General features: G+C 43.5%; 3 protein-coding genes across 3 annotated transcripts; all 3 read right to left on the reverse strand.

The window, feature by feature from the left end:
• Positions 1 to 339: 339 nt before the first annotated feature.
• Positions 340 to 18455, reverse strand: LOC116983215 (granzyme K-like). Its single transcript, XM_033036906.1, has 5 exons — positions 18331 to 18455; positions 18102 to 18246; positions 12859 to 13009; positions 2910 to 3182; positions 340 to 784 (listed from the first exon to the last, which is right to left on the reverse strand). Exons 1-5 carry the CDS (start codon positions 18401 to 18403, stop codon positions 590 to 592), a joined length of 837 nt encoding a protein of 278 aa, XP_032892797.1. The 5' UTR covers positions 18404 to 18455; the 3' UTR covers positions 340 to 589.
• Positions 18456 to 27155: 8700 nt separating this feature from the next.
• On the reverse strand, positions 27156 to 32808 carry LOC116979171 (granzyme K-like). Its single transcript, XM_033030707.1, has 5 exons — positions 32686 to 32808; positions 32471 to 32615; positions 30881 to 31016; positions 28715 to 28996; positions 27156 to 27869 (listed from the first exon to the last, which is right to left on the reverse strand). Exons 1-5 carry the CDS (start codon positions 32738 to 32740, stop codon positions 27648 to 27650), a joined length of 840 nt encoding a protein of 279 aa, XP_032886598.1. The 5' UTR covers positions 32741 to 32808; the 3' UTR covers positions 27156 to 27647.
• An 18633-nt stretch (positions 32809 to 51441) lies between these two features.
• Positions 51442 to 58270, reverse strand: LOC116979164 (granzyme K-like). The gene is made up of 6 exons (XM_033030696.1): positions 58153 to 58270; positions 57928 to 58072; positions 54451 to 54598; positions 53806 to 54075; positions 52375 to 52552; positions 51442 to 52028 (listed from the first exon to the last, which is right to left on the reverse strand). Exons 1-6 carry the CDS (start codon positions 58223 to 58225, stop codon positions 51958 to 51960), a joined length of 885 nt encoding a protein of 294 aa, XP_032886587.1. The 5' UTR covers positions 58226 to 58270; the 3' UTR covers positions 51442 to 51957.
• Positions 58271 to 71897: the final 13627 nt, after the last annotated feature.

Below are 71897 nucleotides of genomic sequence, written 5' to 3' on the forward strand. Positions count from 1 at the left end.
ACACACACACACACACACACACACTCTTTTAAAAGTATATAGATAGATATATAGATGGGTATATGGAGCAAACTGCCAGAGAAAGTGTCAGTGGTGAGTACAATTGATGACATTATAAAGACACTTGGTACATGGTCAGGAAAGGTTTGGAGAGGCATTGGCAAGTGGGATAAGTTTGGTTAGGCAACTTGGTGAGCCTGAATGAGTTGGGCCAAAGGGCTTGTTTTCATGTAATTATTCGCACACCCTATCGTCTCTCCATAGCACTGCAAATTTCAATTGACTTAGTTGGCAATTTCTATAATGTTTTATTACAGTTAAATAATGTACAAGGAGCAGGAAAGTTTTTCACTAATAAGCATCTCATATGAAAAATAATCAACTCTGCCAGGGGAGTACATTTCATTAATTCAAAGGCTATCCAGCCAATACATGTTCTTAGCAACTTCACGATTCATAATTTTAGAATTATTTGGAAATGTTTCTGTTAGACAACTTGGAAAAATACAAAATGTTTATGAAGCTATTTAAAGGAAACCGTAACAGAATTAAAGGGAAAGACATTTCAAATCACATGCGGAGGAAACAATTAGTTCTGCTCCTTTGTTGTATTATGGTTTTTGATCCTTATAATCGCCTTTATCCACCTAAGGTATTTCTCAGATAAGCGGGTGTAGATACCAGGTTCATTGGGAACTCCACAGTCTGCTCCAGCTGAAACAATGCCAGTGTACTCTTTCTTGTTCCCCTGCTTTGTACATATTAATGGACCACCAGAATCTCCCTGAAACAAGACACATAAAATGTAACAGTTATTTCAGCTGTAGCCGTGGAATATGGAGCTGAAATGCTTTCTCTGTTACTAGACTAGCAATGCAGAGGTCTGGCCAACAATTTACATTTCTCAAGAGACATAAGTTCAAATTCTAGTCAGGAGTGTTTTATTGTCATATGTTCTGAAACGGAAGAATGAACGTCTTACTTGCAGCAGCAAAACGGGTATATAAACATGTGTAGAAAGGAACTGTAAATGCCGAAGATAGTCACAAAATGCTGGAGTACTCAACGGGTCAGTAAGCATCTCTGGAATATAAGAATAGGTGACGTTTTGGGTCAGAACACTTCTTCAGACTGAAAGACAGACGTGTGTGAAAGCTGGTGGTGAGGAAAGGCCAGAACAACAGATGATCCCAGGAGTGATGGAGTCCATATTGGCCCATTGTTGGCTGGGGAAGTTGTGCTAACGAGAGGGAAACAAGGATGTGAACAGTGGAACTGGTATGACGACCGGGGGATGTGGGGGGGGGGGGGGGGGGGGGGGGGGAGTGCAGGAGTTACTTGAAATTAGAGAAATCAACGTTCATACTGCTAGGTTGTAACCAGCCCGTGGGAAATGGCCTTTGATGTGCTAATCTATTCAGGTTGTTCTCTTGCTACGTTTAATAAAACGGCTGGAAAGAAAGATTGGCTTATGGCATAGATGTAAGGCACAGAAAGGCAGCGGTATGGTAAGAAACTGTTAAGTAAAACATAATTTTGAAAAATCACAAGTAAATGCTGTTGCGTTCAAAACTACGTGTTAAGTGCAGTAACTTCAGACGAGTGCAGCCCAGTGGCAGGTGAACCACCACAGTCCACAGGGTATCAGCACCCCAGGTGAAGCTCAACCAAGTACTGTCCCACCAACGGACACGAGTCCAGAGCCCAACCAGCCACAGTAAGCGGTAGAGAGGAAGATGGAAGGAAAAAAGCAGAATGGAGCAGTCACTGGCTGTGGCTGATGAGAAAAGATGCTGTCTGGGCTGCCACGTGACCATCTAGAGGCTAACCATAAGACACACACCCAGGGCTGATCACTGTCTCGACTGAGGGTGTCTTGTGATAAAAGGCCTAAACACCCACTGATGTTGAGGTACACAACTGAAGATGTGTCTAATTGGTAGCAAAATCACCTAGTGGTCACCCCCAAGAATACCGGGTGTCAGTTGTGGTGAAGAACCTTAGGGATTGTAGCATCCAGTCCTACTAATCAATATGCCGGTCAGTGTATATAAATGTGTGTTTGTCGGTAAATGTGTTGCAATAAATAACTCAGGCAGCAACTTCCCATGTTCCATGTGGAACTGAACATGTGCATTTAGCAAGTTTGAGATACAGCATGGAAACAGGCCCTTCAGCCCATTGAGTCCAAGCTGACCATCCATTCACATTGGTTCCATGTTATCCCACTTTCTTAACCCCTCCTTACGTATTAGTGGCAATTTTTACAGATGCAAATTAACCTACTTTGGGAAGTGGGAAGAAGCCGGAGCACGTGGAGGAAATCTACACGGTCACAGGGAGAATGTGCAAACTCCACACGGACAGCACCTGAGATCATAGAAACATAGAAACATAGAAAATAGGTGCAGGAGTAGGCCATTCGGCCCTTCAAGCCTGCACCGCCATTCAATATGATCATGGCTGATCATCCAACTCAGTATCCTGTACCTGCCTTCTCTCCATACCCCCTGATCCCTTTAGCCACAAGGGCCACATCTAACTCCCTCTTAAATATAGCCAATGAACTGGCCTCAACTACCTTCTGCGGGAGAGAATTCCAGAGATTCACCACTCTCTGTGTGAAAAAAGTTTTCCTCACCTCGGTCCTAAAAGGTTTCCCCCTTATCCTTAAACTGTGACCCGAGATCAGTATCAAACCTCTCTCAGCTGTGATTCAGCAGCTCCACCAGTTGCACTACTGTGCCACCATGGTGTTGCTAAATGGTGCTGTCCAATTTTCACACAAATCATTAATAGTCCCAAGGTCACCATAACATATTTCAATCAAATAACTGGCAGTGTACCTTCTTGTGATAATGCTTTGCAACTCTCAGAGTTTTCATTTAAATTGAGAAATGTAAACTTACCGCACATGAATCCTTTCTTGCTTCAGCATCACCAACGCATAACATGTCCTTTGTTATGTAAGGGCTGAAGTCATAGTATTTTTTACTATTGCAGACTTTCCGATCAATGATGGTTAAATTTACTTCCCTCAGGATATCAGATGCTTTCAGGACTAAAGAATTTGTTGTTCCCCATCCGGCAACACTGCACTTGGTTCCAGCTTTGACATCTTTTGTTGATTTGGGAAGTTTCAAAGTGGATACGTACTTGTTCAGAACAGCGTCACGGGCCAACTGTTCAAATTAACAGATAAAATAGACTGAATTATAAGTATTACCACTGACTAAATCGTATAACGTTTGGAATCTATCCATGGAACTGGTGCGCTACAATGCTGAGAACTATATTCTGCACTCTGCATCTACCCCTTTGCTCTATCTATTCTGCTCAAGTTGTCCTTGATTGTATTTATGTATAGTATCAGTGTAGGATAGAAACATAGAAACATAGAAAATAGGTGCAGGAGGAGGCCATTCGGCCCTTCGAGCCAGCATCGCAATTCATTGTGATCATGGCTGATCGCTCCTATCAATAACCCGTGCCTGCCTTCTCCCCATATCCCTTGACTCCACAAGCCCCTAGAGCTCTATCTAACTCCCTCTTAAATCCATCCAGTGACTTGGCCTCCACTGCCCTCTGTGGCAGGGAATTCCATAAATTCACAGGAGGGAAATACAGATGTGTAGGAAAGGTCTGAAGAAGGGTTTCGACCCGAAACGTCACCCATTCCTTCTCCTCGGAGATGCTGCCTGTCCTGCTGAGTTACTCCAGCTTTTTGTGTCTAACAAGGGAAATGCAAATGCTGGTTTACACCAAAGAGAGACAAAAATTGCTGGAGTAGCTCAGCTGCCCATTCCATTCCTTCTGTCCAAAGAAGCTGCAAGTCCTGCTGAGTTACACCAGCATTTTGTGTCGATCTATAATATTATCAGATTTGATTGGTTGGCATAGTGTCAGGCAATGTTCAACTCACTTTTATCGGCTATACTATTTGTAACCTTGCAAACAGCAATAAAACTGGTTCAAGATCTAATATAAATCTTGGAAATTTAGAAAGTAGTTTCATGATAAAATATCCTAACATTTTTATGTGAAGTTATTTGAGTTTTAAAAGACACTAGACCAAGGGCAGACCCGTTGGGTCTGCTCCCCCAACGCAGCCGTTCCCTACCCGTAGCCCCCATGGGAGACGTGGTCCTCCAACTCAAGTGGCTCGGAATGAGCAGTGCGGCTGGTTTTAAATGGCGTCTTTGAGGCGAGATGCGGGCGCCAGCAGCCGTTATGGTCGCCGGCCAGCAGGAGGCGACAAAATGAGTGAGTGGGGGGGGGGAGAAGGATTTAATGAAAAATGTGGACATAAACATAACGAAATCTAATGAGGAGTGGATAGTTGGAATGAAAAGTGAAATGTCTACCGAAATGGCTGCTTCTATGGGTGAGAAGCCAGTTTATTTTTGAAATATTGGGGGGTAGGGGGGGGAGGATTTGATTAAAAACGTGTACTTAAACACGACGAAATGTAATGAGGAGCGGATACTTAGAAAGAAAAGTGAAATCTCTACCGAAATGGAAAAGGTCTCGGCGATTGAGCGTCTGGATTCGGCGTGGCAATGAATCAAAGGCAGAAAGGCAGCCGGACGGCAGGCGGCAGCCGGACGGCAGGCGGCAGCCACAGAGTTTTAATAGTATACTAGACCAAGTACAGACCCGTTGGGTCTGTTTCCCTAACGGCGTTTGCGGGGGGGGGGGGGGGGGGGGCTGCGGCATCACACTCACATTAACCACCCTCCAAACACACAGGTGGGGGGAGGGGAGGTGAGAAGAGGGGAGGTGAGAAGAGGGGAGAGGAGGAGGAGGAAGCGGGACAGATTTGGGAGGGAAAGGAGAGCGGGGTAGGAGGTGAGAGAGGGGGATGGGGAGAGAGACGTGGGGGAGGGGGGGATGGGGAGGGGAGGATGGAGGGAGGGGGAGAGGGGTGGGGGGAGAGAGGGGAAGGAGTGGGGAGAGGGGAGGGGGGAGGGGGGAGAGAAGAGGAAGAGTGGGGAGGGAGGAGGAGAGGGGTAGGGGGAGTGATGGAAGAGGGACAGAGGGGTAAGGGAAGGGGGCGGGGGGAGAGAGGGAAGGGGGTGGGGTAGAGAGGGAAGGGGGTGGGGTAGAGAGGGAAGGGGGGTGGGGGAGAGAGGGAAGGGGGTGGGGGAGGGATGAGGAGAGGGAGAGGGGGAATGGAGTGGGGAGGGAGGGAGGGAGGGAGAGAGGGTAGCGGGAGTGGTGGAAGAGGGATGGGGGAGTGGTGGAAGAGGAACAGAGGGGTAGGGGAAGGGGTGGGGAGAGAGGGGAAGGGAAGGGAAGAGAGAGGGGTGGTGGAGGAAGAGGGGTGGGGTAAGGGGAGAGAAGTGGAAGAGTGGGGAGGGAGGGGTAGGGGGAGTGGTGGAAGAGGGACAGAGCGGTATGGGGGAAGGGGGCGGGGGGAGAGAGGGAAGGGGGTGGGGTAGAGAGGGAAGGGGGGTGGGGGAGAGAGGGATGGGTGGGAGAGGGAGAGGGGTGATGAGAGGGAAACATAGAAATTAAGTGCAGGAGTAGGCCATTCGGCCCTACGAGCCTGCACCACCATTCAATATGATCATGGCTGATCATCCAACTCAGTATCCTGTACCTGCCTTCTCTCCATACCCCCTGATCCATTTAGTCACAAGGGCCAGATCTAACTCCCTCTTAAATATAGCCAATGAACTGGCCTCAACTACCTTCTGTGCCAGTGAATTCCAGAGATTCACCACTCTCTGTGTGAAAAATGTTTTTCTCATCTCGGTCCTAAAAGATTTACCCCTTATCCTTAAACTGTGACCCCTTGTTCTGGACTTCCCCAACATCTGGAACAATCTTCCTGCATCTAGCCTGTCCAACCCCTTAAGAATTTTGTAAGTCTATAAGATACCCCCTCAATCTTCTAAAATCTAGCGAGTACAAGCTGAGTCTATCCAGTCTTTATTCATATGAAAGTCCTGACATCCCAGAAATCAGTCTGGTGAGCCTTCTCTGTACTCCCACTATGGCAAGAATGTCTTTGAGCATTAGGCATTGTGACATCACACGATGGAACGTTCACCAGGGGCTGGGGCTGCTTCTATGGGTGAGAAGCCAGTATTTTTTGAAATATTGGGGGGGGGGGGGGGGGGGGGGGGGTGCTGCGGCATCACACTCACATTAACCACCCCCCAAACACACAGGTGGGGGGAGGGGGGTGAGAAGAGGGGAGGGAGGGGAGTGGAGGAGGAGGAAACGGGACAGATTTGGGAGAGAAAGGAGAGCGGGGTAGGGGGTGAGAGAGGGGGATGGGTAGAGAGATGTGGGGAAGGGGGGGGATGGGGAGGGAGGGGAAGAGGGAGGGAGGGGGAGAGGGGTGGGGGGAGAGAGGGTAAAGAGTGGGGAGGGAGAGTGGAGGGGGTGGGGGGAGAGAAGTGGAAGAGGGGGGAGGGAGGAGGAGAGGGGGAGGGGGAGTGAGGAAGACGGACAGAGGGATAGGGGGGGAGGGAGCGGGGGGGAGAGAGGGAAGGGGGTGGGGGAGAGAGGGATGGGAGAGGGAGAGAGGTGAGGAGAGGGAGGGGGGAGGAGAGAAGGGGGGAGAGAAGTGGAAGAGTGGGGAGGGAGGGAGGGAGGGGTAGAGGGGTAGCGGGAGTGGTGGAAGAGGGACGGGGGAGTGGTGGAAGAGGAACAGAGGGGTAAGAGGAAGGGGTGGGGGAGAGTGGGAAAGGGAGGGGAAGAGAGAGGGGTGGGGGAGGGAGAGGGGTGGGGTAAGGGGAGAGAAGTGGACGAGTGGGGAGGGAGGGGTAGGGGGAGTGGTGGAAGAGGGACAGAGGGGTAGGGGGCGGGGGGAGAGAGGGAAGGGGGTGGGGTAGAGAGGGAAGGGGGGTGGGGGAGAGAGGGATGGGTGGGAAAGGGAGAGGGGTGAGGAGAGGGAAACATAGAAATTAAGTGCAGGAGTAGGCCATTCGGCCCTTTGAGCCTGCACCACCATTCAATATGATCATGGCTGATCATCCAACTCAGTATCCTGTACCTGCCTTCTCTCCATATCCCCTGATCCCTTTAGCCACAAGGGCCACATCTAACTCCCTCTTAAGTTCCGATTGGACATGTGTGAACATTGGGCATTGTGACATCACACAATGGAACGTTCACCATTGGCTGGGGCTCCTGCAAAGGCATATGTAAATGAATCCATTCCGATTGGACATCTGTGCACATTGGGCATTGTGACATCACACGATGGAACGTTCACCAGGGGCTGGGGCTGGTGCTGGTGCTGGTGCTGCTTCTATGGGAGAGAAGCCAGTTTATTTTTGAAATATTGGTTGGGGGGGGGAAGGATTTGATTAAAAACGTGTACTTAAACACGACGAAATGTAATGAGGAGCGGATACTTAGAAAGAAAAGTGAAATCTCTACCGAAATGGAAAAGATGTCGGCGATTCTGAGTCTGGTTTCGGAGTTGCAGTGAATCAAAGGAAGAAAGAAAGGCAGCCGGACGGACGGCAAGCGAAAGGCACACAGTTTTATATATTGGATAGATAGATAGATAGATAGATAGATAGATAGATAGATAGATAGATAGATAGATAGATAGATAGATACACTTGCAATTGTATCACACACTTTGCAAAAGGATGGGTATGGATCATGAGGTCATATGTGATAGGAGCAGAATTAGGCCATTCGACCCATCAAGTCTACTCTGCCATTCAATCATGGCTGATCTATCCCTCCCTCCTAACCCCATTCTTCTGCCTTTTCCCCATAACCCCTGACACCCATACTAATCAAGAATCTATCTATCTCTGACTTTAAAATTTCCATTGACGGCCTCTGCAGCATTCTGTGGTAAAGTATTCCACAGATTCACCACTCTCTGACTTAAGAAATTCTAATCTCATTCCTAAAGGAACATATTTTAATTCTGAGGCTATGACCTCTGGTCCTAGACTTTCCCCCTGATGGAAACATCCTCTCCACATGCACTCTATCCAAGCCTTTCACTATCGGTAAGTTTCAATGAAATCCCCCTCATCCTTCTGAACTACAGCGAGTACAGGCCCAGTGAAGTCAAACGCTCATCGTATGTTAACCCATTCATTCCTGGGATCATTCTTGTTAACCTCCTCTTGTAAACCAAATTTGCTCACATTACTCCAAATGCAGCCTGACCAGAGCCTCAGCATTACAACCCTGTTTTTGTATTCTAGCCCTCTTGAAATAAATGCCATGTGTGTGCTGGTTGATGATATTAGTTTATCTGGGCAAACTGCTTGCACAGACATTGTGGGCTGAAGGGCCACTTCCTGTACTGTATTGTTCAATGTTTTATATTCTATCGAACCCCCATTAATCCAATGATAATCCAGTTTATTTGAAATCCAGGTGAAATTGTATAGATGGCTCCGAACACTCATTTCTCTCCCAACATCCAATGAACTCCTGTCACAATCGTGTGGAAATTCTTCTAAAAGTCATATTATTCCTGATAAATTGAAGTTTTATTATATTGTATGGATGACCTGATGTTCAGATTTACTTTGTATCCAAGTGGGAGAAATACTTTGCAAAAGTGAAACACCAATGTATATTTATGAAATAGGGAGCATAACAAATAATCTTTCCTTCTCCTTTAACATAAGCAAGCTTTGTGCCTATTTTCCGCGGTTATCAATTGTCCTGCTGTGAATTTCCCACTTTTTGTTTGACTGTGTTGTTGCTTGTGATGAAGAACATCTACCGTCTAACTGGCTGTCTAACATAGCAGCAACTCCACATAATTCGCTTCATTTTTGCTGGATTTCTTGTGACTTTGTTTTAAACACAATTTGGCCAACCAAATTCACCTCATAACATTGAGTTTCTGGCAATCTATTGTTTGAAATGCATCCACTTCAACTTCCAAGAGTAATGACAACAGCGGAGGCAGAGTGGAAAAAATGCAGCACCAATTACCATTATGATTTATCATATAATATAACAATTACAGCACGGAAACAGGCCATCTCGACCCCTCTAGTCCGTGCCGAACACATAGTCTCCCCTAGTCCCATATACCTGCGCTCAGACCATAACCCTCCATTCCTTTCCCATCCATATAACTATCCAATTTATTTTTAAATGATAAAAACGAACCTGCCTCCACCACCTTCACTGGAAGCTCATTCCACACAGCTACCACTCTCTGAGTAAAGAAGTTCCCCCTCATGTTACCCCTAAACTTCAGTCCCTTAATTCTCAAGTCATGTCCCCTTGTTTGAATCTTCCCTACTCTCAGTGGGAAAAGCTTTTCCACGTCAACTCTGTCTATCCCTCTCATCATTTTAAAAACCTCTATCAAGTCCCCCCTTAACCTTCTGCGCTCCAAAGAATAAAGCCCTAACTTGTTCAACCTTTCTCTGTAACTTAGTTGCTGAAACCCAGGCAACATTCTAGTAAATCTCCTCTGTACTCTCTCTATTTTGTTGACATCCTTCCTATAATTAGGCGACCAAAATTGTACACCATACTCCAGAATTGGCCTCACCAATGCCTTGTACAATTTTAACATTACATCCCAACTTCTATACTCAATGCTCTGATTTATAAAGGCCAGCACACCAAAAGCTTTCTTTACCACCCTATCTACATGAGATTCCACTTTCATGGAACTGTGCACAGTTATTCCCAGATCCCTCTGTTCACCTACATTCTTCAATTCCCTACCATTTACCATGTACGTCCTATTTTGATTTGTCCTGCCAAGATGTAGCACCTCACACTTATCAGCATTAAACTCCATCTGCCATCTTTCAGCCCACTCTTCCAACTGGCATAAATCTCTCTGTAGACTTTGAAACTCTTCTTCATTACCCGCAACCCCACCTATCTTGGTATCATCTGCATACTTACTAATCCAATTTACCACACCATCGTCCAGATCATTGATGTACATGACAAACAACAGTGGACCCAACACAGATCCCTGTGGCACCCCACTCGTCACTGGCCTCCAACCTGACAAACAACCATCCACCATTACTCTCTGGCATCTCCCATTCAGCCACTGTTGAATCCATCTTGCTACTCCACCATTAATACCCAACCATTGAACCTTCTTAACCAACCTTCCATGAGGAACCTTGTCAAAGGCCTTACTGAAGTCCATATACACAACATCCACTGCTTTACCCTCATCAATTTCCCGAGTAACATCTTCAAAAAATTCAAGAAGATTAGTTAAACATGACCTTCCAGGCACAAATCCATGTTGGCTGTTCCTAATCAGACCCTGTTTATCCAGATGCTTATATATATTATCTCTAAGTATTCTTTCCATTAATTTGCCCACCACTGACGTCAAACTAATAGGTCTATAATTGCTAGGTTTACTCTTAGACCCCTTTTTAAACAATGGAACAACATGCGCAGTACGCCAATCCTCCGGCACTATTCCCGTTTCTAATGACATTTGAAATATTTCTGCCATAGCCCCTGCTATTTCTACACTAACTTCCCTCAATGTCCTAGGGAATATCCTGTCCGGACCTGGAGACTTATCCACTTTTATATTTCTCAAAAGTGTCAGTACTTCCTCTTCTTTGATCCTCATAGTTTCCATAGCTACTCTACTTGTTTCCCTTACCTCACATAATTCAATATCCTTCTCCTTGGTGAATACCGAAGAAAAGAAACTGTTCAATATCTCCCCCATCTCTTTTGGCTCTGCAGATAGTTGGCCACTCTGACTCTCTAATGGACCAATTTTATCTGAGACCAGAACCCTGATAAATTGGCACAAACACACCAAAGATCCAAGATCCATAATATCATCACTCCAGGACAAGGCGGGGAATGTCACCATGGAAGATATTGAAGAAAGACACAAAATGATGGATTAACCCAGCGGGACAGGCAGAACCTCTAGAGAGAAAGAATGGGTGATGTTTCGGGTCAGAACCCTTCAGTCTGAAGATGGGCCTTGACCCCGAAATGTCACCCATTCCTTCTCCCCAGAGATGCTGCCTTTATCGCTGAGTTACTCGAGCATTTTGTGTCTATCTTCGGATTAAACCAGCATCTGCGGTTTCTTCCTACACATGGAAGTGGTGAATCTCTGGAACTCTCTGCCACAGAAGGTAGTTGAGGCCAGTTCATTGGCTATGTTTAAGAGGGAGTTAGATGTGGTCCTTGTTGCTAAAGGGATCAGGTGGTATGGAGAGAAGGCAGGTACGGGATACTGAGTTGGATGATCAGTCATGATCATATTGAATGGCGGTGCAGGCTCGAAGGGCCGAATGGCCTACTCCTGCACCTATTTTCTATGTATCTATGTATCTATGGAAGGTATAGAAACATAGAATATAGGTGCAGGAGTAAGCCATTCGGTTCAATGAGCCAGCACAACCATTCAATATGATCATGGTTGATCATCCAAAATCAGTACCCCATTCTAGCTTTATCCCCATATCCCCTGACTCCACTATCTTCAAGAGCCCTATCTCTGGATACTTTCAAGAGAGAGCTAGATAGGGCCGAGAATTCCACAGACTCACCACTCTCTGTGTGGAAAAAGTGCTTCCTCTTCTCCGTTCTAAATGGCTTACCCCTTATTCTTAAACTGTGGCCCCTGGTTCTGGATTCTCCCAACATCGGAAACATTTTTCCTGCATCTAGCCTGTTCAATCCCTTAAGAATTGTATATGTTTCTATAAGATTCCCTCTCATCCTTCTAAATCCCAGTGAATACAAGCCCAGTTGACCCATCTGTTTGACCATTATTCTTCAGGGAACCAAATCCAATAGCCTTCCCTGGTCTGCCTGTTACATGACTCCTGAAAAAAAAATGTGGACGATTCTTAAATGTCTCCTCGGTTCAGAAACCATTAGAATGGACAAAAGTGCCAGCATTGGTGACTATGTCTACAGCACACGAACCAATAATAAATTAGAACCTGCCCAAGCCAGATGCTTGCTCCTTTACCGGGGTTACGTCCGCGCCCGGGTGATGTTAGAGAGGGACACAGTTGTATAGTAGTTATTTAGTATATTTGTAACATAGTTGTTTGGAATTCAGTGGCTGAATAATTTGATGATTTTAGACAATAGACAATAGACAATAGGTGCAGGAGAGGGCCATTCGGCCCTTCGAGCCAGCACCGCCGTTCTATGTGATCATGGCTGATCATCCACAATCAGTACCCCGTTCCTGCCTTCTCCCCATATCCCCTGACTCCGCTATCTTTAAGAGCCCTATCTAGCTCTCTCTTGAAAGTATCCAGAGAACCGGCCTCCACCGCCCTCTGAGGCAGAGAATTCCATAGACTCACAGCTCTCTGTGTGAAAAACTGTTTCCTCAACTCCGTTCTAAATTGCTTATCCCTTATTCTTAAACTGTGGTTCTGGACTCCCCCAACATCGGGAACATTTTTCCTGCCTCTAGCGTGTCCAAACCCTTAATAATCTTGTATGTTTCAATAATATACCCTCTCATCCTTCTAAATTCCAGAGTACACAAGCCCAGCCGCACCATTCTCTCAGCATATGACAGTCCCGCCATCCCGGGAATTATCCTTGTAAACCTACGCTGCACTCCCTCAATAGCAAGAATTGCTATTGTAATATGGTGGTGGGTATGTCACCATAGCTTTGTTTTTTTTTGGTTTTTGTATCGTGTTCGTAATCAAATAAATTATTTTTGATACAAAAAATATATAAATAATAACTAAATAAATAAATTAGAACCAAATGTTTTGGATGGGCCATTAATATTAATATACTCCAGCTCGGAGTGGATGGATCAGATGTCTGTATGATTGTAGGATACATTTTCGATTCTCCAGTGCAGCAAAGAGCTATGGAATTTGCTTTTAAATAATCTTGTGCACATATATTTAGTACCTGAACCAGCATGATGTCGTTTTCTGGAGTTTTTGGGTTAAACTCCGGGTAAGGAACCATCTTTATCACTGCAATTGTCGTTTTCCTTTCTTGTTTCCTAGAAAGTGAATGCGCTCCAAGAACCACTTTGGATAGTGTTATTCGACTATATCTGTGATTGGAAAGGTGACTGAGTTATTCAAGATTCCAGAAACCATTTGAAAAACAATGGTCTATGAGCTGTTACACCCTCACTTTTATAATGAGCAGGAAGTATCAATTCCACATAATTGTACTTCTTTTGTACTTTTTGAATTGCACTTATTTCCTTCAGTTCCTCATTCTCACTAGTTCTTTGGTTCTCTTGTATTTCTGGCAGGTTTTTGGAATCACCTTTCCTGGAGATGATTGTTTAATTCCTCTGCCATTTCTTTATAAACTAATTACTTTTACTTAACTTTTGCTTATTTTTACTTTTCGCATCATTTAATCCTCATTTTCTACCTTCTCTTTATCAATTTTGTTTCATCCTCCTTTGCTGAATTCTAACTGCCCCAAGCAACCTATTGTTGACAATTTTGTAAGACTCTTCCTTGGATTCAAAACTAACTTTAGTTTCTCCTGTCAGGTATGGATGGACTATTTTCCTGCCTGAAAATCAAGGAACTGCAGAATGCTAGTTTACAAAGACACAAAAGTACTGGAGAAACAGTTCAGTTTGGAAGATGGTCCCAAACCAAAAACGTCACCTATTCCATGGTCTCTAGGAGATGCTGCCTGACTTGCTGAGTTACTCCAGCATTGATTGACTATGTTGCCTGGTTTTCCTTTGTACCATCAAGGAATTTAGTTTCCCCCAAATGGCCAACATCTATCCATACTATTATTAAAACTCGCATACTTGACCACTTCCGTTCGGGGCCCTCCCCCCCCCCCCCCCCCCCTGCCCCACACCACACACCCCCCCCTTCCCCACACCCCCCTTCCCACTCCCACCCCCTCTCCTCCCAAACACCCCTCTCCCCACCACCCCGGCCAACCCCCCTCCCCCACAGCCCCCTCTCCCCACCACTCCAGCCCCCCACCCCGCTCCTCCAGTCCCCCTCCCCATACACCCCCTCCCCCCACACCCCTTTCCCTGAGTGGTGGAATATTGCTTTGAGGGAACAGGTTGCGTTGGGGGAAACAGGTGAGTGGTGGAATATTGTGTTGGGGAATGGGTTGCGTTGGGGGGGGGGAGGGGAGTGGGGGCAGGGTTCCCATGTGACTGGGACCCAACGGGTCCCACTTAGTCTAGTTATTTCTTTAAGTGGGAGCCATTCAATATCTACCATCATACCTTTCAATATATTTTTCTATGAACTATTGCCAATTCTCATTTAAATTGTTTGTTTAGATTTAAGATCATAGTTTCAGTTGGAACCACATCACATTATATGATAAAACATATCATGGCCACTTCCCCTGACAAGAAGGTTATCAATTAATTCCTTCTCAATGCACATGATAGAATCTAAAATAGTCCTCTCCCAGGTCTTCTCAAATATTAGAATTAGAATTCCATGAATTAATCTTTCATCTTAATACAGCAAATTCGATCAGTCCAGTCTATGAATCGAACATTATCTCCCATGATTACTTGTTCATCGCTATCTCTAATTTCCTGATATATACCATGCCCAATAAAACAATTCCTATTTGGTAGACACAAAATGCTGGAGAAACTCAGCGGGTGAGGCAGCATCTATGGAGAGAAGGAATTGTCGACGTTTCAGGTCGAGACCTTCTACATACTGAGTTTCTCCAGCATTTTGTGTTTACCTTCGATTTTACCAGCATCCACAGTTCTTTCTCAAACATATTGCTATTTGGTGATCTATAAACAACTTCCACAAAGTCCTACTGATGTTTTCCAACTTTTGCTGTCCATTAGCTTGACATAAACTGATTCCAAATTTATATCATGAACTGCCAAGCCAAGATTGATCACAGTGCATATTAACAATTTTAGTCTATACTTCCTTATACATTTAGCTCCCAGATTTGGATACCATGAAGCCACATTTCTGTAACAAGAAGCCTGTAACAATTTGCTTGTACTTGCACAGCAGTTACTCACCCAAGCTTCCACAACAATCCTTTAGAAACCTGTGATTTCACCAACCAGACATTCAGCATGGTGGGTGCATGAGACTACCTTGAGCTGCAGACTCGACTCCAAGTTGCACACCCTCCTGGTTGGGAACCGTGTCACTGTTCCTTCATTGTCAGTTTGACCAAAAAGAGTTAGAGAGTCATAGAGCCCCACTACATGGAAACAGGCCCTTTGGCCCAACTTGCCCATGCAGACCAAGATGCCCCATCTACACTAGTCCCATCTGCTCATGTTTAGCTTGTATCCCTCTAAACCATTCTTATCCACTTATCTGTCCAAATATCTTTTAAGTCTTCTCTCTGCCACAGAAGGTAGTTGAGGCCAGTTCATTGGCTATATTTAAGAGGGAGTTAGATGTGGAACTTGTGGCTAAAGGGATCAGGGGGTATGGAGAGAAGGCAGGTACGGGATACTGAGTTGGATGATCAGCCATGATCATATTGAAGGCTCGAAGGGCCGAATGGCCTACTCCACATATTTTCTATGTTTCTAAGTGTTGTTATAGTACCTGCCTCAACTACCTTCTCTGGCTGTTCTTCCATATACCCACCTCTCTCTGTGTGAAAAGGTCACCCCCAAGGGGTTTCTATTCAATGTTTCCCTCTCACCTTAAACCTATGTCATCTGGTTCTTGATTTCCCTGCTCTGAGTGAAAGACTCTGTGTGTACATCCTATCACTCCTCCTCGTGATCTATAAGATCACCTCTCATCCTCCTGCGCTACAGGGAATGAAGTCCTAGCCTGCCCAAACCTCTCCCTATACCTCTGGCCATCAAGTCCTGGCAACATCCTCACAACAAGGAATCCTGGAACTACTTAATCACCAGCACCATGGGACTATCTGTCCCAGGAAGGTTGCAGCAGTTTGAGAAGGTGGTTCAAGCTTTAGCATTCCGAAGGGAATATTCCCATTGCAACCCTATGTCCTTGTATTTCCATTCCCCTTCTAACATCACTTTCCCATTCATGGGAAGGGAAATAGAGTTAACATTTCAGGTCAAAGACCCTTTCCTGCTGGAGGCATTTCGGCCCAACTTGCTGACCAAGATGACTCATCTACACTAAACTCACCTACTCATGTTTGGCCCATATCCCTCGAAACCTTCCCTATTCATGTACTTGTCCAAATGTATTTTATTGTTATAGTATTGGGCTCAACCACCTCCGCTGGCAGCTCGATCCATATCCACCACCATCTATATGAAAAAGTTGCCCCTCAGATACCTATTATATCTTTCCCCTCTCACCTTAAAACGATGCCCAGTGATCATTGATTCACTTACTGTGGGTAGATCAACTAGATAACGTCATTGGTAGCATTTCCAACAGCAAACCTATCCTGACTCTATCAGATGTTTAAGAAGGAACTGCAGATGCTGGACAATCGAAGGTAGACAAAAATGCTGGAGAAACTCAGCGGGTGAGGCAGCATCTATGGAGCGAAGGAAATAGACGACGTTTCGGGTCGAACTCCTTCAGAGATATTTCCTTTGTCCTATTCATCCCTCTTCCCATCATCTCAGTAATTTGAAAACAATTTTACGTTTCCCCCAAGTTCTCACGAAAAGTTTTGGATTTGAAACATTAACTTTATTTCTCTTCCCACAGAGGCTGAGGGTTCCCAGCATTTCTCGAACATAATTCTGAAACTATACTGAAGGTGTATTTTGGCATCAGTTTATGAGGGCTTTTGCTTTATGCCTACCCCACGTCCCATCCCTCAGTCTGTAGAAGGTTAACGTCCATTTCTCCCCATCTGAGCCGCCGAGTTCCTGCAGCACTTTGTGTTTTGGAGTAACAGCGGGCAATGGCAGCATCCCCGGAGAACATAGATAGGTGACGTTTCGGGTCGAGTCTCTTCTGTAGACTGGCACCTTGTGTTTTTGATGCGATTCCATCCTGTACGCCTTTAGAAATGTGCTTCTGTAAATAGTGTTTGGTATTGGTCCTGCTTGTTGCTTGATCTGATTGTCGAAAGCAATGGGCCTGTGCACCTCACTGCTCAGCTACAGGGGCGCTACCCGAGCCCTCCAGCCCGGAGCTGACCCTGCATTACCTCTGCATTGCCTGCTCACGCCTTTTATCTCTCTCTCTCTCTCTCTCTCTCTCTCTCTCTCACACACGCACTCTCTATCTCTCTCACGCACAAACCAACTCTGCTTCATTTTCTCTCTCTCTCTCACCCTCTCTCTCTCTCTCTCTCTCTCTCACCCTCTCTCTCACCCCCTCTCTCTCTCTCACCCTTTCTCTCCCACTCTTTCTCTCTCTCTCTCTCTCTCTCACACACACACGGACATACGCAGCCTCTCAGTCTCATCTTCTCACTCTCTTGTTCTCTGTCTGAATGCCCCGGCCGGTCGTATCCCGAACGGCTCAGGCACCCGAGCCAGCATTAGCCACAGACAGTCGTGTCCCGTTCGGGCTTGACTCGGGGATCCGTGCTCCTGGTTCGGGTCACACGCCCGATAAAAGGTCATTGTGTTTAAGGTTGAGTGCTTGCAACACAAACCCTTAAAACATTTATTTTTCACACAGACCCGAAACGTCACCCATTCCTTCTCTCCAGAGATGCTGCCTTTCCCGGTGAGTTACTCCAGCTTTTTGTGTCTATCTTCGGTTTAAACCAGCATCTGCAGTTCCTTCTTAAGGGCCTGTCCCACTTTCCTGAGTTATTCACGAATTCTCCCGAGTTATTCACGAATTCTCCCGAGTTTTCAAACTCGCAGAATGTTCATAGCGAGTCGTAAGAGGCCGTAGGAATCCGTGGATATATCCTAGTGGCTCGTTATGCCTGCCGTAGGTACTCGGTGAATCAGGTAAGTCGGGATGTTTTTTCCAGCCTGATGAAAAATGTCCACGAGTAAAAGAATAGCCCCAGTACCTACAGCTGGCATAACGAGCCGCTACGATATATCCACGGACTTCTACGGCCTCCTACGGGCTCATTACGAACATTCTGCGAGTTTGAAAACTCGGGGGAATTTGTGAATAACTCAGGAAAATTTGTGAATAACTCGGGAAAGTGGGACAGGCCCTTAACACATTTGTGTATTCTAGCCGTTCACGAGCAAGTAGTTATTTTTTAACATCCTTACAATGTGTACTCACTGTTCACAGTGCGCTGCAGTTAGAACCCATCTACGCGCGATCAAAGCTCCACCACAAACGTGGTGTTTCTTAACCTGGATGGACACCATGTATGGTCTGGAGTGATGTTTAACTTTACGGCCCCCAATTATTTCCGTGCAGATACCTACAATAGACAAATAATATTAAATAATTACTTAATAGAATCGTTAAAATTGTAAAAACAGCCCTTCATATACTGCACACTTACACCCTTGTAGAGTCAGGAAAATTACCACAGTAGTTAACCAGACGGCACATCCTATCCTGGACACTTCCTCCATGTTCTCAGTGTAAACAGGCTTCACACAGTCACGTCGTATTCAAGAGTGTAAGTACCTTCCCTTTTCAAATTATTGAATATCTTACAGCACCTCATAGATGTGAAAGTCGATGTTGTGGTATGTAGGCAGGTGACATGTAATCTTCCAAGTTACGGGGAATTTCCAATCAACGTCTTACACTTTCAATTTCAACCTTACATTAATCATTAAATATAGAACATATATAAACATAGAACAGTGTAGCTTAGGAAAAGACCGTTAGGCCTAAAATGTCTGTGCCCAACATAATGCCAAAATAAACTAATCTCATCTGCCTGCAAATGACCCATATTCGCAGCTGGTACCAGACACCCAGGTCTCTGTGTAAAAAAACACCCAGCACATCTCCTTTAAACTTTGCCCCTTTCACCTTAACGTTATGCCTTCTGGTATTTGACATTTACCCTGGGAAAAAATGCTCTGACCATCTACCTTATCAATGCCTCATAATTTTATGCGCTTCTATCCTCTCAACCTCTGACTTTCTAGTGAAAACAATCCAGGTTTGTCCAATTTCTTCTTCAGAATGCTCCCCCTAATTCAGTCAGCATTCTGGTAAATCGCTTCTGCACTGTCTCCAAAGCCTCCATATCCTTCCTGTAATGGGGTGACCTGAACTGTACACAATACTCCAAATGAGGCCTAACTAAAGACATAGAGCTACATCATGACTTCCAGACTCTTATATTTAATGCCTCAACCAATGAAGCCTAGCATACCATACACCTTCTTTACCACTCTAACTACTTATATTGCCAACAAACAATTTAAATCAATGTTAGATTGATTATAGAAAGATTGATTTTGGTCTGCAGAGTTATGTAAAATTTTTATGATTTTTAAAAAACTTTCTTCACAAAACGCAATTAGTGTGGTTGCCTTCACTACATTCGGAGCATAGAATCAAACAGGTTCTCGTGATTATGATATAGCCAAAGTGGATTGCATAATACAAATTGTGTTCTCTGATCTATCATTCATGCTGTAACCGTTCACATTGCAGCAGAAATGATTCAACTTATCTCTTCAAAACGATCATTTTCCCAGAAGTGGCCATCAATTGAGATACCGAAGGTCTAGTTTTCCAAATTGTGTCTGTCAGCATTTGATATAAGGGAGAACATGCTTATTAATGTTGTCAGGAGGATGGAAAATGGAAGATACAGGTATCATAAAATAATGCCTTTAGCATCTTGACCAACCAAATACAAAAATTGGAATAAATCAGGACCAAAGTTCGTTGTTGGCAGATGCCATTGGAGCAAACCATAAGGATGTTTAATTTGTGTAGGAAGAAACTGCAGATGCTGGTTTATACCGAAGATAGACACAAAGTGCTGGAGTAACTCAGCAAGTCAGGCAGCATCTCTGGAGAAAAAGGTTGGGCGACGTTTCGGGTAGGAATCAATTTGTTTTATTGTGATGTGAACAGTGCAGGTGAGGCCAGCATTATTTGTTCAGCCCTGGTTGCTCTTGAGAAGGTAGTGGAGAGTCACCTTTTTGAACCTCTGCAGTCTTCTGCTGAAGGCTCTTCCACAGTGTTGTTGGGCTGGAATTGCAAGTTTTGGCACTAGTTATGATGAAGAAATGATAGCATAATTCCAAATCGGAATGCTGTGGGACTTGAAGAACCAGCAGGTACTGGTGTTGACAGCCAACTCCAAACTTGTGCTGAGCACTAAGTGCAGGAGGAACTCAACAGGTCAGGCAGCATCTGTGGAGGGAATAGATTAACGACATTTTGGGTCGGACTCCTCTTCCAAAGAAAGAAATCTCCCAAACCGAAATGTCAGCTATCCATTTCCACCTCAGAAGCTGCCTGACCCGTCGAGTTCCTCCAGCACTTTGTGTGTTGTTCAAATTCCAGGATCTGCGGTTCCTTGTGTTTCCTATCTTGTCCTTCTTGAAGGTAGACGCTGCAAATTATAGCATGAGTATTTGTGTGTATGAGTGCCTGAAACCCGCTGCTGTGGTTGGTGGTTGAGGCAGATATGATGGTGGTATTTAAGAGGCTTTTGAATAGGCATATGGATATGGTTGTTCTCCACCGGGTGGCGCCAGCAATGGCTGCCTCACCAACAGTCTGTCTATCTGTCCCTTCCTTCTCTGTTGTTTCTTTAGTATGTGTTACATGTATGTTTTTAGCGTTCTTTAGCTTGTTTTATGTGGGGGGTAGGGGGGGAGGTTGTTGGAAACTTTAAAAAAATCTCTTACCTCGATAGAGATGCAATTTATTTCCGTATCGTATCTCCGTCCACAGGGCGGCCTAACATCGAGGAGCTGGAGGCCTCTGCTGGAGACCTATTTCAGGAGCTCCAACCACAGGAGCCTGCAGACTTTAACATCGTGGAGCACACGATCCCTTTGTCAGGGATCGACCTCTGAGCTCCAACCATAGGAGCTTGCAGACTTTAACATCGTGGAGCTCGCGGCCCCTGGTTAGAGACCGACTTCGGGAGCTCCAACCATAGGAGTTTCGACCGCCCCGACGTGGGAGTTTCGACCGCCCCGACATGGGAGCTTCGATCGCCCTGACGTGGGGGCTTTGACCGCCAGCTGCAGGAGCTTCGATCGCCCCGACGGATGGTTCGACTGCCCTGACCGCGGGAGAAAAATGAGGGAAGATAAGACTTTATTGTCTTCCATCACAGTGAGAAATTTGGAATCCGCTGTGGTGGATGTTTTTGTTAACTTCTATGTAGTTGTGCGTCTTGTTGCTTTTCTTTAATATGGCTGTTTGATAATACGAATATCACTGTACCTTAATTGTTACACGTGACAATAAAAGACCTTTGAAACCCTTTGATATGCAGAGAATGGAGGAATATGGATTATGCGTAGGTAGATAATAGATGGTCTTGGCATCGTTCAACACAGACAGAAATATCTATCAGCCAATGTCATTATCATACCCAGCTATAACTAGTCACCCCTTCGCCTTTCCATTAGTAGACCTTTATCAATTCCAGACCAAGGTTGTGAGGATGGGAATCTTCATATTCATGTTGAAACTGATGTACAAGATGCACATTCAACCAGCATTATTTACCTGGTGAATTCTGGATGCTTCACTGAACTGCTGAATGCTGCACACTTTTACAAAAATGTAATGAGAAAATCATTAAAAAATATGCTTTTTCAATTAGTGCCCATTATTGGTTGCATTTGAGAACGTGGTTGGTGAGTTCCTTCTTTGACTATTGGAACTCTCATGGAACCACGCAACAGACACTTCAAAAACTTTCAAGTACTAAATGCCACACTATTTCTGATGAGAAATGTATAGCAGAGATACAACAGTTCTTTCCATCAGTTTATAAACTCTTCAAATTAGCAAAGCGAAGCCTGCAGAACATGGTATCGAAAGCAGCTGGAACTTTTCGAGTTGAGATAGAGATGAGAGAACAATGCAAGGTGAGAAAATGGACCACGTAAAGAAAGAGGAGGTGTGAAATGCTCAGATATGTTAAAATGCAACACCTCCTGTTGTTATGTGCTCAGGGATTGACATGTTAGAGCAGAAGCAGTTTCTGCAAAATTTGAAATTGGAATAAAATGTATTTAAGAACTTCCAGCGTTCGGATTTGTGATGTTGATCTACCTACTGCAACTAGAATTCCGCCTAAACCTTATTTCATGATGCCTCTATAAAGGTTACATTGGTGGTTTAGAGTATCATCTACTTTATATGTTGTACCTCAGGCTTGAGGAAGACATGTTTCCAGTCCAGTTCTATAGATTCTGAGGTGGCTGATGGGCTCATTTAGAACCTACAGACTCTGTCAAAACAGACTAGGAGATGCAATGGATAGATAGGTAGTTTGGGAGGTGGTGCATGCCTCTCACTGGGTGTGCCCGATGAAGGGACTTTGCTTCTCAAAGGTATCCTAATGCTTCATCTCCATTTGAGTGGTTATGGGCCAGGGATTCCCATGAGTTGGTGGGGATGTTTCATTTCTTCAAGAAAGCATCCTTGGATTTTGAGAACATCCTTGGATTTTTTTTCCTTTGTCCACCTGGTATTCTCTTGTCCTGACAGAACTTGGGATAGAGTGACTGATTTCATCTGGGTAGCTAGGACCTCTAACTAGGGGAGGATGTTGATGTTGGTTGTCTTATCCTGCCAGTGGATTTGGAGGATTTTGCAGTCAGCATTTATAATGCTTTTCCTGTGCCTGGAGATGCCTGCTGTAGGAAGTGAGTGGTATCATTTTAAGACGTCTGCAGCACACACTGATTAGACAACAAATTTGTATCTGTTCTTGACCGGTTTTGGCCATCTGTGCTGCGATTTCCGAGAGAATGCCACCACCTATGGCCGTCATTTTTGGCCACCTCGCTCAGAGCCCCCCTCCACCGCATGTGTGCCGAGGATTTTTCCCGTCGATTAAAAATGACAGAGATATTAATGTTTTTACAAAATTCCCCATTCTCTCTGCTGCCCCGGCTGGTGGCAGGGGGGAGGGACTATAAAACCAGGAAGTGGTGTGCCTCACTCACTCTTCAAGATGGAGGAAGGCAGATGGTCACGTTTCTCTGAGCTGTGAATAATACTGAACACATGTCTACTCAAATGTAAGTGCCCTTAGTGGTTCTAAAATGCTTGCAGAATGTGTCTATTGGTTCTAAAGCTTGCAATGGCTTACTGCAGATGGTGGCTTGGGTGCAATGGCTTGAAGTTAAAATGCATTACTTACTGCAAATGGGGGCGTGGGTGCATTGGCTTGAAGTTGAAAGGCACTACTTACTGCAAATTGTGGCTTGAAGTTGAAAGGCACTACTTACTGCAAGTGGTGGCTTGGGAGCTTTGGTTTGAAGTTGAAAGGCACTACTTACTGCAAATGGTGGCTTGGGAGTTTTGAAGTTGAAAGGCACTACTTCCTGCAAATGATGGCTTGGGTGTGGCTTGAAGTTGAAAGACACCACTTACTGCAAATGGTGGCATGAAGTTGAAAGCCACTACTTACTGCAAATGGTGGTGTGGGTGCATTAGCTTGAAGTTGAAAGGCACCACTTACTGCAAATGGTGGCATGAGGTTGAAATGCATTACTTACTGCAAATGGTGGCTTGGGTGCTTTGGCCTGAAGTTAAAAGGCACTACTGTAAATGCACTTACTTCCTATTTGCACTGTATATTGATTTTAGATAAAATGCTACCACATACGGCTGTGATTTTTGGCCATCTTACTCAGTCCCCCTCCGCTGAGCAGGTGCAGAGATTTCTTCCCATCAATGAAAAATAAAAGTGTTATTAGTTTTTTTTTAAATGTTGAGAATCTCTCTCCTGTCAATTACTCCATGAAAGCCACACCTTTTCCGGTGGGTGGGTTAAAACCCGGTAATGTGGGTGTAGCTCAGTCTCTGCAAGATGGAGGAGGGAGAGGTCACGACTCGCTGTCTTTAGTGGCTTTGCACCCTACTTCAAATGGTATGAAACTGCACTTGAATTTGGTGGCCTTGCACCCTGCTAGAAGTGGTAAGAAACTGCACTTGAATTTGATGGCCTTATACCCTGCTTGAAATAGAATTTCAAGGATTAGCCATGAGTCAACTACCAACCCACCAGCCGTGAGTGAGTGAGTTGCCAGCACAACAGGCTTGATTGACTGAGACGCCAGCCCAAGAATCCATTTGGCGCACAATTTGCATACTAGCCCTCTGGAAACCAGTCCCTTCAGCCCATAACACCCATACTAGCGCTCCAGAAAGCCCCCCCCCCAACTGGCCACCAATATTAGAATTGGTGGAGAGGTGGAATATTGCGTTGGATGACCAGCCCTCCTGTGCGATGCTGGGATATTTAGTCAGTAAACTAAACACATGTAGTCTACCTGTGGCAAAAGACTATTCAATTCCAAGTGTGCTTGTATAAAGGGGCCAGTCTGCTGTACTTTATCAGCAATCCTGTGACCTTCACAAATAAACATCAATGAAACCTAATTTCCACAATGCCCTAAGTAACTAATAAATCCTTTAAGTGAGCTTTTAAAACATACTGTTTTAATTATTATTACATGAGAAGTTATTCATGCAGAAATAGGGATATAATTGACTGATATTACAAATTCATTAACTAAGGAAGTGGTTAAAGTAGTCAACCACACAACAATAATTTGATCAAATATAACTATCCGTCTATAAAACTCCTGTGGTCAAATTCATAACAAGATTTGCAAATCAAAATGACGTTGACATGGCAACCGACTTGGTTCCACTGCTTCTAGTGTGTGCTATTGGGGTGTGGTGGTTGAGGCAGATATATGGATTTGCAGGGACTATAGGGATATGAATTATGTGCAGGTAGATAAGTGATGATCTTGGCACCATGTTTGGTGCAGATGTTGTGGGCTGTAGGTCCTGTTTTTGTGCTATGTTCTTTGTTTATTGAGACTGCCTTTTCGTTACAAAGAGATGGGGAAATCCTGAATTGCACCAGCCCCTTCACGGGAGCTGGCCAGAGGGGATTTCCCATTTTGCTGAGGAAAATCCTGTAAAGAATAGGTGCATGATATGGAAATCACCAAAGCACTGATCTGTTTTCTGAATAGCTGAATTTCAGATCCTGCAATGTATTTTCGAAGGGTTCGCTATACTCAAGTAAAGTCCTTTCCTAATGCAAAGAAGGAGTGTGTATGTCAAAGGAACAATATATATAAGTTTACAACCGTGAATTTATCAGCATGTAATTTTGAAGACTTTATAATCTGATGATTGTTTCTAATTCATGTGAGATCTAGCTGCATAAATTTAATACGATGATAACATTTCTAAAGTGTCTAATTCCCGCTACATATAGTATTATCTGATTTGATTGTACAATGTTCAAAGCAAAGCATTTCACTTTATTGTGGTACACATTAAACCTTGACCTAAATCTGCTGAAATAGTAGAATTGATTTATTTCAACGAATATCCCACTGAATAATTCAATTTAATATTGGCTGCAACTTTAGATTAAGTAAATGGAGCATTTAGTTTCAGGTTTTGTGAGTAATTGTATGCAATCATTGTCTAAACATTGTCTTTATTGCAGAGTGGCCCAAGAAAGGGGTTAAATGGTTCATTCATGTACATTTATAAAATTACTATTGGCATTTTTATATTGTAGCCAATGTCTTTAAAGCAGAATAACAACTCCGAAAATAATTAGGAAATGGAAAATAATTAGGAAAAGAAAAACCGCTAACAAAGTTAAAAAGTGTTTTTTTTTTTTAAACACTTTTACGGAATCAAGGGATATGGGGAGGAAGCAGGAATGGGGTACTGATTTTAGATGATCAGCCATAATAATATTGAATGGCGGTGCTGGCGAAGAGCCAAATGGCCTACTCCTGCACCTATTTTTCTATGTTTCTATGATCAGCCATGATCATATTGAATGGATCGAAGGGCCGAATGGCACCTATTTTCTATGTTTCTATGTTACAACAATGCTTATAGAAGTGAAAGTGTTAATCTCATTTGAGGCAAGGCCTACCGTTGATAGAGAGTAAGTTCCATTTAGTTTATTAAATAGAGTGTGAGATAGAACAATACTTAATGTGCTAATTAAAGTATAGCTGGTGTGGAAATTTGAGGGGGGAAAAGGTGCTGGAAAAACATATCAGGACAGGCAGTCTCTTTGGAAAGGAAAGCAGAATTAATCTTTCATGTTAAAGACCCTTTGCAGTACATAGGGAGAGAGAAAACAAATTAACTTCAAGCTGTAGAGTGAATGAGGAAGGGACAAGTAAAATCAAGGGAATATCTCAAAGTAATACAAGACACAGTATGTCAATAAATGGTTCTGGTACCTCTTTATTTCTGGTAATTTCAGTTGCAGAATAAGAATGTGAAGGCAACAACAACTGATTATTTAGCAAGACACAATAAGCTGCAGATGATAAAAACTGGAGCAAAGAACAAGCTGCTGGATGATTAACAAAATGCTGATTATTTAGCAAGTTTGGCCTTTGTGTATAAGCTGTATTGCAGATTACAATAGTCTTGAATTGTACTAACATTTTGAAAACAACATTTTGAAATATTTTGAAAACAACATCATATTCTGTAAGCACATGTTAAACATCTTAAATTTGCATAAAGTGTAGGCCTATAAATTCAATCACTCGCTGGTCAGTTTTCAGCCTCTTATCAGCCAACATTGTCCTCAATAATGGAGAGACTCTGTGTGTGAAAGCAAAACCAAAATAGAAGCAGAAGCAGGCATTTTTTCCCCCCCATACTTACTCTGCCTTTCAATAAGATTGTGTCTGATCTCAAACCTCATCTGTTCTTTCCTGACATGACTACACGTTTATTCTCCTAATTTCCCAATATATATTTGTCTAGTAATTATAGAATCACAGTATAATGGAACTGTACAACACAGAAATGGGCCGTTTCAGCCCATCTCATCCAAGACATCATCATCTTTTTTTTGCTTGTATAGAATGGATGTGGAGAGGATGTTTCCACTAGTGGGACAGTCTTGGACTAGCAGTCCTCAGAAGGACGTTCCTTTAGAAAAGAGATGAGGAGGAATTTCTTTAGTCAGAAGGTGGTGAATCTGTGGAATTCTTTGCCACAGAAGGCTGTGGGGGCCAAGTCAATGGATATTTTAAGGCATAGATAGATAGATTCTTGATTAGTACGGGTGTCAGGAGTTATGAGGAGAAAGTAGGAGAATAGGATTAGGAAGGAGAGATAGATCAGCCATGATTGAATGGCGGAGTAGACTTGATGGGCTGAATGGCCTAATTCTGCTGCTATCACTTATGACCTGATGACTTTAATGTTGTAATTGCATCTGCCTTCACCACCACATTTTATCCAAATATTCATCACGTTCTCTTTGAAAAAAACCTAACCCTCAGATCTTCTTAAAATATTTCCTCTCTCATTCTAAACCTCTAGTTCTGGACTCCCCTGTCCTGGGATGAAGACTCTGACCCATCTATCCTATTTATGCCTCTCACTATTCTATAACTTTTAGTAAGTGACAATACCCAGAGGTATGCCAGTTTGTCAAAGGTTATGCTAATTAGCTTTCCCATGCAGTAAACTGGGGGCAGAGGTGGCTGGTTGGAACCTAAACGTTGGGTGCTGTCACTGAATTTATACACTACTCCTTGTGCAAGTTGAAGAGTTTAAATGCAGTCACTGACTAATCACTTTGGTTGAGTTTTCTTAACTTCTTTCTTCAAAGCGCAGACAATTGTCTTGTTACACAGTAGTCTGCTGCTCGTGCCATGTTTGATCCATTGAAATGTCATTGGTTTTGGATTTGATTGTTTTTTTAATCCACTGGAGGTATTTATTGGATAAATGAGTATAAATGCCGGGTTTGAACTTTACATCACATCCCATTCCAAAGATAGCAACGCCACTCAAAATTTTCTTTTTCAGAAACGAACTTTTACATATTAATGGTCCTCCTACATCTCCCTGTGATAAAACAAATAAATAATTAGAATCTCCTTATAATAGACAACAAGATTGTGATTAAGGCAACATTATTGTTTTGTCTCTGTGGACTTATTCAAACCAAAGGTGTAAAAAGATGTTCTTGGTAATTTGGCTATTACTCAGCAATAGGGATATATTTTGAACAATGGAATTCCAAGTCGATCTGACAAAATTCTGATTGTCACATCATTAAACATCTGAAGATAGACGCAAAAAACTGGAATAACTCAGTGGGTCTGACAACATCTCTGGAGAAAAGGAAAAGGTGATGTTTCGGGTCGAGAACCTTCTTCTGTCTGAAGATGCTGTCTGACCCGCTGAGTTACTCAAGGATTTTGTGTCTATCTTCGGTTCTTACCAGCATCTGCAGTTCCTTCCTACACATAAACTTATCTGAACCAGTCACACAATTCCATGAACTGCAAAGGTGAGAAGGTAATTCATCATCTGACTGTCCACTCTTCACCAACAGCCCTTGCCCCTATGCCCCTATGCCCCTATGCCCCACCCAGAACTGGAAGACTTTCCAGTTGTTGAGTTGATTGCAGATCCAGAAAGACTGAAGAAGTCAAGTCAACCTGACTTTAACACCAGCACATGTACTGTGAAGTACAGGTACAATGAAAATCGAGCTTGTTGCAGCCGGCTCAGACAACAAGCAAAAATATAAATTATACATAAATTATGCACAAATCCTGCATTAATAAATAAACATGATTAATACGTTAATAATATCAATAAATATTATTAATAAATGAATACATATTCATTATATACTGAATATATTTTCATCACACGTTATTTATATGAAATTTGTAACTTACCCTGCACATTTTAGCTTGACCCCCAGTTTTATCACCAGCACAAATCATATCATCAGTTACAACAAATTGTTCTTTGTAATATTTTTGATTGTTACAGGTCTTCTGATCTATAATGGTCACAGTTGTCTCTTGCAAGGTATCTGAGGGATCTGTGTCCCTGAGGGATGCCGTAGTTTGTCCCCATCCTAGAACCTTGCATATTGTTCCAGGTTTCATATCTTTTGCTGATTTTGGCAATGGCAGGATCTTTACTAACTTATTCAATTTTGCAGCTTTATCCAGCTGTAGCAAGGAGAAATTACATGGGATTAAATTAAAGAATTTCATTGTAAGGAGAATATATAAAATATATATTTTTAAATTCTTTCATTGTTGAGATTCTGAATGTTACACACACGAATGACATTTATTGCTCATCCCGAACACATAGATCCTGAGATGGTGATGGTGATCATTCTTCTTGAACATAGAACATAGAATAGACACTATATAGGAAACGCTGAAGAAGGATCTTGACCCAAAGCGTCACCAATTCCTTATCTCCAGAGATGTTGCCTGATCTGCTGAGTTACTCCAGCATTCTGTGTCCATCTATGGAATAGTATAGCACACGAACAGGCCCTTCGGCCCACAAGGTCTGTGCTGAACATAATGCCGACCATCTCTTATCTAACCTGTGCATAATCCCTATCCCTCTATTTCGCTGAAACTCTGCAGTCTTTCTAGTCAAAGTGTTACCACAGTGCTGTTGGATGTTAGATTTCAGGATTCGACAGGCTGACAATGAGGAATTACAAGTGGATTGAACATTGTGCAATCATCAGCAAACATCCCACTTCTGACCCTATGATTCCCTTTAGCATTCCCTTAAAATTTACATGCAGGAAAATCATTGATCAAGAAGCCCAGATGGTTACCCTAGGACACCACCCTAAGTAACTCCTGAAAAAATGTGCTGAAAAAGTGTGAAGAAGAATCCGACCCAAAACGTCACCTATCCATGTCACTCCAATAATCCTGCCAGACCCACTGAGTTACTCCAGTACCTTATGTCAATTTTATTGTGCACCAGCATCTGCATTTCCTTGTTTCAACAATGTGCTAGAGTTGGGCTCATTGACCACCAACAAGCAATTATTTTCCTTGTGCAAGTAAAGACTTCAACATAGAGTCATAGAGAGTCATACAATGTGGAAACAGGCCCTTCGGCCCAACTTGCCCACACCAGCCAAAATGTCTAAGCTACACTAGTCCCACCTGCCTGCATTTGGTCCATATCCCTCCAAACTCGTCCGATCCATGTACTTGTCTCACTGTTTCTTAAACGTTGGGATACCCCTAGCCTCTGGCAGCTTGTTCCATACACCCGCCACCCTTTGTGTGAAAAAGTTACCCCTCAGATTATTTTCCCCTTCACTTTAAACCTATGTCTTCTGACCCTCGATTCACCTACTCTGGGCAAGAGACTGTGCATCTACCTGCTCTATTCCTCTATATTTTATACACCTCTACAATATCACCCCTCATCCTCCTGCACTCCAAGGAATAGAGACCCAGCCTATCAACCTCTCCCTATAGCTCAGACCCTCTAGTCCTGGAAACATCCTCAGAAAGCCTTGACCTTGATGGTTATTGATTTTAGTTTTGCCAGAGCTGCTTAATGCCACATTCCATCAAATGTTGCTTTGATATCCAGGCCAATACATTTTATAATTCTGTTCTTTGGTCCACGTTTGTACTAAAGCTGTGATGAGGTCTGAAGCTGGTTGATGCTGATGAAACTTAAATTGTGCATTAAGAAGCCGGGTAATATTAGATAACATGTGTCATGACACCTTCCATAACTTGGCTGATGAGGCGAGAACAATTGAGTTTGACCAAATAAAGGCATATTGGGCTGATTTGCCTCTTTGACATTGTCTGACACTGTGATGCTCTGATTCTTTTTCGCAGAAGCTTTATTTTCAGAAAATATTATGTTTTCTATGCTAATTATACGATTTATCAATTAATCAACTTTACCTCATATGGTTGCACAAAAACACAAATACAAACAGCCTGCACAAATTGTTTCAATAATGTGGCACATTTTAAAGACCATGGCAGACTTGTTATTTAGTCTGTATATTACTGTCCATATATACATTCATATTGAGCATTTCCTACCTTGAGGAGAGCCAAGTTATTCCGTTGTGTTTTACTGTCATATTTGGGATGTTTTATAGCATTAATAACTTTAAATGTTTGTGCTTTCTTTTTATCTTTTAAAGAGTGTGTTCCAATAACCACAGACACTTGTTTCCTTGAATAAAGTAAAGGAGAACAATGAGAGCATAGAACATAAAACAGTACAGCACAGGAACAGGCCCTTTGGTTCACTATGTCTGTGCCAAACATGATGCCAAGACCGACTCTTATCTGCTTGTAAATAATCTATACCGCTCCATTTCCTGCATATGTATATTGCTATTCAAATGTCTCTTAAATGCCACTATCAGGTCTGCATCCATCACCACCCCTGGCAGCACGCTCCAGGCACTCACCATCCTTTGTGTGTAAAAAAAACTTGCCCTGCACATCACCTTTAAACTTCGAGTTAAAATATAGTTTTTGAACATAGAATACATGTTGCACTGATGTTTTCTCAGTCTAGTTCTTGGGGGAGCAAAAGCACAAAGTAAATATACCATAATTTAACATTGAAATGGAGATAATTTTCTCATTCAAATAAATATTGCAAAGCCATAGTAAGAGGCCCATTGTCCCTTCAGATCTATGTTGGCCAAAAAATTGAACAGTTTGGGTTGATCTCACTTCCAACCTGTAAGTTTGAGTTTAGTTTATTGCCACATGTACAGTGACAAGCTTTTGTTGTGTATGGGTTTTGGCTATTCATATGCTTATTTAGGAAACTTTTAATTTTAATTAAAAACTTCTGCCTTCACCATCTGTTCAAGACGAGGAGTTCCAGGCCTCATTATTCTTTTGTAGAAAAGGAAAGCACACATTTCACAAGAATTCCCGTGAGCGATGCTTCACGTCGATAGATTTCAATTGTCAGCGGTAGCTGAGTGGTAGCATTCTCATTTCTAGGGTCTTGGATTCAAGTCAGAGCGAAGGGTCTTGTGCACAATGATCTTAACTGGTTCATGCATTGTCTTTCAGAGGAGGTTAAGCTGAGACGCCCTCTGTTTTCTCAGGTAGATAGAAGAAAACTATCGCAACTAATTCAGAAATAAGTGGAGGCATTATCCCTTTGGGCCTAACCATACTCCACCAAGATTATATGAACAGATTATTTGGCATTTCATCCTAATGGAAATTTGCTGTGCATAAATTTGGTTCCACATTTACCATGCTTAAAAAGGCTTTGAAAGAACACAATATCAAGAAAGGCACCATGAAAAAGCGGGTCTTCATTTTTCACTATGATCCGAATAACATTGTCCACTTGTGTTACTTATTTACCATGAAAAGTGTTGTTCTTTTATGAACTGGAATGGGCTTGGATCTGGTTAAAATAAGCTGAAGTCATGCACCCTACTTACGTTTTAAGAGTCCATACAGATCCTAATATAGACCCCAAAGATAGAAAGGAACATGCTTCTGAAATATAGTTCTAGAAACTCTTTTTTAAAACATTTTGAAAATACCAGATAGAGAAGAGAAAATTGAAATATTTTCTGTCATAAGTTTTTGACTCACTGATTTCAGAATAAACAGCAATGGATTAAAAATAATTGTCCTCGTACTCACAGTCCACAGTTTACCGAAGTCAGAACCCAGCGCTTGTTGATTAAAATTCCTCCACAGTGGTGTTCATTTGATATTTGAATGGATGCCATATACGATCCTGAACCAGGTTTAACATCATGGCCTCCGATGATTTTCACACCGATACCTACAATAAATACTGTTATTAATATTGATTCAAGTTTCTATGGAGATAAAGTCATCATTTGTATACTTACAGCCATGAACTGCAAAAGCACTGATTATTGAAGCAACAAATACCCCTCGAATCATATTAATAATTTTATCACCACTGTGCCAGAACAGTCTTATATGTTAGAGGAGGATGTGTGTAGGAGCAATGCTTTTGCTTTATCAAGACATTCTTTTTTTCTACAGATTTGTCATAACACATTTTGCCACAACCAATAGATTTCACAATTACACCCCCATTGTGAAACTGCCTGTGGAAAAAATGCTTTGAAGCATGAAAATGCAACCGAGAAATATATCTTGAATGCAAATGAAATACATTTTTATTAATTAGAGGGGCAGATGTACAAGAGGATTGTGATAACTGTAAAATAATAAGGTGGTATTAGTGAGATTTTAACTTCTCCTATGTTCACCCACAGTGGAATGGGTTTGGGCAGGGTGGACTTTGTTAACAGTGTCCAAGAGGACCCTACTAGAGAGGGCCCAACACTAGACATTCTCTTGACCGGGATATCAGTTCCAGAAAACTGGGGGATGGCTAACGTGTATTGTTATTTAAGATGGGTCGCGAGGAGAAGGCTGTGGAAGTGGTGGATAAGATACTGGAGGGGATTCTTATCTACCAGCATTTGAAAAGATAAGGATTGATGAGAGAAAGTCAATGCAAATTTATGTGTGAGAAATCGTGTCTCATAAATCTGTGAGGGTTTATTGATAAGGTAACTGAGAGGATTGATGAGGGCAGGATGATAGATGTTGTCTATATGGACTTTTTAGTTTGGTTTAGTTCATTGCGACATCTACAGTGTAAAACTCTTTGTTGCATGCTATCCAGTTAGTGGAGAGACCATACATGATTTATAGACAATAGACAATAGGTGCAGAAGTAAGCCATTTGGCTCTTCGAGCCAGCACCGCCATTCAATGTGATTATGACTGATCATCCACATTCACTACCTTTAGTGCAAGATAAGTTCAAAAAGGTTTGATTCAATTTTGAGTGTCTCCAATGAGGTAGATAGTAGGTCAGGACTGCTTAGTCGGTGATGCGTTTTCACACTTCGCTATGTCTTGGCTGATGGGAGAGGGGCGAAGAGGGAGTGCCCGGGGTGAGACTCATCTTTGATTATGCTGGTGGTCTTGCTGAAGCAGCGTGAAGTGTAGATGGAGTCAATGGAAGGGAAGTTGGTTTGTATAATGGTCTGAGCTATGTCCACTATTCTCTGCAATCTCTTGCGGTTTTGGATGGAGCTGTTGGCAAACCATGCTGTAATGCATCCCGATTAAATGCTTTTTACGCCAGATCTGTAGAAGTTGATGTGAGTTGCTGGAGTCTTTACGAACTCCAGAATTGCAATGTTTTTGATAAGGTCATACAAGGATATTCCATCAATAAGTTTAGACTAAACAGGGTTGTATGTATTTTACTGTTATTGATTGAGAAATGAAGCAACATTGGTTTCATCATATCAGAGATTTCCCATTACTTTATCCGTCCCTCAGCTGTTTTCTGGAAATTAAAACTAACCTTTTTTTTCCCAATTCTGAAGAAAGATCTTTGACCTGAATCATTAACTTTATTTCTCTTTCCGTGATGTTTCCATGAATTCATGTTTTTATTTTAGACCAGAGACGGATTTTCTAAAGGGTTTAAAAAAAACAAATAGATTTTCAAATTCAGTTCCTCATGCAGTGTTTAATGAAAAATATAATGTGATGAAATCTGAAGATATTGTAATCTAGTCACCAACACGATTCCTCCCCCTGTTACTGTTGCAAACTGAATTAGAGAGTTCTCAGAATTGAAATTTAATCCCTCAGCTTGCAATCTGTCCTCAGCCACTTCTGTCTATTACCCCTGCATCACTGACACATTATATCGGAGCCCAGCATTACAGTTTACTTAAGATGGACACAAAATGCTGGACTAAGCAGGTTTGGAGAAAAGGAATATGTGATATTTCGGTAGGAAGGGTCTGAAGAAGGGTATCGACCTGAAACATCATCCATTTCTTCTATCCAGAGAAGCTTCCTGTCCCGCTGAGTTACTCCAACATTTTGTGTCTATCTTCAGGTGATATTCTAGGTTGAGAGTTAGATAGAGCTCTAGGGGCTAGTGGAATCAAGGGATATGGGGAGAAGGCAGGCACGGGTTATTGATTGGGGATGATGAGCCATGATCGCAATGAATGGTGGTGCTGGCTCGAAAGGTTGAATTGCCTCCTCCTGCACCTAGTTTCTATGTTTCTATGAGACCCTTCTTCAGACAATTATTCTTAATTTCTTCTACAATTCTCTTCCTCATTTCAATTGTTTTTTGGTCACCCCACTTCTTACTGCTATAATCCAGAGGTCAGATTGCCCTGTGCGCTTTTCTGATGCTGAACTCCCAGCCAATGCTACTCCTAGGCTGTAGTGTCTTCATTCTCTTCAAGCACCAACAGAAGAATTCCATTCTAAATCACCACTTTCTCACTATCTGACTCACTTCTCCCAAGACCATCCTTTAAACCCATACTTTGGAACAAACTTAGTCTGAGGAAGGGTCTCAACCCAAAATGACACCCATTCCTTCTCTCTAGAAATTCTGCCAGTCCCGCTGAGTTACTCCAGCTTTTTGTGTCTACCTATAATTATCTCTCCCAGTTTAACTGGGAGTTTATTTCTGAGGTCAGAATGCATCTTCCAGACATAGCAATCTCTCAGTCTCTCAAGTGCCAATAACATTCAAGGTCGGCAGAGGAGCGGCAGATGAAGGAGCAAGTGCGGGGATTGGCTGCAGAAGTTAAAGCCTTGGTGAGTTTTTCAAGAGTGGGTCATTTAAAAACCGTTAACCAAATTTGTAAATTAGCTAATTAGTTAATTGAACAGCAAATAAAAGTAGGGCTTGCTCTAGCGGAAGTGGCCTGTTGGGGAGAAGTATCTTGGTGAATAAAGTGTCAGTCTTTGGCTCGAGGGTTCCTTGGTGAGTAAAGTGTGAGTCTTTGGCTCGAGAGTCTTTGGCAAGGAGGTTGAGGCAAGGAGGCCACACTTGATTCGAAATGGCAGGCAAGTTGGCACAGTGTGTTTCCTGCAGGATGTGGGAAGTCGGGGACACCGCTGGTGCTTCTGACAACTACACCTGCAGAAATTGTGTCCGGGTACAGCTCCTGAATGAACGTGTTGGGGAACTAGAGAAGCAGCTGGATAACCATGGGGCCATCTGGGAAAATGAGAGTTTCATGGACAAGACCTTCAGTGAAGTTGTCACACCAAGGATACGGGTAAAGCGAAGGTGGGGGTGTCTATGAGAAAGAGGAGTAAACGTGGTGCAGGAGACCGCGGTGGCTCTTCCTACTGAAAACAGGTACACGTTTTTGGGAGCGGACGAAACGACAAGATTGAGTGGTAGCCAGGGCTGTGATTCCAACCCTGGTGACGAGGCTCAATGGGGAAGAGTGACGTCAGGCAGAGCCTTAGTGGTGGGAGACTCCATCGTCAGAGGGGCAGACAGGAGATTCTGCAGCAACAGGCGAGACTCCAGGATGGTGTGTTGCCTCCCTGGTGCCAGGGTCCAGGATGTCTCGGAGCGGCTGCACAACATCCTCAAGAGTGAGGTGGAGCAGCCGGAGGTTGTTGTGCATGTTGGTACAAATTATATAAATCAGCAGAGGAAGGAGGTTCTGCAACAAGAATATACTGAATTTTGGTAGAAGACTGAAAAGCAGGACCTGCAGGGTAGTGATCTCAGGATTGCTTCCAGCACCTCGTGCTAGTGAAGGTAAGAATAGGAAGATAGGGCAAATGAATGTGTGGCTGAGGAGTGGTGGCAGGGATTCAGATTTCTGGATCATTGGGATCTCTTCCGGGGCAGGGGTGACCTGTTTAAAAGGGACGGGTTGCACCTTAACTGGAAGAAAACCATCATCCTAGCGGGAAGGTTTGCTAATGCTACACAGGAGGGTTTAAACTAGATTGGCAGGGGGGTGGGATCTCGTACAGGACAGAGGCACATGAGAGGCTAGAAGTTGGTATGGAGGGTGGTGTGGGAAAGGTTAGTGGACAGAATAGGCAGGTGAAAGGCGGAGAGCGAGGAAGGAGGGTTGGTTTAAACTGCACGTATATTAATGCAAGGGGCCTGACGTTTAGGCAGACGAGCTTAGGGTTTGGATAGGTATGAGCGACTGGAACGTTGTAGCCATGACTGAAACCTGGTTAAGGGAGGGGCAGGACTGGCAGCTCAATGTTCCGGGGTAAAGGAGCTTCAGGGGAGACGGGGATGAGGGAAATAGAGGAGGGGTGGGGGGGGTTGGATTGTTGGTTAAGGAAGATGTCACGGCTGTGTTCAGAGGTGACATTACAGACGGTTCGTCTAGTGAGGCTATATGGCTGGAGCTGAGGAACAAGAAAGGGATAATCACCTTGTTGGGGGTCTACTGCAGGCCCCTGAATAGTCAACGGGAATTAGAAGAACAAATGTGCCAGGAGGTTACAGACAGCTCAAATAAGGTTGTTGTAGTAGGGGTTTTTAACTTTCCCAATATAGACTGGGAAAATCATAGCGTGAAGGGTTTAGATGGGGTGCAATTCCTCAAAATTGTTCAGGAGAGTTTTCTTAAGCAGTATGAGGAGGCCCCCACACGTGAGAGGGCAACGTTGGATCTAGTATTGGGAAATTGGGAAGGGCAAGTTAATGAAGTGTGTGGAGGAGCCTTTTGGAACTAGTGACCACACTTCAATTAGGTTTAAGTTAGTTAAGGATAGGGATGGAGAGGATCCACGTGTTAAAATGCTCAACTGGGGTAAGGCCAACTTTAAGAGTATGAGAGAAGGTATCGCTCAAGTTGACTGGAGCAGGTTATTAGAGGGGAAAGGAACATCGGCCAAGGGGGATGTTTTTAAAAGTGTACTGAAAAATAGCTCTGGAAATAGCTTCAGGAAGGAAGGAGTAAACTAAGTATTTACCGAGGAGAAAGTAGGACGGAGGAAATGTGAGCAGTCACTGGAGGTGTCTAGAGAGCAGTCAGGGTTACCGTTGAAGTACTGAAGGTGTTGTCGTGTTTGAAGGTAGACAAATCTCCAGTGCCTGATCAGATATATCCGAGGACATTGAAGGAAACTAGAGTGGAAATTGCGGGAGCCCTGGTTGAAATTTACGAGTCATAAGGACAGTCATAAGTGACCCCTTATCCAGGACAAGGGGTCACAGCTTAAGGATAAGGGGGAAATCCTTTAAAACCGAGATGAGAAGAACTTTTTTCACACAGAGAGTGGTGAATCTCTGGAACTCCCTGCCACAGAGGGTAGTCGAGGCCAGTTCATTGGCTATATTTAAGAGGGAGTTAGATGTGGCCCTTGTGGCTAAGGGGATCAGAGGGTATGGAGAGAAGGCAGGTACGGGATACTGAGTTGGATGATCAGCCATGATCATATTGAATGGCGGTGCAGGCTCGAAGGGCCGAATGGCCTACTCCTGCACCTAATTTCTATGTTTCTATGTTTCTATAATTACAGGAGAGGTGCCGGAAGACTGGAGGATGGCAAATGTTGTGCCTCTTTTGAAGAAGGGCTGAAGGGAAAATGTTGAGAACTTTAGGCCGGTGAGCTTATCATCTGTAGTTGGTAAGTTACTGGAGCGTATTTTCAGGGATAGGTTATACAGGCATTTTGATGGGCAAGGGCTGATTAGGGATAGCCAGCATGGCTTTGTACATGAAAGGTCATGTGTCACAAATCTGATTGATTTTTTTGAAGATATGACCAAAAAGGTTGATGAGGGCAGAGCTATAGATGTTGTGTACATGGACTTTAGTGAGGCGTTTGACAAGGTTCTGCATGGGAGGCTGCTCTGGAAGGGGAATTACAGACCAGTTAGCCTGACTTCGGTGGTGGAAAGATGCTGGAGTCAATTATTAAACAGGTAATAATGGGGCATTTGGATAGCAGTAAAAGGATTGGTCCAAGTCAGCATGGATTTATGAAAGGAAAATCATGCTTGACTAATCTTCTGGAATTATTTGGGGATGTGACAAGTAAAATGGATGAAGGGGAGCCAGTTGATGTAGTGTATCTAGACTTTCGGATAGCCTTTGATAAGTTCCCGCATTGGAGACTGGTGACTAAAATTAGAGCACATGGTATTGGGGGTAGGGTGTTGACATGGATAGAAAATTGGTTGGCAGACAGGAAGCAAAGAGTAGGAGTATACGGGTCCTTTTCAGAATGGCAGGCAGTGGCGAGTGGAGTGCCGCAAGGCTCGGTGTTGAGGCCGCAACTGTTTACCATATACATTAATGATTTGGAAGTGGGAATTAGGAGCAACACTAGCAAGTTTGCGGATGACACAAAGCTGGGTGGCAGTGTGAACTGTGAAGAGGATGTTAGGAGGTTGCAGGTTGAGTGAGTGGGCAGAGGCGTGGCAGATGCAGTATAATATAGATAAATGTGAGGTTATCCACTTTGGTGGCAAGGGGGCTGATTATTATCTCAATGGGGTTAGGTTAAGTAAGGGGGAGGTACAGCGAGACCTGGGTGTCCTTGTACACCGGTCACTGAAAGTTGGCGTGCAGGTACAGCGGGCAGTGAAGAAAGCTAATGGAATGTTGGCCTTCATAACAAGAGGATTTCAGTATAGGAGTAGAGAGGTTCTTCTGCAGTTGGATAGGGCTCTGGTAAGACCACATCTTGAGTATTGTCTACAGTTTTGGTCTCCTAATTTGAGGAAGGACATCCCTGTGATTGAGGCAATGCTGCGTAGGTTCACGACATTGATCCCTGTCATATGGGGAAAGATTGAAAAGACTGGGCTTGTATTCACTGGAGTTTAGAAGGATGAGGGGATATCTTATAGAAACATATAAAATTATAAAAGGACTGGACAGGCTAGATGCAGGAAAAATGTTCCGAATGTTGGGCGAGTCCAGAACCAGGGGCCACAGTCTTAGAATAAAGGGGAGGCCATTTAGGACTGAGGTGAGAAAAAACTTTTTCACTGAGAGAGTTGTGAATTTGTGGAATTCCCTGCCACAGAGGGCAGTGGAGGCCAAATCACTGGATGGATTTAAGAGTGAGTTAGATAGAGCTCTAGGGCTGGTGGAATCAAGGGATATGGGGAGAAGGCAGGCATGGGTTATTGATTGGGGACAATCAGCCATGATCACAATGAATGGTGGTGCTGGCTCGAAGGGCCGAATGCACCTGTTTTCTATGTTCCTATGTTTCTATGTTAGATCGCATGGGATCCAAGGAGAGATAGCTGAATGGATAGCAAATTGGCTCCATGAAAGGAAGCAGAGGGTGATTGTGGAAGGTTGCTTCTCGGACAGAAGGCCTGTGACTAGTGGTGTGCCTCAGTGTTCGGCATAACTATAGTTACTGTTTGTCATCTACATCAATTCTACTGCAGTTGTACAGGGTCTTGGTGAGACCACACCTGGAGTATTGCGTACAGTTTTGGTCTCCTAATCTGAGGAAAGACATTCTTGCCATAGAGGGAGTACAGAGAACGTTCACCAGACTGATTCCTGGGATGTCAGGACTTTCATATGAAGAAAGACTGGATAGACTCGGTTTGTACTCACTAGAATTTAGAAGATTGAGGGGGGATCTTATAGAAACTTACAAAATTCTTAAGGGGTTGGACAGGCTAGATGCAGGAAGATTGTTCCCGATGTTGGGGAGGTCCAGAACAAGGGGTCACAGTTTAAGGATAAAGGGGAAATCTTTTAGGACCGAGATGAGGAAAACTTTTTTCACACAGAGAGTGGTGAATCTCTGGAATTCTCTCCCGCAGAAGGTAGTTGAGGCCAGTTCATTGGCTATATTTAAGAGGGAGTTAGATGTGGCCCTTGTGTCTAAAGGGATCAGGGGGTATGGAGAGAAGGCAGGTACAGGACACTGAGTTGGATGATCAGCCATGATCATATTGAATGGCGGTGCAGGCTCGAAGGGCCGAATGGCCTACTCCTGCACCTATTTTCTATGTTTCTATGTTTCTATCAATGATTTGGATGAGATTACAGGGCAAGATTAGCCAGTTTGCTGATGATGCAAAAAGGTAGTGGTTTTGCAAATAGTGAAGATGGTTGTAAAAGATTGCAGCAGGACATTGGTGAGACTCATTTAGAATATTGTGTTCAGTTCTGGGCACCATGTTATAGAAAAGATATTGTCAAGCTTGAAAGAGTTCAGAAAGGATTTACAAGGATGTTGTCATGACTAGATGGTGTGAGCTATAGGGAGAGGTTGAGTAGGCTGGTTCTCTATTACATGGAGCGCAGGAGGATGGAGATCTTATAGAGGTGTGTAAAATCATGAGAGGAATAGATTGGGTAGATACACAGGGTCTTTTGCCCAGAGTAGGAGAATCGAGGACCAGAGGACATAGGTTCAAGGTGAAGGGGAAAAGATTTAATGGGAATCCGAGGGGTAGCTTTTTCACACAAAAGGTTGGTGGGTGTACAGAACATGCTGCCAGAGCTGGTAGTTGAGGCAGGGACTATCCCATTGTTTAAGTAACATCTAGGCAGGTACATGGATAGACAGGTTTGGAGGGATATAGACCAAGTGCAGGCAAGTTGGACTAGTGTAGCTGGGAGATTGTTGGCTGTGGGCGAGTTGGGCTGAAGGGCTGTTTCCACACTGTATCACTCTATGACTCTATTCAATAATTAAACTCCAGAAAATGTTCTCACTGAAATCATTTTCTAATCAATCACTAACAAACAGATGCCTTTGAGTAAATATGGTGAAGCTAAACTCTGATCTTCCTACCAGGATTAACACATGGTATTAGTTGCATGGCCATAGATTAATTTGACAATATTGTCCAAAGTCTGATATGGTGATCTGCTTACCTGCTCCCTTGTGACATGGGTGAACAATGCAACAAACTCTACCCTTACCAATTCTTTGATTTACATGAGTCATAGTAAAGAGGTGAATTTGTAAATTGTTCATGAAATTGAAAGTAAGTTGGTACTAACAGTTTGAAAACCACCAATACAATAGATTTCAGTTTCACAGCCTTAATGTTTGTGATATATATAAATGACTTGGACATAAATGTAGATGGGTAACTTAGTAAGTATGCAAGTGATACCAAGGTTGATGGAGGTGTAGACCGTGAGGAAGTTTGTCAATGTATACAGTGGCATATAGAGTCATGGAGTCATAGAATCATACAGTGTGGAAATAGGCCCTTCAGCCCAACTTGCCCACACTGGCCAACATGTTCCATCTTCAATAGTCCCAACTGCCTGTGTTTGGTCCATATCTCTCCAAACTTGAAATATCCATGTACCTGTCTAACTGTTTCTTGAACGTTGGGATAGTCCCTGCCTCATCGATCTCATCTGGCAGCTTGCTCCATACACCCACCACCCTTTGTGTGAAAAAGTTACCCTCCAAATTCCTATTAAATCCTTTCCCCTTCACCCTGAACCTATGGCTGGTCCTCGATTCCCCCATTCTGGGCAAGAGATTCTGTGCATCTACCCAATTTATTCCTCTCATGATTTTATACATCTCATTAAGATCACCCCTCCTGCCCTCCAAGGAATAGTGACCTAGCCTACTCAACCTCTCCCTGTAGCTCAGACCTTCTAGTCCTGGCAACATATTTATAAATCGTCTAATCTTCTACCAACATACTTCTAAATCAACATGCTTCTAACCGTGCTGGGTCCTAGTGCTCCTCCCCGCCCCAACACAGGGAACCTCAGTGGTTGTTCCACTGGGTCTTCCCCTTCCCCCTTAAATCATGTGACCCCAGTTCTTCCCCACCCACACTATAGTCCTTATACCCCCTTCCTCCCTGACCACCCACCACCCCCTACCAGACATCGTCTCGGCCTCTGCCCATTCACCTGCCTTCTTCCGGCCACAACCCCCACCCTTGCCATGTGTTCACCATCCCCCCTGACCTCCCCCTCTTGGATACCGAACAGTCTGCCCTCAGCAGACGCCTCACCTTTGTTCCCCACCTCAATGTGTTCCGCGTCTGCCATGATGTGGATCTCTTCTTCCATCGCCTCCGCATCAAAGCGTTTTTCCATGGGAAGGAGTCCTCACCCCACAGAGATGACCCCCTTCTCCCATCTCCAATGGACCCCCTCATCTTGGACCCCCCCCTCATGGCCATCTACCAGCTTTAGACCTTTTTATTTTAAACTGCCAGCAGGACATCAACCGTCTCAACTTCTCCACTCCCCTGTCTCACTCTAACCTCTCCCCCCCTGAACATACAGCCCGACACTCACTCTGCAACAACCCAGACTGGGTGATCAAACCTGCTGACAAGGGAGGTGCCGTGGTAGTGTGGCGCGCTGATCTCTACAAGGCTGAGGCCACGCGCCAACTCTCAGACACCTCCTCCTACTTATCGTTGGACCATGACCCCACAGACGAGCACCAGGCCACTATCTCTAACACTATCACTGACTTCATCACTTCTGGCTCCCTGCCCGCCCAAGCCTCCAACCTCATTGTTCCCCAGCCCCGCACGGCCTGATTTTACCTTCTCCCCTAACTCAACAAACGTGACTGTCCTGGCAGACCCATTGTTTCTGCCCATTTGTGCCCCACCGAACTTACCGCATACCTCGACTCCATCCTATCCCCCCCTGATTAAATCCCTCCCTACCTATGTTCAAGACACCTCACACGTTCTTCGTCTCCTCCATGACTTCTGGATTCTAGGCCCCCATTCCCTCATCTTCACCATGGATGTCCAGTCACACTCCACCTCCATCCCCCACCAGGAGGGTCTTAAAGCCCTCCATTTTTTTTTATTTTTTTTTTTTAATTTATTAGAAGTAGTGTACATTACAATGATATAAGCCAAAAATACCAATACATTTCCTGTACCACTTCATATTTTAAACTTTAAAAAGAAGCAAAGTAAAGAGAGTTAGATAGGATAGTAAGTGCGTTAAAGAGTGATCAAGAGAGACCCTTAGAGATGAAGAACTCGAAAAAGAGTTAAGTAGCAAGCCAAAGAAAAACCAAAAGAGAAAAAGAAAACAGAAGATATATTAAAAGTAAAATAAGAGCGATAAAAGGGATATACCAACCGTATTTTTACTCGCCCTTCACCAGGTCCTGAAACCATTTATTTTCAGAATTATGTTGCACCTTATACTTGTAGTAAGTCGATAAATGGAGACCAAAGCTTTTGGAAATGGTCGGGTTTGCCTGCTAGGAGGAATCTCATATCTTCCATGTGTAACATTTCGGACATATTTGAAATCCACATATTTATCGTTGGTGTTGGGGCATTTTTCCAGAATTTAAGTATGAGTTTTTTTCTCCATTATTAAACCGTAATTAAGTAGGCTCTTTTGGGACCGTTAGCTCAAGGCTGACTTCCATTGTTCCAAAAATAATTAATTCTGCGTTCGGTTTCAGTTTAAAAAAAAAAAAAATTTTGTAAAAACTTCAAAAATTTCATTCCAAAATTTTTGGATTTTTATACAAAAAACAAAGGAATGTGCTATAGTTGCTTGGGATAGACATTTATCACAGATGGGGGAGACATTTGGAAAACGTTTACTTATTTTAGTTTTTGAGTAGTATAGTCTATGTAAAGTTTTAAATTGAATTGGATTATGTCTTGCATTATTCGAGCATTTATGCACATATAGCAAGTGTTTATCCCACCTCTCTTTCGAAATTTCTATATCTAGTTCTTGTTCCAGTCTCTTCTAATTCTATCGGATGATGGTATTTCTATATTTAGGATGATGTTATACAAGTATGATATTAAATTAGCTGATTTCAGCCCTCCGTTTCTTCCTCGACCGCAGAACCAACCAATCCCCGTCTACTGATACTCTCCTCCGCCTTACCCTTAAACAACTTTTTGTTTGACTCCTCCGATTTCCTCCAAATCCAAGGCATAGCTATGGGCATGCGCAGGGGCCCAGGCTATGCCTGCTCTTTGTAGGGTACGTCGAACAATCCTTGTTCGAGGTGTACCATGGCCCTATCCCCGAACTCTGCCTCCGCTACATCGACGACTGCATTGGTGCTACCTCCTTCATCCATCAGAACTCACTGACTTCATCCATTTCACCACTAACTTCCATCCGGCACTCAAATACACCTGGACCATTTCCGACATATCCCTACCGTTTCTGGACCTCACTATCTCCATTGCAGGTGATAGACGACTGACCGACATCTACTATAAACCCACTGACTCCCATGGGTATCTGAACTGCACTTCTTCCCACCCTGCTTCCTGTAAGGACTCCATCACCTACTCCCAATTCCTCCGTCTACGCCACAACTGCACCCAGAATTAAGTGTTCCAAACCAGGGCATCGGAGATGTCCTCATTCTTTAGGGAACGGAGGTTCCCATCTTCTCCTATAGATGGGGCTCTCACCAGGGTCTCTTCTATACCCCGTAACTCTGCTCCCACTCCCCATCCCCCCTACTCGCAACAAGGGCAGTCCCCCTTGTCCTCACCTTCCACCCTACCAGCCGTCACAAACAACAAATAATCCTCCGACATTTTCGCCACCTCCAACAGGATCCCACCACTGGCCACATCTTCCCATCTCCTCCCCTTTTGGCTTCCGCAGATACCGCTCCCTCCGTAACTCCCTGGTCAATTCGTCCGTTCCCACCCAAACCACCTCCTCTCCGGGCACTTTCCCTTGCAACCGCAGGAAATGCTATACTTGCCACTTTACCTCCCCCTTTGACTCCATCCAAAGACGCAAACAGTCTTTCCAGGTGCGGCAGAGGTTCACCTGCACCTCCTCCAACCTCATCTATTGCATCCGCTGCTCTAGGTGTCAGCTGCTCTACATCGGTGAGACCAAGCGTAGGCTTGGCGATCGCTTCACCCAACACCTCCGCTCAGTTCGCAATAACCAACCTGATCTCCCGGTGGCTCGGCACTTGATCTCCCCCTCCCATTCCGAATCTGACCTTTCTGTCCTGGGCTTCCTCCATGGCCAGAGTGAGGCCCACCGTAAATTGGATGAGCAGCACCTCATATTTCGCTTGGGCAGTTTACACCCCAGCGGTAGGAACATTGATTTCTCCAATTTTAGCCTGCCAAAAGCCTTTTTGACCACCTTATCTATGTGCGACTGGACCTTCAAGGAACCAGGCACCTGCACTCCTAGATCCCTCTGCTCTACAACACTCCCCAGAGGCCTGCCATTCACTGTGTAGGTTCTGCCCTTGTTAGATGTCCCAAAATGCAACACCTCACATTTTTCTGGATTAATTTGCATCAGCCAACCCTCAGCCTACCTGGCCAATCGATCATCCTGCCGCAAATTTTCACAACCATCTTCACCATCTGCAAAAGCACCCACTTGTGTATCATCAGCAAACTTGCTAATCTTAATAGATCAACTACAGAAATGGATGGAGAAATGGGAGATGGAGTTTAATCTAAGCAAGTGTGAGGTGTTATACTTTGGGAGGTTAACAGTGAGGAGTAGGTATATCGTTGAGGGCAAGGTCCTTCACACCGTTGATGTTATGAGGGATCTTGGGGAACACACCAATGCTCCCTGAAAATGGCAACAAAATTAGTTAGAGTTGTAAAGAATGTGCTTGATGTGCTCCTCCTCATTGGTTGGGACATCGTATCATATCTATATAATTAAAACTCTGATCTTGACCACTTCCTGTTTGCACTGCATATTGATTTTAGAAAAAATGCTACCACTTACGGCTGTGATATTTGGCCATCTTCCTCAGAGTCTCCCTCCGCTGCGCAGGACAAGAGGATTTTTCCCATTGATGAAAAATAAAAGACTTATTTATGTTTAAAAAATGGTGAGATTCTCTCTCCTGTCAATCACGCCATGAAGGCCACGCCCCTTCTGGTGGGAGGGGGAGGGATTATGAAACACTGAAGTGTGGATGTGCTTCAGTTCTCTGCAAGATGGGGGAGGGAGAGGTCACAGTTCTCTGTCTGAGCTGTGAATAATGCTGAACACATGTCTACTAAACTGTGAATGGTTTTACTGACCTGTCAGTGCCCTTAATGTGGTTTGAAAATGTAGTTTGAAAATGAAAAAGTGTTTTTTGGTTTGAAAACACAAAAGTGTTTTTTGGTTTGAAAATGCAAAAGCTGTTTTTGGTTTGAAAACGCAAAAGCTGTTTTTGGTTGAAAATGCAAAAGCTGTTTTTGGTTTGAAAATGCAAAAGCTGTTTATGGTTTGAAAATGAATAAGCGGGTGTTGCCTTATTGCAAAAGCGGGTGTTGCCTTATTGCAAAAGCGGGTGTTGCCTTATTGAAAAGCGGGTGTTGCCTTATTGAAAAGCGGGTGTTGCCTGATTGAAAAGCAGGTGTTGCCTTATTGACAAGCGGTCTTGAATTTGGAGGCTTTGCACCCTGCTTGAAGTGGCAGAAAACTGCACTTGGGTTTGGTGGCCTTGCACCCTGCCTGAAGTGGCATGAAACTGCATGAGTTTGGTGGCCTTGCACCCTGTCTGAAGTGGCACAAAACTGCACTTGAGTTTGGAGGCTTTGCACCCTGCCTGAAGTGGCATGAAACTGCACTTGAGTTTGGTGGCCTTGCACCTTGCCTTAAGTAGCAGTTCAAGAAATAGCTGTGAGTCAACTGCCAGCCCACCAGCCATGAGTGAGTGAGCTGCCAGCACACCAGGCTTGAGTGACTGAGCCGCCAGCACAAGAATTCATTCGGCCCACAATGTCCATACTAGCCCTGTGGAAACCAGTCCCTTCAGCCTACAACACCCATACTAGCGCTCCAGAAACCCCAGCTCCAAAAGGCAGCAAGTTCCCCTGCCTCTGTGTCCCTCTCTACGCCACTGTGTCCCTCTCTGTGCCCCTGTCTCCCTCTCTGTGTCCCTCTCTGTGCCGCTGTGTCCCTCTCAGTGCCTCTGTGTCCATCTCTGTGCCTCTGTGTCCCTCTCTCTCTATCCCCCTCCCTCTCTAGCCACGCCTGCGAGTTGGGGGCTATTGTGAGTGGATAGGGCGGGGCATGGGGTAAAAAGAGTGAATGAATAATATTAATATAATATCAATGGGGGTGGTTAGTGTGTCTGAGAGGTTGGTTAGTGTGTGTGTGATGCCGCAGCCGCCCAAACGCGACCATGCGCTGAGGGGACGGGACACAATGGGTCCCACTTGCGCACCATGGCTCCCGCAGCGCCCAGCCCACCTGCTCTCGCCATGCCATCCGCAGCGCAGCGCTAAGCCCCGTCCACAGCCCAACCGCTGAACACGAAGTACGCTCGCGCCTGGGCTCGGGTTTCGCGACAGAACCCGAAATAACCAGAAGAGCACCCGAGTGATGACATCGAAAAGAGCTCTACAACCTGGGTAGGTGCTGCCTCTACCCCATCGCCCTCATTCTCTACCCCCTCCCCAGGGCAGAGAGAGATGGGGAGAGAGGGGATGATGAGAGGGGGGGCATGGAGAGTGGGGTGGAGAGGGGGGAGGAGAAGAAGGGGGAAGGGTGCCCTTTCTCTCTGCCCCTTCCTCTCTGCCCCCTTCCTCTCTGCCCCCCTTCCTCTCTACACCCTCCCTCCCTCTGCCCTCTCCCTCTCTTCCCCCCTCCCACTGCACCCTCTCCCTCTATATGGAGTGGTGAATATTGGGACCTATGGGTGAGTGATGGAAAATTGCGTTCGGGAACCAGCCCTCCCCTGTGATGGCATGCCTTCCCCCTACCCCTCAATCTCTAACCCCCTCCGTCTCCCTCTCTACCCCCCTCCCCTCCCTCTCCATCCCTCCCTCTCTAGCCTTGCCTGCGCAGTTGTGGTTTATGCGTGAATGGATAGGGCAGGGTGGGGTAAAAGGAGTGAATTAATCATTTTAATATAATATCAAGGGGAGGGTGATTAGTGTGTGTGTGGGGGGGGGGTGGTTAGTGCATGTGTATGACGTCGAAAGCCACCCCCCCCCCCCCACAACGGGTCCCCCTCGGTCTAGTATTATGCAAAACTGAATGTGTGGGTGTGTGTGCTATTTCGTATGTGATTCATATCTCCTCGAAAACCTGACGCAGTGATGGTGAAATGTTTACATATTCCGGTACAGATTTACCTCATGATTTCAAAAATGCCCTCATCTGAAAATTTGGTTAATTATTTCTTTAGTTATTTCTTCAAATTCTTCACCAATCTGAAGCTAAAGCTAATTTAAGCTGAAGCTAAACGGCTGATGACGTCACAATGCCTCTACTCCTCGCGGCGAGCTGCGCAGATTTTTCAAGGCGCAGCCTGCTGGCCACTCTTTTCCACGAGCTGTGAGTTATGTGCCCCCCCCCCCCAGAACTCGCACCCGACGGCCAACCCGAGAGATGCCGACGAGCACACGAGTACAGCCGGCCATAGCGCTACACCCCACCCCCTCCCTTTCCCCCCCTCTCCACCCACTCCTCCTCTCTACCTTTCCTGCCTCCCCACTCCTGCCTCCCCACTCCTGCCTCCCCACTCCTGCCTCCCCACTCCTGTCTCCCCACTCCTGTCTACCCCCTCCTGTCTCCCCCCTCCTGTCTCCCCTCCATCCTCTCTCCCCCCTCCTCTCTCCCCTCTACTCTCTATTCCCCCATCCCTCCCCTCTCTTGGATTGTTTCCACATTCCTGAAATACTGGAGTTTGAGGGGAGACCTGATGGAAGCATTTGAAATCATGAGAGTCATAGATAGGGAAGATAATTAGAACCTTTCTCCCAGGTTGGAATTGTCAAAGACAAGAAGGCACAGCTTTAAGGTGAGAAGGGTAAAATTTAAAATGAGATTTGCGGGGCAAGTTTTTTACACAGGGAGTGGTGAGTGTCTGAAATGCACTGCCGGGGTGTTGGTGGGGGCAGATATGACAGTGCCGTTTAAGAGGCTTTTAGATAGGCACACAGATATGCAGTGAATGGAGGGATATGGATCATGTGCAGACAGATGAGATTAGTTTATCTCGGCATCATCTTTGGCACAGTCATTATGGGCTGAAATACCTGTTCCTATGCTCAATGTTCAATGCAAACATCAGAAGCAAAACAGAGAGCAAGGAAGAACCAGACAGGTTCACAAATCTTTGTACGAGAGACTTTTTGAGAATGTACCAGGCATGATTAGCAACTTTGCAGATGACACTGAAATGGGTGGTATCATAGACTGTGAAGATAGTTATCAAGAATTACAGCGGGATCTTGTTCAGCTGGGCAAGGGGCCGAGGAATGGCTCACGATGCAGGTGCAAATGTGTGAAATATTGCATTTTGGGAAGTCAAACCAGGGAATGACATTCACAGTTACCCTTAAGGCCTTTCAGTGTGTTGAACGGCAGAGGGGTCTAGGAATGTAGGTACATAGTTCCCTGTGGCATCACAGGTGGATACGGTGGTGATGAAAGCTTTTGGTATGCTGGCCTTCATCAGCCAGGGCATTTAGTGTAGAAGTTGGGAAGTTGTTCAATTTTGGTCACCCTGATGTTAGAAGGATGTCATTAAGATGGAAAGAGTGCAGAGAAGATTTACGAGGATGTTGCCAAAGCTAGAGAGCCCGAGCTATCAGGAGAGGTTAGGCACACTAGTGCTCTATTCCTTGGAGCGCAGGATGCTGAGGGGTGATCTTGTTGAGACATACAAAAATCATGAGGGGAATAGATGGGATGAATGCGTGGAGTCTTTTTTCCTAGGAAAGGGCATTCAAGAACTAGAGGGCATAGATTTAAGATCAAATTTAATAGGATCCCAAGGAACAATAAATAGGGTGTGGGTATACGGAATGTGCTGCCATGTGAAGGGTTGAGGCAGGTGTAATAACAAAAATTAAACTAAATTTGGACAGGTACATGGACAGGAAAGATTTAGAGGTTTTGAACGATACAGGTCAAATAGGACTAGAGTAGATGGGGTATCTTGGTCGGTATGAACAAATTGGGCCAAGGACCTGTTTCCATGCAGTATTAATCTATGACTCAATGATTCTAACATGAAATATTGTCAGCAGAATAATCTCAATGTTCTAAGAATCCAGATTAGAAAAATGACAAATAAAGACTGGTGCGAGGATTGGCTGGAAATAGAATATGCTTAAATAGTTTATCTCAATGAGTACTTAAAAAAAGGTAAAAACTTGATGAAGTCAGAAATATAAATTTTATAGCCAATTTTTGGAACCCGCAGAAAACAAGCACATAGTAGGTGGGCAGAACATGCTCAGCCACTGGTCCTTCTTGTTCGCAGGATGCATGAGGTATTCGGAGGGCCCAGCCTCCTGTTACCACTGCTGGTCCAGAAGTGCCACTGCAACATTTCCTCTCTCCCAGGGATTCCAGTTTGGAAGACTGATCAGATCCAACACTGAACTGGCTGATCAGTAGAAACCAACAGCTGGATCCCTGATATTGTTCCAGCACTCGGTACTTGTAGGCAATCGATGCTTCCCAGGGTGTGTAATCCCTACTCCCTCATTTTCACCTCAGAATTGCAGTTGGGTTCCGATTTCATCATAGTACACAAATTTGCAAGCAAATCAATTTTCCTGCAACACCCCCCACTCCATCACCAAAGCTCTGGTGTGAGTGCAGTAGAACTCTATTTATGAGTTAAATGTGTTTTGTTTTTTTGCAATAGTTGTGTGGGTGCAGTTCATGCTATCATTTAATGTCTGACCAAGGTATTAAACCATAATTTAATTCAGGTTAGAGCCTGAATGATCTGGGTAAAAGTGGAGGTAGGTGGGGTTAGACCCAAGAGGACAGCATTCCTCCTGTTCCCACCTGGAGAAGTAACTTGTTCTCTCAAAGTTATCTCTCCCAGAATTTCCGTGAGTTAATAAGTGGAGCCACAGCAAAGAATAGTATTCTGAAAATGTTATTTTGCATTAGCCATAAGCAATAACACAAGGATACAGTTTCACTGGAGATTACAATCAAATGTTCATCATCAGCACTGGCAAATTTTCCATGAAAAGGATTTAGCAAGGGTTATTACAGATATTTTAAGAATACAAATAGATAAATAAAATTATACATAGGCTTTCAGCATTTTTGCTAGTTCCCACATTGTGCATAACTTAAATTTGCACAAATATATATCATTGCTTTTAATTGTCAAAAATTAAAAAAGCCAGGCTAAATGAATTAATAGAAAATAACTTTGCAGTAAAAAATACAGTAGCAGAAACATGAATCACTTCTAATTCCATTATGTGACAGTTTCTTGTTTTGTCAGCATGTTTCGGGCGTTTTTCTCCTTTTCTGCCCATGATAGTCTCAACCCAGATCAGGTACAATCAGGGAAACAAGATTTTATGACAGTTTGTGCCGAGTCCTGTTCAACACATTTCCCAGATTCTCTGGCAGCATTTGACGTAGTCATACAGTTAACACCATGTCCACGGGAACATCAGCAGAGAAAATGGAATCAATAATGTCCATAGAATTGTCTACAAGTGGGAACAAATAAAATTAATGTCAATGTAACATAGAGAATGGTCGTATAGGAGAGGAATGATTGTTAACAGTATGACCTGTTAAAAAATGAACATAGAAGGTGTATGTGGCCAGAACGTTCAAAAGCACAAACTAACACTGTGTCATCAATAATATGTCGTTTTTACATATGGAAAAACCCCCCAATTATTTTGAGTTTCTTTAACAATCAAGTGACCTTGGAGTTTTGGAAACATATTTAATATATCAAATTTCTTCTAATTCATTTCACAGATAAACAAGTTACTTTATAAAAAGTGACAAACACATCTTCCTGTTAGATTTGTTCTGCTGGCTTACTAAAATTCACAACTCCAATTTTTTCCTTGATCCAGGTGAGATATTTGTCTGTTAACCGGATATATATGCCGGGTTTTTTTGAATTTCCACATTCCTTTCTGGCTGTAGAAACACCAACAACCTCTTTCTTCCTGCTCAATGTCTTTTTCTTGCACATTAATGGATCTCCCGCATCAACCTATGGAAAAAGAGTTTTAGAAATTATGCTTGAGTGAGCGGGTGTGTGGGGAGAGTGGGCGGGGGTGTGGGGAGAGTGGGCGGGGGTGTGGGGAGAGTGGGCGGGGGTGTGGGGAGAGTGGGCGGGCGTGGGGAGAGTGGGCGGGCGTACGGGGAGAGTGGGCGGGCGTGGGGAGAGTGGGCGGGCATGTGGGGAGAGTGGGCGGGCGCGTGGGGAGAGTGAACGGGCGTGCGGGGAGAGTGAACGGGCGTGCGGGGAGAGTGAACGGGCGTGCGGGGAGAGTGAGAGGGCGTGGGGAGAGTGAGCGGGTGTGGGGAGAGTGAGCGGGCGTGGGGAGAGTGAGTGGGCGTGGAGAGTGAGTGGTGGGAGAGGGGGTGGGGAGAGGAGCGTGTGGGGAGAGTGAGCGGGCGTGGGGAGAGTGAGCGGGTCGTGGGGAGAGTGAGCGGGACGTGGGAGAGTGAGCGGGGTGGGGAGAGTGAGCTGGGCGTGGGGAGAGTGAGCGGCGTGGGGAGAGTGAGCGGGCGTGGGGAGATGTGAGAGGGCGTGGGGAGATGTGATGCGGGCGTGGGGAGAGTGAGCGGGCGTGGGGAGAGTGAGCGGGCGTGGGGAGAGTGAGCGGGCGTGGGGAGAGTGAGCGGGCGTGGGGAGAGTGAGCGGGCGCGTGGGGAGAGTGAGCGGGCGCGTGGGGAGAGTGAGCGGCGCGTGGGGAGAGTGAGCGGGCGTGGGGAGAGGTGAGCGGGCGTGGGGAGAGTGAGCGGGCGTGGGAGAGTGAAGCGGGCGTGGGGAGAGTGAGCGGGCGTGGGGAGAGTGAGCGGGCGTGGGGAGAGTGAGCGGGCGCGTGGGGAGAGTGAGCGGGCGCGTGGGGAGAGTGAGCGGGCGTGGGGAGAGTGAGCGGGCGTGTGGGGAGAGTGAGCGGGCGTGGGGAGAGTGAGCGGGCGTGGGGAGAGTGAGCGGGCGTGGGGAGAGTGAGCGGGTGTGGGGAGAGTGAGCGGGCGTGGGGAGAGCTTCTGCCAGCTCTGCCCCCGATTCTTGCGGCTCGCTGTGGGGAAGAAGGGCTGGGGAGAGAACCTGGCACAAAATGCCCACAGCCCTCTAGCAGTCGGCAAATCCATCCCTATGTGTCCTACCATTTCTTTGAATTAAATAATATTTATGATATCCACAAGTCAGACATTTGTATAAGGGTAGCATATATTTTTGCATCATATATTTTCCCGTTATTTTGGCCTTTTAATTTAATGTGTGTAACTTACCAAGCAGGAATCTTTCTTCCCCTTTTTATCAGTGGCGCATATCATATTGTCTGTTATAACCGGACTCCTGTTATAATACTTGTTACTATTACAGGTTTTCCGATCCAACACTGTTGCTTCTGCTTCTTTCAAAACTTCAGAACGTGATTTATCCTTTGAATTGGTTTGTCCCCATCCGATGAGACTGCATTTTAGTCCAGATTTGGGGTCCTTTGCTGAAGTTGGCAGTTGGAGGATTTCCTTACTTTTAATATTTGCAGCTTGTCCTAACTGCAATAAATAAGAAAAATATATCAGTGCTTCCATTTTCATGTCATGCTATGCTTGCAAGATTATAACACATATGCACGTAGAAAAATATGCAAATGTTAAAGTATATTTATTGTTGCGATTACTTTATTAAAGTACAATGTTTAAAAGGTAGAAAGACCACCCAAATTAACGATGCCTTTAAATTCAGGATCAAGTTGAGCCCAGGCCGTAAGTAAGTAGAGTATCAATTGCTAATCTCATCATAATGATATGAGATGAACATAAATATATTGGTTAATTAATGCATTTATCTATAATCTAGATTTCTCATCCATCTGCCAGTGAGAATACCACCGAAAGGTTGTAGTGTACAGGTTATTGAACAATAATCACCTCCAAAAGCATAATGTCATTGTCCAGTGCATTCTTAAATTCAGGATGTGGGAAAAAGTTTTTAATAGAAATTTTCTGTTGTGTCTTATCCTTCTTCTGTTGTGACTGAGGTCCAAGAATGACGACGGATCTCTTTTTCTTGACCAGTCTGTAATTTTTGTAAAGTGAAAAATTATTTGAAATAGCAATATTGGAAAAAAAAGCTACACAGTACATGTAATGCTGTTACGAAGAGTTGCCAGCATTTTTCTAGGATGGATGGAGCAGCTGAGATGTGGCATCTTGGTCGGCATGGACGAGTTGGGATGAAGAGCCTGCTTCCATGCTGTACGACTCTACGAATCGGTCCACTTACTTTAAATCTCCGCACTACTATGTGACTATTAATCTCAGAGCTAGTGGCCAGGAACTGTAAGCTGTAACACAAGCAAACTAAAAAAAACGTGACAAGAGCAACATAAAAATAAAGTGACTAAAAAAATATATGAATAAAATTATTGCTTCAAATATTCAATCAACTTGTTCTATCATGGAATTACATTTTTGTTCATCTGTATTTAAGCCACCTTCTCAAACCGCTGCAGTTTGTGGTTAAGATCCTCTTACAGTGCTGTTCCAGAGACAGTTCCAGGTTTTTAAGCCAGAGGTGATGAAGGAATTACAATGCATTTCTAAGTAGGAATGCTATGTAGTTGGAGGGCAATTTGAGCAAGATGGTGATCTTATTTTCACCAATCTTGGCCTGAGCAACACAATGTGGGGAAGCAATTGGTGTTGCTGCCTAGACTTGGGTTTAATCATCATCTCTCATGCTATCTGAGCAAAGTTTCCATGTTATAACTGTGACTGTTGGTTTCCCCCACGTGATCTGGTTTTCTCTTGCATCGAAAAAGAATCAAGAGGGCTTGATGGACATTGGTGAGAATTGCAGAGGTGCAGGGAAATGAGGACAAGGGAAGTGGGAGCCAGCATGGAGCAATGAGCCAAATGGAAAAAATAAATTAAACCTAGTTAACGTATTTGAAAAGAGCAGTAACCATGTTACACCAGAACTGGTGGTAAATTTGGAGGTTTTACAAACAGCTCCAGTTCAAGCCTATATGGAGCTCAATGAATCTTCATTGCCATAATCATCTTTGAGCAAATTGTTTTGTCTTCATTTAAGGTCATAAGTCATAAGATCATAAGTGATTGAGCAGAATCAAGTCTACTCTGCCATTCAATCATGGCTGATCTATCTCTCCTTCCTAACCCCATGCTCCTGCCTTCTCCCCATAACCTCTGACACACGTACTAATCAAAAATATATCTATCTCTGGCTTAAAAATATCCACCGATGGCATATGCAGCCTTCTTTAGGCAGCAATTGAGACTACAGTTAATTGTGGATTTCAGTAAGGCCACCCTTACTGAAAAATAAATTGCCTAACAATTTTCCTCACTGAGGTACAAGTGGACAAATTATTACATGATTATTAGGGCAGCGTGGTGTTTTCTACTGATAGCCTTTCTTCCCTTTCACCTGCTCTCTGCACTAGCAAACTATCCGACTCCCGAGCAATTCTAGTGTGTTCCTGTGGCTGAGCAGCTGCCTTGTGCAGAAGCTGTGAAATTAGTAAAATGGCCTTCAGTATTCACCATCTTGCTGCCTGTGGACTTCTGCAACCTGAAACCACTCCAGCTAGCATCTAAATTTGTGAAATCGGACAGCAGCATTCTCTTTTGTGGCCGAGCGTGCGTTGAGCAGTACCAGTTGCACCCAGTTAAGTGGGAGCTTTGACTGAGCAGAAAGCGGTAAAATCGCAGTGGTAACATCAATTCAGGGCTGCACGCTGACGTACTTTAGGATCTGCCTGTTGTGCATAGTTCTGATGGTCATTGTACTGTTAAAAATGCTCTCGTCAATCTGACCCTCTGCCAAATGTACTGTCCACCCTATTTTGAAATTCATACACATTTGAAGGGCTAAAAATTGAGCTCATATTCCCATTTCCTTATTATGCATACATAACACTCAAAATGTTCAGCTTTTAACCAGGTCTCAGTGCAGGACATTACTTTCATACTTTAAACTTAATTTTGTCTCTTAATTTATTTCACTTATTTCTTATGCTTGGCATATTTGGTTTTAGAACTCACAGTTGAGCAACAATCCTATTGTTCAAATACCTTTCCACATACATTTAGCTGATCATACTCATGTTGATCACCATGCCTGTTGCATTTTATAATTATTTTGTGATAAATTTATACATTTTTCTATGAACCTGAGAAAAATCATTATTATCTTTAAAACTATTTTACCTTTGGATCGCATTCTTATCATTTGTTCATCGCCTTAAACTTTTTTTTTTGCCAGAGCTGTTTCTTCGTTGATGTCTTTATCTTTTTTTATTTTTTTTATTTTTATTTATTTATTAGAAGTAGACATATTATAAAATGCAGTTACATATTATAATAAAAAAACTTTTCATATACATCAGTCATACATTATTAAAATTTTCCATTATCAATTACTTCTGCTTCTAGTGTTTTTATTTTTTATAGAAAGAGGGAAAAAGAGAGGGTAGAAAGTTACAAATAAAAAAGAAAGCAAAAAAAAACACAACAGAAAAACAAGGGAGGTGGAATGGGTTACCTGTAATACGTCAATGGAGATAGGTTCGTAGGTTATAAAGTATAGTTTTTCATCTATTCCTGAGTTCAAGTTTCAGTTGGGTCCTCGTGCTGTGCCAATCTATCCCTTCAGATAGTTAATGAATGGAGCCCAAATTTTATGGAAAAGATCTTGTTTGTCCATTAAGACAAGTCTAATTCTTTCTAAGTATAGGGTCTCCGACATTTCCGTAATCCACATTTTAATTGTGGGGGTTGTAGGGCCTTTCCAAAATTTTAATATTAATTTTTTTCCGGTTATTATACTGTAATTGAGGAAATTTCTTTGGTTTGTTGTGAGTGTTAAGCTTTGTTCTGATATTCCAAGTATTATTAATTTTGTGTCTGGGTCCAGTTTTGTATTAATAACTTCTGAAGTTATTTCAAAAATATCAGTCCAGAAATGTTTAAGTTTTATACAGTTTGCAAACGTATGTGTTAAATTAGCCTCTAAATGTAGACATTTATCACAAATAGGAGAGATTTGTGGGAAGATTCTATTTAGTTTTATTTTAGAGAAGTGTAGTCTATGTAAGACCGTTGATGTCTTTATCAACATAATAATCAACATAATTGATGATTGTGGGAAGCAATTGTCACAGCGTAACCTCGTACTACATATCGGTTAACTCTTATCTTCCAAATACCCGTGTAATCACACATTACCACCTTTATTTTGGGAATGAACTCATTTTAAAATGCAAGTTGAAAAGACGAGCCCAGCTGCATATTTTGTATTATAAAAACATGGAACAAATTGGAAGCATCCCTCATTGAAGTGTAATAATGAAGGGTACACTAGAAATGAATAAAATATCTTACTGTAGACAACTTGCTGCAGTCAGTACCCACTTTACATGGATCAAACTTCCTCCACATACATGCTTGTTATTAGCTTGGATGGACACCATGAAAGGTTTTGAATAAGGTTTAGCGTCATGATCCCCAATGATTTCCATACAGTCATCTACAGAGGAGAAAATACATAACTATCATTAAGAGCACTTAGTTCAACAAAGTTAGAAACCCACCTCCTTAAATACTTACAGCCTTGGCCAGCCAAGACAGTGGCCACTAAAGCAACAAGTGCTGCCTGAAGCATGCTGATCATGTTGTCCATCTGCTGGTATGAGAACAATGAGCTGCTCTTGTTGCACTTAGAGGAGGATGTGGTATTATGTAGTTTTAGACTCACGTGACATTTTGTGTTCTTGTTTTGAAACACTTGTTACATTTTTCAGTGTGATCAAAAAATTTAAAGTCAGAAAAATGTGGCTCTGAAAAAAACATTGCACACAATCTTATTGGAAACTGGTAATAATTCAAAATTAGTAATAACTTCCAAAGCTCTTGCTATCTAAGATCTATACTATAAAAGTGGCAGCATAAATATTATGTATGACAAACTAGGTTGTGCCACAAATATATTTAAAATGTATTTAATCTGCTTCATTCTTAATTTAAAATATTGATTAAAGTTGGCTGAGATAAAAAATAATAATGTTTTTGCTGACCAGTATATATATGCAATTTTGTATTATTTTACTGAGAAATATTCCAGCATCCATCAATGCCTTCATTCCTTAATGTATCCCACCTAGTATTTACTGCTGATTTTGGTATTGTAGTACCCTGTAGTACATGTAAACTATTTGTGAATAGGCCTGTGCTTGAAAAAATTAACCATCTGTTCTCTGTAATGAGCATTTTTTTTGACCGATTCTCGTATTATTCTGGCAGAAATGGATAATGTAGGAATTATCCAAGCCAATAATTCTAAATTATTACTTGTTTCAATGCCTGGGAAGGTAACAGTCCCTTGTAGTAATGCAATACATATTAAAACATTGATGAGTTTAGAGGAGACACAAAATGAAATTGTAGGGATTGAATAGTGGTTTGCTGACTGGATTGTTTCCTCCTTAATACCAGGGCAAAGGGAATGACTGAATGGCTGCAGATTAATTTATAGGAGGATGGTGATGGGTTCGAAATGACAGTCCAAGTCAAAAATGAAATGTCACAAAGAAAATGTGTTAAAGATTTTCAGGCAGAGCATCGGGAACATGGACAAAAAAACAACTGATTTGTTCTCCTCTGAGAGACACGAAGAACTGCAAATGTTGGAATCATGAGCAAAACACAAAGTGCTGGAGGAACTCAACAGGTCAGGCAGCATCTGTGGAGGGAATGGGCAGATGACATTTCAGATCCCTACTTCAGACTGTAAGATAAATTGTAGGGATGGAATTATGGTTTCCTGACTGGAATGTTTCCATCCTGAAACTAGGGCAAAGGGTATGAATTTCATAGACCAGGGCCGAGAGAATACTCTTCCAATCACTCTTCTTTGGCAGTTCCTTTAAGTTGAAATAAAACCAGTTCTGATGAAAGATCTTAGACTTTAACTATTAACTGGCCTCCCATTCCCTAAATGCTGCTTGACTGAAAGGGTTCTTCCTGCTTTTGTTTCAGATTCCAGTATAATCAGATTTTTTTGTTTTCTCTCTAGGTTGAAGATGACTTGCTTCTATTCCCGTTCTTTGAAGTCTGAGGGGGTTGATGCAGCCAATGTGGGTTTGGCAGACTCCTCTTGGTGGGGCAGGAGGTGCTTGATGGGTAAATTGATGAAGCTCGCCTTCCACTTTCTCTGGGCTGCCACGCATTCCAGTGGAAGAGAGTTAAGGTCCACAGTCCCATCCTGGCTGCTGCTTCTCAATTTTGAGTGGTCGCAGACCAGAGACTCCCAGTGAAGATGAAGGTGTGCAATCACAAATAAGCACCATCGTAAGGACCATGGACATCATTACATACACAGTACAGGGCAACTTAATAAGATAGTTTAAAATCTTAGGTTTATAAGCAACAGTAAATAACATGAAAACAAACATGATTAGAACGTTGGTTGGACTTTAACTGAAGTAATGCAACTGCATTTCAGGAGCTTTTCAAAGGCTTCGAAATGTTTAGCTTCTTGAGGAGATTCATGAGGTTACTACCAGTAATGGGGTATTTCATTTTATGAGTGACTGTCAAAGTTAGGATGATTTTCCTAAGAAAAGAAAACATTAAAAGGTGAATTAAAGGGTTTTCAAGGTGATGGCAATAAAAAAAACATTAGTGTCACAGGTGGTCAATAATCAAAAATCATAAAGTCATCGACAAATGACCTCAATGGGAGATAAAGATACTTTCCTTCACTGGATCTGGAATATGATAGTTTAAAAGTTTTTTTTAAAGTTTTGATTATTACTGTCATGTTTACAGAGCTTGTTCTGCATGCCACCCAGTCAAATCATACACCACATGAGAACAAAGATGATTCCATAACTATTTACAAGCAGGAGATGGACAGGTGCTTGGGAAAGAACAGAAATCAGAATTATAGTCAAAAAGGAGGGAAACGAGACTAAACATGACTGCTCTTCAAAGACCCAGGGTGGGGTGGGAGATTGCAACCTTCACGTGGGCCACTCTGTTTCAACTAATGCAATCAACCCGACATGCACAAACAAATAGATCAAATAGAACAAGTTGACATACAACTTGAGGCTGTGCAAGCCATACGCAAGAAGAAGAAAGACTCAGGGTAAGCTCAATGGACATGAAGCATTTAGTGTTCTAGACTGGCGATTAAGTATTGTTTGATTTTACTCCTGTACTGATTGATTCAGGTTGATATTTATTTAATTGTTTCCAATGGATTAAAGGTGGAACACCACATAAGTGAAAGAAGTGAACTCTGATAAGTGAATGCAGATAATTGAACCAGGACTTGATGGGATCTTGGATATGGAAAATTGTACAGGATGAGAGCTCATGTATCTGGGAGAATGACTGGAAGGAATTTGGAGTAGCTGATGTCAAAGGGAATGAATGGATGGAGGAAAGTTTCATTTGTTGATTATCTGAAACAGAGTGGAGCTAAGAAGAGCAATTTGTTTGATAGTGTATTTAAGTTCTACATTCTTGTGGCGTATGTAACTTGTCTTTTATTTTCCATCCAGTTTCTTACTTTCAGCTGTAACCTGCAATTGTTTTGCACAATGCGCTGGTCAACCGACCTTCGCATATGTGTCAGAGTTTCCATGCCACAGAACTGATGAACATAAACCACAAAGTCACACGTTTGAAAGATGTTTTATTCAAATGTATGTGAATTTCAACCGATATTTTCCAGACTACACATGTTACTTGTCACCTAAGTGACAGGGCAGGACTGAACTTATTGATATTACAATTATGAATTTTACGTGCGACAATGAAAATAGCTAGGCACAAATTTGTCCTCAGATAGCTTTATTAAGTAGACATATATAATAGTAACATTATATTCTACTTTCAAAATCTGGCTCCATTGACCAGTAATGCAGATTTAGTGCTGACATATAGAGTCATACAGCATGGAAACAGGCCCTTTGGCCCAACTTGCCCATGCTGATCATCATGTCCCATCTACACTAGTCCCACCTGCCTGTGTTTGACCCATGTTCCTCTATACCTGTCCTATTCGCGTACTTATCTAAATGTTTCTTAAATGTAGCAATAGTACCTGCCTCCACAACCTCCTCCAGCAGCTCATTCCATACATCCACCACCCTTTATGTAAAAAAGTTACCCCTCAGGTTCCTATTAAATATATTCCCCTCACCTTAAACCTATTTCCACTGGAAAAGGCTTCAATCCATGAGAATGGATTTCTGCCCAATTATTCTACACTATCAAAGATAATTAAGAGACAAGCATAAAACAAAATGCTGGGGGAATTTGGTGGAGCTGTCTATTGTTTGCTTGTGATTTCAGCATCTGAATTGATTATGTCTCTTATCAAAAGACAATATTACCTAGAGGGGAAATAATACTTATTTAGTATTGCAAAGATTGTATATGGAACTCTTCTCTCCTACCAGTAAGTTGATCAGTGCAGAGCACAGCCTGTTGAAGATATCCATTTACAGTGTCACAAACTGCAGGAAGCAAGATTAATTGATTCTGTGATGGAATTAACAAATTGGGGGGCTATTGAGAGGCCAGAGTTAGTGGACATAAGGACATGAGAAAAAAAATTGGACCAGGCCATTCAGCCCCTAACATTTGCTCTGCCATTCAGTGAGCCCGTGGCTGATCCTCTAACTCAATGCCACATGCTTGCACCAACCCGTTTCCTTTCATTCGCTGAACATCGTAAAAGCTTTTGGTCTCTGTCTTCAATGTACTCAGTGACTAAGCCTTCACAGCCTTCTTCAGTGGTGAATTACAAAGATTCACAGGCCCCAGATCCAATTACCACACTCTTTATTTTGAGACTTCCACCCTGTCAAAGTGCATAAGAATTTTGCCTATTTAACCTCCAGTTCTTTCAGACTCAAGAGAGTGCAGCTACTATCTGTTTAACTTTGCCTTGTATGACAAACTGCCATCCCAAGGAGTAATCTGCTGAATATTCCCTGTGTTTCCAATATTGCTAGCATATCTTTCCTTAGGTAGAAGGATTAGACCTGGACAAAAAAGAGCAGATGCAGACTCACCAGTGTCATGATATGGATATATGCTCCAAAATGCATCCAAAGGAGGCTTTGGAGAGAGTGCAAAAGAGATTTGCCAGAATGCTGTCTATATTAACAGGTATTAGTAAAAAGGAGAGGTTACACAGATACATAGACAATAGGTGCAGGAGTGGGCCATTCGGCCCTTTTAGCCAGCACCGGCATTCAATGTGATCATGGCTGATCATCCACAATCAGTACCCCGTTCCTCCCTTCTCCCCATATCCCTCAATTCTGCTAGCCCTAAGAGATCTATCTCTTTTGAATGTATCTAGTGAATCGGCCTCCACTGCCTTCTGAGGCAAAGAATTCCACAAATTCACAACTGTGTGAAAAAGATTTTCCTCATCTCAGTTCTAAATGGCCCAGCCTTATTCTTAAATTGTGGCCCCTGGTTCTAGACACCCCCAACATCGGAAACATGTTTCCTGCATCTAGCGTGCCCAATCCCTTAATAATTTTAAATGTTTCAATAAGATACCCTCTCATCCTTCTAAATTCCAGTGAATACAAGCCCTCTCACTCCATTCTTTCATCATATGACAGCACCGCCATCCCAGGAATTAACCTCATGAACCTAAGCTGTACTCCCTTAGTAGTAAGAATGTCCATCCTCAAATTAGAAGACCAAAGCTGCACACAATACTCCAGGTCTGATCTCAACAGGCCTCTGTACAACTGCAGAAGGACCTCTTTGTTTCTGTATTCAACACCTCTCGTTATGAAGGCCAACATGCCATTCGCTTTCTTCACTGCCTGCTGTACCTGCATGCTTACTTTCATTGACTGATATACAAGGACACCCTGAACCCATACTTCCCCTTTTCCGAACCTGACACCATTCAGATAATAATCTGCCTTTCTGTTTTTGCTACCAACGTGGATAACCTCACATTTATCCACATTATACTGCATCTGCCATGCATCTGCCCACTCATCCAACCTGTCCAAGTCACCCTGCATCCTCATAGCATCCGCTTCACAGTTCACACTGCCATCCAGCTTTGTGTCATCTGCAAATTTGCTAATGTTACTTTTAATTCCTTCACCTAAATCATTAATGTATATTGTAAATAGCTGAGGTCCCAGCACCGAGCCTTGCGGCACTCCTCTAGTCATTGCCTGCCATTCTGAAAGGGACCCGTGAATCCCTACTCTTTGTTTCATGTCTGCCAACCAATTTTCTATCCATGTCAATACTCTACCCCCAATACCATGTGCTCTAATTTTGCCCACTAATCTCCTGTGAGGGACCTGATCAAAGGCTTTCTGAAAGTCCAATTGCATTACATTCACTGGCTCTCCCTTGTCCATTTTGCTTGTTACATCCTCAAAAATGTCCAGAAGTTTAGTCAAGCATGATTTCCTCTTCATAAATCCATGCTGACTTGGGCCGATCCCGTTACTGTTAACCAAATGCGCCATTATTACATCTTTAATAATCGACTCCAGCAGCTTCCCCACCACTGACGACAGGCTAACTGGTCTATAATTCCCTGCTTTCTCTTTCCCTCCTTTATTAAAAAGTGAGATAACATTAGCTATCCTCCAATCCCCAGGAGCTGATCCAGAATCTATAGAACATTGGAAAATGATCACCAATCTGTCCATGCCTTCTAGTGCCACCACCTTGAGTTCCCTGGGATGCAGACCATCAGGCCCTGGATATTTATCAGCCTTCAGTCCCATCAGCCTACCCAACACGGCTTCCCATTCATCTTTACTATGTTATACGTCTTCTCTTTTATTTTTATACTGCTCTTGACTTCACTTGTCAGCCACAGTCGCCTCTTCCTCCCCTTAGAATCTTTCTTCCTCTTTGGAATGAAATGATCCTGCATCTTCTGGATTATTCCCAGAAACACCTGCCATTTCTGTTCCACCGTCATCCCTGCTAGGGTCCTTTTCCAGTCAACTTTGGCCAGCTCCTCCCTCATGCCTCCATAGTCCCCTTTGTTCAACTGCAATACTGACACTTCTGATTTTACCTTCTCCCTCGCAAATTGCAGATTAAACCTTATCATATTATGGTCACTACCTCTTAATGGTTCCTTTACCTTGAGTTTCCTTATCAAATCTAGTTCATTACACAACACTAACTCCAGAATTGTCTTCTCCCTGGTACAAGCTGCTCTACGAATCCATCACGGAGGCAGTCTACAAGCTCCCTTTCTTGGGGTCCAGTACCAACCTGATTTTCCCAATCTACCTGCATGTTGAAATCTCGCATAACCACCATAGCATTACCTTTGTTACATGCCAATGTTTACTCCTGATGCAACTTGCACCCTATCTCCGGGCTACTGTTTGGAGGCCTGTAGATAACTCCCATTGGGATCTTTTTACCTATACAATTTCTCAGTTCTATCCACAATGACTCTACATCTTTGGACAAACTTGGATCGTTTTCTCTGGAATGCAGAGGCTGAGGAAAGACCTGATAGAAGCAGACAGAATTATGAGAGGCATAGATAGGGTAAAACTTCAGACGTTTTTCCCAGGATGGGAATGTCAAAGACTACATGGGATAGTTTTAAGGTGAAATGTTAATTAACATTTTAGGTGTTACACACATGTCATACATAGTTTTAAGGAGATATGTGAGGCACGTTTTTTTTTATACAGAGAGTGATAGATGTCTGGAACTTGCTGCTGGAGGTGGGGGGAAATACAAAGGTGGCAATTAACAGGGCTTTTGGACACACATATGGATATTCAGGCTATGAACAGTTATTCATCACATCCAGGTAAAGGAAATTAGTGTTATTCAGCATTATGTTCACCGGCAACATTGTGAGCTGAAAGCCTGTCCTGTGCTAGAGACAAGAGACAATAGGTGCAGGAGTAGGCCATTCGGCCCTTCGAGCCAGCACCGCTATTCAATGTGATCATGGCTGATCATCCCCAATCAGTACCCTGTTCCTGCCTTTTCTTCATATCCTTTGACTCTGCTATTTTTAAGAGCCCTATCTAGCTCTCTCTTGAAAGCATCCAGAGAACCTGCCTCCACAGCCCTCTGAGGCAGATAATTCCACAGGCTCACCACTCTCTGTTATACTGACTTATGTTCTATGTTCTAAGATGAAATATAACATCAAGAGTGGGATTGGGTTAGAGCTTGCACAGTGGAAATTTTAAACAGATTTTGTGCAATTGCCCATTGAGCACCATATCACGACGAGTTCAGCATCATTACCGCCCAAACGGTGTGTTCTGCTGCGATGAATTCTGTGGTTTCTAATCTTTCTGATTTGCCCATTCTGATTAGATCACAGAGATAAAAAACAACACGCACTGGAAACACTGAACAGATCAGGAAGTACCTGTGGAGAGAGTTACAGAATTAACATTTTGATTTGATGATCTTTCATCACATGAGTATTTAGACCTTTTGTTTTGATTTAATATCTATATTTAAAATGAGAATGTTTGCATAGTCCTTAAAGCTATTAAAATCAATTTAAAATGTCACCAAATCATATGATAACTTTCTACCTTTTTACTGTTTGGACATGGGGACATGACTTGAGAATTAAGGGACAGAAGTTTAGGGGTAACATGAGGGGGAACTTCTTTACTCAGAGAGTGGTGGCTGTGTGGAATGAGCTTCCAGTGAAGGTGGTGGAGGCAGGTTCCTTTTTATCATTTAAAAATAAATTGGATAGTTATATGGACGGGAAAGGAATGGAGGGTTATGGTCTGAGCGCAGGTATATGGAACTAGGGGAGAATACGTGTTCGGCACGGACTAGAAGGGTCGAGATGGCCTGTTTCCGTGCTGTAATTGTTATATGGTTATTATATGGTTTGCATTACTGATAAAAATATTTTAAATGGCTCGTGTTGATAAAATTATTGGGGGAATCTGCCACAGGAAGTGATTGTTTTTAAATTAGCTTTGCTTAAATGTAATTCTAGGTGGGCAGACTTCACTGAGATGGCTCAGTCATTTATGTTGTTAAATCTAGTTTTCTTATAATGGAAAACGGCCTTAAATAAAGTGCCGGACTTGGCGAAAGGCCACAACATCAGAGCGGAGGACATTGGTGGTCGAGGAGGTGCGGCGACAGGAGGAGGCCGCAAGAAGTGCAAAGGCGGTCTCTCTTGCCAAACAGGGGCAATGGATGCAGTGGGAAGGTGTGGCGCGGAGGAAGATCAGCTGGAAAGAACTATGGGAAATGGAAGCAAGCAAGATCAGCTTCATCAACAGGGCGACTTATGACGTGCTTCCATCACCAAAGAACCTCCATCAGTGGTACGGCGAGGATCCAACCTGTGCCCTCTGCCCAACTCCAGCGACCCTCAAACACATCATGGTAGGCTGCAAGACCAGCCTCACGCAAGGGAGATACACGTGGCGGCATAATCAGGTACTAAAAAGCCTGGCATCAGCCCTTGAGAACAGGCGGTGTGCAACCAACTCCTTGCCTCCGAGAGCAAGCAACCCCCCCCCCCCCCCCCCCCAAGGGCAACAACCTTTGTCCGAGAAGGACAGAAAACATCTAAACATCCTTCCACCAGATCAGAAGAAGGAAATCTATGCAGGGCCCGCGACTGGAGGATGCTGGCGGACATCGGCCGACAATTAATTTTTCCACCTGAAATTGCTTCCACCAACCTCAGGCCAGACTTGGTGTTCTGGTCCCCTTCACCGAAGACTGCTTACATCATAGAGCTCACAGTTCCATGGAAGAACTCTGTTGAGGAGGCCTATGAGCGTAAGAAGCTGCGCTACGCAGAGCTTGCAGCAGAGGCAACGCAGCGTGGCTGGAACACCAAAGTCTATCCAGTTGAAGTGGGATGCAGAGGATTTGTTGCATCATCTACCATCAGACTGCTGAAGGAGCTTGGAATCCACGGTCAGGCTCTGCGGAAGACCATAAGATCACTCTCAGAGACGGCTGAAAGAAGCAGCCGGTGGATTTGGCTCAAGCGGAAAGACCCATGCTGGGCCCCAAGTACGTCAGGGTGAATCTTTGGGACGGTTTGACACGGGACACGCGCTGAGGGCTGATCATCCTGCAGCGGGCCGCCCTTGTGGAGGGTGTATAATGTTAAAAGACCGAAACACCCAGTGATGCAAGGGTACACTACTGATGATGTGTCCTGTGCCCAACTGTCCTGAAGGTTACCCAGGCCAAGATATACGTATCCCCCCCACCCCCCACCGATGTTGAGCGTCTACCACTCTCAACAATCAACGAATGTCGTGAAATGCTCCCCACCTATTGGCACAAGGGACTTCTTAACATCTTGTCCTGTGTATTTGATTCTTCATGAGATGGCTCAGTCATTTATGTTGTTAAATCTAGTTTTCTTATAATGGAAAACGACCTTAAATAAAGTGCCGGATTTAGTAACACCAGAGAGCAGCTATTGAATGTCAGTTTCCTGGAACCTGAATTAAAACAAACCCAAATTGAAAGCAGCCACAGTGATAGCAAATTAGAAACATAAAAACTAGGTGCAGGAGGAGGCCATTCGACCCTTCAAGCCAGTGCCACCATTCTTTGTGATCATGGTTGATCGTCACCTATCAATAACCCGTGCCTGCCTTCTCCCCATATCCCTTGACTCCACTAGCCGCTAGAGCTCTATCTAACTCTCTCTTAAATCCATCCAGTGATTTGGCCTCCACTGCCCTCTGTGGCAGGGAATTCCACAAATTCACAACTCTTTGGTTAAAAAAAAAATTCTCACCTCAGTCTTAAATGGCCTCCCCTTTATTCTAAGACTGTGGCCCCTGGTTCTGGACTCGCCCAACATTGGGAAAATTTTTCCTGCATCTAGCCTGCCCAGTCCTTTTATACGTTTCTATAAGATCGCCCCTCATCCTTCTCAACTCCTAGTCTTTTCAATCTTTCCTCATATGACAGTCCCGCCATCCCAGGGATCAATGTCGTGAACCTATGCTGCACTGCCTCAATCACAAGGATGTCCTTCCTCAAATTAGGAGACCAAAACTGTACACAATACTCCAGATGTGGTCTCACCAGAGCCCTATACAACTGTTGAAGAACCTCTTTACTCCTATACTGAAATCCTCTTGTTATGAAGGCCAACATTCCATTAGCTTTCTTCACTGCCTGCTGTACCTGAACGCCAACTTTCAGTGACTGGTGTACAAGGACGCCCAGGTCTCGCTGTACCTCCCCCTTACCTAACCTAACCCCATTGAGATAATAATCTGCCCCCTTGTTTTTGCCACCAAAGTGGATAATCTCCCAGATAACTAAAATAACATCATGTTAATGGCTGCACTTCTGTTTTTAGTAATTCTTTTGAATGCACACTGTCCCTCCACCTCTAATTTGTTTGGAACCATTTGCTGCAATTAACAACATCACCCTTCCCCATCCTCTGGTGCAGCTGGTAGAGCTATTACACCACAGTGCCAGAGACTCAGATTCAATCCTGACCTTTGCCGTTCTCTGCATGGAGTTTGCATGTTCTTCCTGTGACTACCTAGGCTTCCTTTGGATGCTCCAATTTACTCCATCTCAAAGATGTGCAGATTGTCAATTTAACTGGGGCTGTAAATTTTCTTTGGTGTGTAGGTGAGTGGTAGAATCTTGAGGGAAATTGATGGGAATGCAGGGAGAATTAAAAAGTTGTGTTAATGTAGGATCAGTGAAAATGTGTAGTTGGTGTGGATTCGGTAGGCTTCTTCTTCTTATCGAGTCCACATCACAAGATTAGAAATTGTTCAGCCAGAGCTGAACACACTTCTCGGCATCTGCATACAATGGCGTGTTGCGCTTCTTGCGTTTCTTGTGCTTCTTGTGCGTAGTGGTGGATAGATTGATGGAAACAGGGCCATGACATGAATGCTCTTTCCTTGACCCTTTCGGTCGGCTGAAGGACCTGCTTCCATGCTGGATGACACGATGATTCTGTGAAGCTCAGTGCCTCTCCAAGCCAGTCATTCTTTTTTGAAGAAACAGTGACAGTTTTCTCTGTATCTTTAACACTTCCTGTTAATGGATGAAAGATACAATCTCAATAAATATAATTTTAAGTGAGGGAATGAAAACATTTAAACTTTCCAGCATTTGGCTTTGGCTGTTGAAACAAGCCGTTAGATTCCAAGTGTAAACAAACAACTTGTACAACTTATTGTTCTGTTTTACCACGCGTAAATTATGTTGCGTAAATGACAGGCCCTTTATGCCCGTGTCCCACTTAGGAAACCTGAACGGAAACCTCTGGAGACTTTGCGCCCCACCCAAGGTTTCCGTGCGGTTCCCGGAGGTTGCAGGTGGTTGCCGGAGGTTGCAGGTAGTGGAAGCAGGTAGGGAGACTGACAAAAACCTCTGGGAACCGCACGGAAACCTTAGGCGGGGCGCAAAATCTACAGAGGTTTCCGTTCAGGTCTCCCAAGTGGGACAGGGGCATTACTGTCGCACAGCTGCTCAGCTTATCATAGACTGCAGCCTGCATTCAAAGTCTCAGCCTGTTTGATTCTCTCAAGGCATAATGGGAAGCTGCACTTTATGGCCAATTTTTGGACTCAATGCACAAACTCGCTTCTACAGACTACCTAGTGCCTGCACAGCCTACCAGCCCAGTTAATGTACAGGCAACCACTCTTCCTGCTGAGGTGGCATGGTGGCACTGCGGTAGAGTTGCTACCTTATGGTGCCAGAAAACTGGGTTTGATCCTGACTACCCGGTGGGCCGAAGGACCTGTTTCCGCATTGAATCTCTAAACTAAACTATTTACTCAAGTATCAAGTGCTCTCAAAACTTTCACATTTAGCTTCACTTACCTTGCAAAACACTTGTCTTTGCTCTTCAAACTAAAACACATCACACATTTTTGTTCGTAGCTTGTAAGATCAAAATAAGTTCACAGCAAAGATACACTCAAGTAATAAGGACAATATTTTTGCAGTGAGACACATGAATAGTTTATCTAATAAGTAAATTCAGTGGACTGGTTTCTGAGTGTTAGAACTGCCAGATAATGAGAGTTAACGTCTGTAATAATTACAATGGGAAAAGGGACCAATAAGGTATCAAATTCCCCATACAACCCTTGCACTTCAGTACAGGTAGTTCTGCTATAATATGATAGTTGTGTCCGTGAGAAAGCTCATTGTATAAAATCACCTTATAGAACCAATTGTGTCAAAGGGGAAATGGGGTTTTGTGGCTAAAGAGTTTCAGACTTGCAATAACAAAGTTATTTTTCCCAAAGCGTTGTCAAAAATAATGGTATTTTTAATGTTTAAGTTTATTTTTGTGACTGCAAGCAAAAGATACTAAAGGCTGTCTGTGTATTGTTACTGCAAAGTAAAAATACTAAAGGCTGAATGTTACATTGTTTAATAGAGTATCATTGCACAAGTGTCAAAGGAAGCAATTGCTTGTCAGTTTCAATAACCACCCACAGTAAAACTAGTTGTGTTCTCAAGAGACAATGGTTACTGCGAGGAAGTTACATGGAAACACCCTGGACTTGTTTTTCCAAAACAGCTGTTTTTTTTCCTGTTTGTCAGTTTCCTAAGTGATTTTTGAGTAGTTTTCTAGCTTCTATCGGAATCGCATTATAACTAATTCAACAATCCATCAGGTGCATTATATCCAATTCAGGTTGTAGAAACATGTGTTATAGCAATTAAATCATTTGTAACTCCTCATGAAAATTTTTTTAATCATTTGTGCAAAAGTCTCAATTCCCTGACTGCTGAAGGCGAGCATACAAATAGCCTTCTTCACCACCCTATCCACCTGTGATGCAAGTTTCAGAGAACTATGTACTGGCACTCCAAGATCCTACTTTCCTATAACATTTCAGAAGGTCCCGTCATTCACTGTGAAGCCCTGGTTCTACTTACCAAAATGCAACACCTCACACTTATCTGAATTGAATTCCATTTGCTATTCCTCGACCCACTTGCCCAGTTGATCTAGTTCACATTGTAATTCTTGATAATCATCTTCACTCTCTACTATACCACCTATTTTACTGTCATCTGCAAACTTATTAATCATGCCTTGGCCATTCTCAATGTTCTGGGAAGATGGGACAAGCTGATGGTTTGCAGCTTAACTGGAACAGTACCAACATTGCTGAAGGGGAGGTTTACATTTTTTTTCTGGGGGAGGGAGGCTTAAACTAATTTGCCAGGTGAATGAGACACGGAATAGTACCATTGAGGTCGATGAACAAACATAGAAGGGAGTCTAAGTCTCCAGGCACATGGGAAAATACATGATTGGATGCATATATTTTAACACAGTC

The sequence above is a fragment of the Amblyraja radiata genome, chromosome 1 (assembly GCF_010909765.2).
Source record: "Amblyraja radiata isolate CabotCenter1 chromosome 1, sAmbRad1.1.pri, whole genome shotgun sequence".
Taxonomy (NCBI): Eukaryota; Metazoa; Chordata; class Chondrichthyes; order Rajiformes; family Rajidae; genus Amblyraja; species Amblyraja radiata.

Bases quoted from the DNA above. Each gene is read 5' to 3' on its own strand.
- LOC116979171 (XM_033030707.1), bottom strand. From the start codon at position 32,740: ATGATTCGAGGGGTATTTGTTGCTTCAATAATCAGTGCTTTTGCAGTT. The intron at 32,616-32,685 runs GTAAGTATACAA...TATTTATTGTAG, and splicing joins TGCTTTTGCAGTTCATGGCT to GTATCGGTGTGAAAATCATC. The intron at 31,017-32,470 runs GTGAGTACGAGG...ACTTTATTCAAG, and splicing joins ACTTCGGTAAACTGTGGACT to GAAACAAGTGTCTGTGGTTA.
- LOC116979164 (XM_033030696.1), bottom strand. From the start codon at position 58,225: ATGGACAACATGATCAGCATGCTTCAGGCAGCACTTGTTGCTTTAGTG. The intron at 58,073-58,152 runs GTAAGTATTTAA...TCTCCTCTGTAG, and splicing joins TGTCTTGGCTGGCCAAGGCT to ATGACTGTATGGAAATCATT. The intron at 54,076-54,450 runs GTGATTATTGTT...TATTTATTGCAG, and splicing joins ATGACATTATGCTTTTGGAG to TTAGGACAAGCTGCAAATAT.
- LOC116983215 (XM_033036906.1), bottom strand. From the start codon at position 18,403: ATGGAGGAAGTGTCCAGGATAGGATGTGCCGTCTGGTTAACTACTGTG. The intron at 18,247-18,330 runs GTAAGTGTGCAG...TGTCTATTGTAG, and splicing joins TTTCCTGACTCTACAAGGGT to GTATCTGCACGGAAATAATT. The intron at 3,183-12,858 runs GTACTAAATATA...TAATTTGAACAG, and splicing joins ACGACATCATGCTGGTTCAG to TTGGCCCGTGACGCTGTTCT.